This window comes from Tinamus guttatus, unplaced genomic scaffold (assembly GCF_059628265.1).
Source record: "Tinamus guttatus ecotype Peru unplaced genomic scaffold, ASM5962826v1 Tinamus_guttatus_pri_ptg000561l, whole genome shotgun sequence".
NCBI lineage: Eukaryota > Metazoa > Chordata > Aves > Tinamiformes > Tinamidae > Tinamus > Tinamus guttatus.
The window spans coordinates 3819-75504 of NW_028289095.1; the positions used below are offsets into that span (position 1 = coordinate 3819).

At 42.6% G+C, this 71686-nt stretch overlaps 2 protein-coding genes and 1 pseudogene across 3 annotated transcripts in view; all 3 read left to right on the plus strand.

Moving 5' to 3' along the window:
- Window positions 1-1971: 1971 nt before the first annotated feature.
- On the plus strand, window positions 1972-26867 carry LOC104579823 (synaptic vesicle glycoprotein 2C). Its single transcript, XM_088534419.1, has 9 exons — window positions 1972-2119; window positions 2276-2365; window positions 4780-4890; window positions 6475-6563; window positions 7903-8067; window positions 12233-12366; window positions 13624-13827; window positions 14736-14895; window positions 25858-26867. The coding sequence occupies exons 1-9, from the start codon at window positions 2000-2002 to the stop codon at window positions 26039-26041; spliced, it is 1257 nt and encodes a 418-aa protein (XP_088390545.1). The 5' UTR covers window positions 1972-1999; the 3' UTR covers window positions 26042-26867.
- LOC148592551 (uncharacterized) lies at window positions 23273-24561 on the plus strand (annotated as a pseudogene).
- A 19788-nt stretch (window positions 26868-46655) lies between the features above and the next one.
- IQGAP2 (IQ motif containing GTPase activating protein 2) overlaps window positions 46656-71686 on the plus strand; it is a 110544-nt gene continuing 85513 nt past the window's right edge. For both annotated transcript variants that reach the window (XM_088534421.1, XM_088534422.1), the window contains exons 1-2: window positions 46656-46742; window positions 64700-64799. In XM_088534421.1, coding sequence (XP_088390547.1) covers window positions 46697-46742; window positions 64700-64799 — 146 coding nt within the window. In that variant the 5' untranslated portion in view covers window positions 46656-46696. The remainder of the gene's footprint in view (window positions 46743-64699; window positions 64800-71686) is intronic.

Genomic DNA, 71686 nt, shown 5'->3' on the forward strand with positions numbered 1-71686 from the left:
AAATGATAATGGATTTTTTTTTTCTAAAAATGTAATCATGACGCACAGCTTGAGATCTTTAAATTCCCAAATACACTATTTAACAGACGGATACCTCCTTTGAAAAACTATTTAATAGCTCCTTTGGTGCCATGTGGTGCCGCTTGTTTACTGACATCCAGACAGATTAAATTTACCACGTCTTTTGTTTAGAAAAAACAGTTATCAGAGAGCGATCTCAGATGAATCTGGCATCAGCTCTTTCATTAGTGAGTATGTCATTCTCTGCCCGTAGCTGCTTCTATGCTTTTTGCTATTTTTACATTTTACTCTGATTTTAATAGCTTTGCTTCAAAGATTTACTTTATGGATTTTGCTATGTGAAAGCCAGACTAATAGACCAGGTAGATATCCAAATCATATTTTTCTCTTTCTTTGGAGAAGTTCTTTTTCAAACCCTGTCATTGCTGTAGTCCACTTATAACATACCACTCAATCAACATTTTATTAAAAAGCTGAACTGGCAGCCCTGTGGTGCACATGCAAGTTTTCCAATATTTTATTTTGATTTTTTTTGTCATTTATTAAAAATGGCTTCTACTTCATCTTATTAGTTAGTGCTCAGAGATATTTCAAGATCAGTTTTTCAAAGGAGAGGGTTTTTTTTTAAATCTGTTTATGTCATACTAGATTCTCTCTACTTCAGTGTTAAAGTTGGCAATATCAGGTAGAAGCTTTTTTTTTTGCCCTGAAAATGCTATATTTACTATGTTTTGTTATATTCTGAGAGTCTCTTATTTCATTAAGATTATTGAAATTAGCTCTTTGTCAAAAAAGTTAATAGTAATAGTAAGAAGAGCACAGTTGGAAACCTTAAAATTCCAGTTATCATGCTCTGTAATCTTAGGCATAGGCATATGTGGTTATTAGTCCCGTATCATTCAACTATATAAAAATAACCTAGCAAATGCTGCAATGAAAGCTGCTGTGAAAACTCCAAAATATTGATCATCAATACCTAAAAGAACCTTTGGCCTCCGCCATACACATTTCTAATGGAATGGAAACAGTGTTTCAGAAAGATCTTGACCTCCCTAGGCTCTCTCTCAAAAACAACAACAACAACAACAACAACAAACCCAAAACAACAATAAAAAAACTTAGAAAGATAATTAACCGAAACGCGAATGAAATTACAGTATTGCTGTATTATAAGGTGCCTGCTTACTTGAAGAAGATCCAAGGGGCACGGAGTTTATAATGAATAATTTTCTCTGGTTTTAGTGTTTCTCTTTCTAGAAGAATGAAAACATGTTGCTGTAGACTTGATTGTACTTTTGTATGAATCTGTTACTCTTTCTTCCTGTCTTATTTATTGCTAGCAATTCGCTATAAGAATTCAATATCCAGTATTCGTCAGTTCTTTAAATAGCTTCTGACATCAAGGAAGACTTGGAGATGCCAGTTAAACTTCAATTTTGTCAGTGTTTATTGGCAAAAAATAGTTTGACGGAATTGTGATTTTTGAAAAAAAGCTTTTCCTTTAATGGCTCACAAGCTTTCAAATGCCATATTCCTACAGGACAAAAAAATCCATAAAATATGTTGTATGAGCGTAGGCTTTTAGTTTAATTCTCTCTTCTTACAGCATTCATACAAAGCTATTGTTTTTTTAAATGTAAAAGCTTAGCTCTGAAGATTGCAGTGATGTCCCTGTTGAGTTCATGTAACTACCTTCATAGAGATTTGCCAAATGGCCTGTAAGACACTTCTTTATGTTTAAGGAAGTCCCATCCTGCCTTATCTGAACATTTTCCAGCACGACTAGTCACAACCCAGAATTCACGGTCTAGGAATATTTGTGGAATCTTTGATATTTGTGAAAATGGAACAGATGAACCAAGATCCAGATACAGATTTGATTCCTATTTTGACAAAGTTGCAGACTCCCGTATGCAAAAATCCTTATTTCTCTGCATTTTATGATTTTTTCTTTTCTTTTGCAGGCTGGAGTTTCAGCATGGGCTCTGCCTACCAGTTCCACAGCTGGCGAGTATTTGTGATTGTCTGTGCGCTGCCCTGCGTCTCTTCCGTGGTAGCCCTCACCTTCATGCCAGAAAGTCCTCGGTTCTTGCTGGAGGTATAACTTTCAAAATCATTTTTAGATTCCAGTCAAACTTATTTATGTGTTCAGATCATTATAGCATTATAACAGGCATTAGGATTGTTCAGTGACTATAGCGGATATGTTAATCTGACTATATATTTTGTTTAAATGCTTTGGTCAAATGCTTAGGTTGGAAAACATGATGAAGCTTGGATGATACTCAAGCAAATTCATGACACAAACATGCGTGCTCGTGGACAGCCTGAAAAAGTTTTCACAGTGAGTATTATTCTTAAAGATCTCAGAGGATCACCTCTCTTGCAGATGTGAAATGTCTTTAGTGCTCAAAGAATCAATGTTACCACTCTATGTACTAAAAAGAAGTCAATTGTAGCCTAAATGTCTAAGTATAAGAACTGAATTCTACCGACATTGTTACGTATTCAGCAGATGTTAAGATACCAGCCTCTAGAGATTCTGACCAGCATATTTGGGACCATATGGACCTGTAGTGATAACATTTTCCTTGTACTGAGATAATCAGTACACTCCAGCTGTGATGTTTTATTAAGTTTACTTCAATGTTCATATTAATAAATAAAAGTCAAAACTAGCTGGCTCTTGTTCTTTTAAATCTTTTTGAATGGATTTTTCATTTTCATCAGCTAATACTGTTAATCTAAAAACTTTATTTCCATCTCTGTTGAATATTAATTTTTCAAACATTTTTTTTTTCAAAATATCTTGGGAGCTTGACTCTCATTGTTCTGTTGACCTCAAGCTCTAAGGAAAAGACTGTATTTGAAATGTCGATGAGTTTTTTCTATTTGGAGGAAAAATTGGCAATTCAGATTTGGGACTTTTTTCTTTCTTTAATACAGTCTACTCTATCTGTGAAGAATGTCTTTATCTATGAAGAATATACACAATTTTGTTTCCCTGAACACAGTAGGACCAAACAGCAGCAGGCGTTATCTTGCTCAGATATGCAGTCTGTCTCTCCAGCCCATTGTGTGGGGTGAGAATGCTGGTGCTCTACTCCCTCTCAGGACTGAGTGGAATATTTTTCTTCTTCTGGAGACTTGCTTCTTGCTCTAATGCATATATAACTCAATTATGAAATCATCTTAAAGGTTCTGCATTTGCAGGCAGTTTCAAGGAATGATCATCTGACCATATAACTTTAGTAAGACTTGCAATTTATTCCTTTGCATGTAGTTTCCATTGCTTGCATTTAAATTACTCCAAAAAGTAGATTAAAACTGCTATCTTTGGCTTGAAAGAAGTAGCATATCTGTCACATTTGACTTCCATTATTTATACACTAGTGGCATACCCTTAATATCATTCAGCTTAACATTATTTTATTTTTTTATATTTATGAGCAAAGGGATTTGGTTAACAGTGTAGTAATAGGGTGAAATTTCCCAATTGACTTATGCCAGTCTGAACTGCTTTCAAAGGAGCATTCCTGCTCCCAGTTGGTTTTTATTTTTCTTCTGCCAGAGTTGATGCTCATTGATTACCTGTCAGCCAGAAGCACTGACCCTGTCAACTACAGGGTTAGTGTAGGCACAAGCAAGAAAACAGGAATGTGCTGGGAAACGGAAGGAGGGTGGACCACAAAAGGTGGAGGGAACTACTCAAGACAGTCTCGCATCAGTTTATCATGATCACATCCTAAATCAAGCACAAGGATGAACACAGAGCATGTGCTTATTGTCTCCAATTCTTAGTGTCTCCTTAAACAACGGATGTCTACAGTGGTAGAAGACTGAAAACTAAAGGTACACATATGATCAAGACTGCAGTTCCCTGGTGTCCTGGACTTCCTTGGGATACATCTCTGGGTAGTGGAGTCTTCATTATGTTAGGGGAAACAGGAGACATTGCTGCCGTTAGGAACTACAGCCCAAAGTGAACACCTCATTTGTTGTTCTGTCCCTCTTTCTAGGTCATCCACTTCCCCATTTTATGGGACTTTGCGCTATAGGCAGCATTACATTTTTTCTTGTTAATAGTTCTGTATTTTTCCTAGATATATGCTTATCTCATTTCATTCTAGGTGAAGTAGGAAATTCTTGAAAAAAGACTGCAGACTATTTCACCTAACTTTTTCTTTCCTCTTTGAAATAGATAGTTAAAATCAATATCAACTAGACAAGGAGACTTTCCAGCCTACCACTGCAAGAAATAACAACAGAAAAAAAATGTTACTTAACTGTTAATTTTTGGCATATCAAATGCTTTTAGTTTTGTTAGAAGATTTTTAAAAAATAATTGGTAGACTTTCAAAGGTTATTCAGAGTCACCACTACAAATCTTGACAACAGGTTTGAACATACTTAACTGGGGGTTTAATAAATGTTTTATCCTATATGGCATTAGAGATATATAGCAACACCACAGCAAAACCTAGCAGTAACAGCATGTTTCATTCAGAGAAAATCAATCACCTGCATGATTTGTAAGTGTAGCTTTTCTAATACAGTTGCATACATAGCAGGTATTTTGACACTCTATTGTGCAACTATTCCTTTATATTTCTAAAGCATTCCTGATGTAGATACAGATTTAATCTCTTCATTTTTAGTTTATGGGAACTAGTCTATTCTAGAATTCCTAGATGCACAGTTAATGCCTCTAGAAAACACAATTTTTTGCTGTTTTTTTTTTATTATTATTATTTCTAGGTTAACAGAATCAAAACTCCAAAGCAGATAGATGAGCTCATAGAAATTGAGAGTGATACAGGAACATGGTACAGGAGATGTTTTGTTAGAATCCGCACAGAGCTATATGGTGTAAGTAAAAACATCTCTATTATTTTGTTTTTATCATGATTTTTAGTTATGCTTGGAGATGGACTCAGCTGGCCAAACTCCTGCTGGTGGCAGTTGCAATTCTGTGCTTTCCATGTGATCGGGGAATTTGGGAGCCATTGTAAGATTCCCATTTCATGACCCAGAGTGGTATAGGTGAATTGTAGGTAAGGTGTTTGCCATTTCTGGGGAGGAAAATGCTGCATCAGCCCTTTCACCTACCCTTACACTTAGCCCTTAACTGTCACTTGATGGTTATTAGTTATACAGGCATATGCCCAAGCACCACAATATAATGTGTTGGGAATGCATATTAATGTATGCCTACAGAAAGAAGTGATCATGATGAGGTGAAGAATTATCAGCAGGAAGTGGAGGTGGCCACATTACTTACAAATGGTAAAGCCATGAATAAATTATGTAGATGAATGTCTATAAAACTTTTATAAGGCATTGTATCTGCATTTATTTTTAGAACAGGTCAAACATTTTACCAGAAAACTACTTGAAACTGTTTCATTAATACAAGCTCTCTGGGACTGTGTTCCATACCACTCTTTGTTATTATTTTTGTTGAAGACCAAGTTGAGCAGTAACTTTGAACTAGGTAATGAAAACTGAGAAAAGTCTTATTAATGAAAATAATCCAAAATAGTTTTTCACAGCTCTGAAAAATCTGACATCTTAAAACTTTCCAGAGGTGCTATAAACTAGGGTTTGTCATATATTGCCAATCAAAATTGCTTTGTTTCAAAATTTGACTTTTCACTATAAAGAAATCGGGCAAGTATCTACATTTAAAGTTATTTGCCCCAAACTGGGGCAAAAGGGAAATGTTATGATTTGGCTTTTTTCTTTACTTAAAATAGCTCTTGAGAAATTGCAGTTTTGTTGTCTCACATCTTTGTTATTTCACTGGACTCGTGCTTGCACCAGAGTGCCTTCCCTGGTACGTGATGTATGCTAAAAACTGTTACGACAGATTCTGTCTAGAGACAGAAGAGACAGATGCCTCTTCCCTCCAAAAGCAGGAAATGACCTTGAGAGAGAGAGAGGAAAAAAACAGTTCTTGGTCAGCTCTGCTGTAGAGCTTCTGGCCTGGGCCTAGTCTCAGCATTTCCTCACATAGGTGAAGTAACAATTTATAACTGTGATGAGTTATGACAAATCAAACTCTCATCTGTGCATTTTATTGAATTATAGAGTATAGGTGCTCTGAATTTAAAGCCATATAGTACTCAGAGGTAAGAAGGAAATGTTTCTGAGAGGATCTTTGTCAAGTTTATTTGTGACAGTGAATAGAAGATGCCTAGAGATTAGGAAAGCTTGTAGTAGTCTGTGGAGGTAAATGAATAGACAAAGTGAAAAGAGGTCAGAAAGATACAGAACATGCAGATTCTGGTTATAGCCGGAGATTAATTTACTTATGTCATGAGTTTAGTATCAAAAAGCTCATCTATTATCTCTGATACCACGCAGAAGCAAGAAAAATAGAACACAAAAACATCTCATCTCTCAATTGTTCAGAAAGATTTTAAAATAAATGTATTTCCTAATGATTTACAGATTTGGTTGACATTTATGAGATGTTTCAACTACCCGGTAAAGGATAATACGATCAAACTTACAGCTGTATGGTTCACCCTGTCTTTTGGGTAAGAATGCTTCAGATCCTAAACCATTTTTATTACATGTGACAGACATAGGAATCATATTCATGCAAATATTGGCCACTGTCTTTTTGTTTGGAAATGTTTTATTCAACTATCTTTCTACAAGATGTTGCATTTATTGCTTAGTCTGTTTTTGATGAGTCTGTTTTTGATAGCAAGACTGATTCATTAAGACTATATGGTTTAAGACAATTGCCATCTTCTATAGGTCAGGATCTTTGAATATTTTCATGTAGGCAATCAGCAAATACAGAAGAACTGTACCTGCATCAACAGTTAAAGCAGGTAGAGCGCCAAGCTCTCACTTTTAAACTTTTGAAAAAGTAAGTATTTTAAAATACATGTCTTCAGACTAGACTCAATTTTTATAGTACTTGGAAGATGTCCTTAGTATTGGAACCCATTGTCCCAAAACTCTCTAGTGTCACTGCCCGCAGGTGTTGCTGTAGCTTGCCTGTTTGTATCTAAAGGCAATCATGCCGTTTAGTCCCTCCATAAACCACTTTTCTCCATTAAAAGAGTTCTCCATTACAGGTTCTCTACCATGGAGAGACTTCACAATTCTCCCGCTCTCACACTTCGAAAACAATCCGCATTTGCCCAACTTTCTTAAAGTTCTTTACTTTCTGTAAAGAACACTCAGTGTAGTCTATCCCAGCTTACTTTTGTTTTAGCAATCCAATTGCTCCTTTCTGAGCCCAAAGACAAGGAAGGCTCCAGTAATCATACTGTGAATTCCTATGGCAGATACTAGAAAAGAATTACTTCTTTCTGTCTCTCACTGTCCCCAGCGTATGCAAAACTCTGTTCTTTGTATCAGGGTGCCACAGGGCCAGTAGCAGCTCTTCTGCCTCCTGGGGTGGCCAGGGCCTGTCCTGCCTCCCTGCAAGGGGGCAGGACACCTGAGGGCAGCATTGGGCTCCTCTGCAGAGACCGGGAAAGGCTGATGATGGGTGGTCAACTGTGGGCTGGGATCAGTGGGCCCCGTGACTGAGGAGGGCTGGAGACCAGCACTGATGAGTTGTCTCTGAGGAGGTCTCAAACTGGACTGAAATGGGGTCCTGTGGTTGAGCAGGATGGAGGGAGGTCCAGGAGAGGCTGAGCCAGGGATAGTGAGGACTGTTGGTACCCCCAGGGCCCTGACATATTGGTTGCATGTAAAAGTGAATTGTAATATTACTCTTCACACGTGTCATTTGAAAATCACGACTCCAGATTCACCATTGCATCAAGTAAATGGTTTAGAAAGCTGCTCATTCTCACCTTGCACAGTTTTCTGAACTCGTGAGAGTTGTGAGTGAATATCTGCTGTTTTTCACAGCTACTACGGCTTGTCTGTCTGGTTTCCTGATGTCATTAAGCATCTGCAGTCAGATGAGTATGCATCCCGAGTAAAACACTTCACGAATGAGGAGGTCTCACATTTTGTTTTCAACTTCACCTTGGAAAATCAGATCCACACAAATGGAGAATTCATCAATGACAGGTCTATAGATTTTCTAATATTCTTACTTGGCGAGAACAAATAAATGCATGTTTTAAAGCATGTCCTAGTAATCTAATGATTTTTATACTAACTATTAATAGAAAGTATTGTTACTTTTCAGGGAAATTTATTTATTTCCTTGGTTTCTTATGTGTTAATCATGAATAAAATTATGGCATATGACTAAAAATAAAATGGATGTGTAGATCACCTGGTGGCTGACAGAATCACAGAAAAGGTAGGTTTGGCAGGGATCTCTGGACCCTGCTCAAGTAGAGTCAGCTAGAGCAGGTTGCCCAGGTCCAGTGGGGTATGAATATCTGCAAGGTTGGAGACTGCACAACCTCTTCAGGCAACGTGTTCCAAAATTCAATTACTCTCACAGTAAATAAATGTTTTGTTAAGTTCAAATGGAATTTCCTGTTTTAGTTTGTGCTCATTGTCTCTTGTCCTGTCATTGGTCACTTCTGAAAAGAGTCTGCACTCATCCTCTTTACACCCTTCTATCAAACGTTTGTGAACATTCCTATGATCCCCCTGAGTCTTTTCTTCTCCAGGCTAAACAGCTCCTGCTCTCTAATCCTGTCCTCATAGTAGAGATTCTGTAGCTCCTTAAATGATCTTGGTAACCTTTTGCTGGCATTGTTGCTGTAAATCCATGTCTTTCTTGTGAAGAGCTCATAACTGGGTACAGTACTCCAGATACAGCCTCAACAAGGATGAATAGAAAGGAAGAACCACTTTCTGTGGCCTGCTGGGGTCTCCCTCATGTAGCCCAAGGTGTTGGTCTTCTCTGCCACAGGGATGCATTGTTGTCCCATGTTCAGCTTGGCGTCCCTGAGGAGCCCCAGGTGTTTTTCTGCAAAGCTGCTCAGTGCCTAGTCTGTTCTGGTGGATGGAGTTATTACTCCCTAGGTGCAGGACTATGCTGAACTTCTTGAAGTTCCTCTCTGCACATTTCTCCAGCCTCTCAAGATCCCTGTGAAAGGCAGCACAGCCCTCTAGTGAATCAGCCAGTCCAAGTTTTGTGTTGCCTGTCCTTCCTAAAGAGCCTGTATCCATGCGCTGCAGCTATGGGTGTGCATGGTGTGAGCTATTTCTCTCTGACTCCAATGAGATTGTTGCCTCGTTGCTGCACACAAGCCTCTAACACCACTGGCTGCTTTGCTCTGCTGCACGCAGGAGTGTGCTGGCCCTGGCATGCCAGCTGCCTGCAAGGGGCACAAGAGCTTTCCCCATAATGTGGCACCTAATCACCTCCTTGTTTACATACCTGTGCTTGGAGCTATTCCTCCTTAGCCCCACCGTGCTGATTAAGAATCCCCTTCTGTTCACATCACCCCAGGCCCATTGGTTGCCAGTCCTGTTCCCTGCTTCCCTAAGGGATCGTTGGCCGTTCTTTTCCTCCCTATCATTCTGAGTTTAATGCCCAATTTACCATGTTGCCCAGGCTGTTGAGAAAGCTGCTTCTGCCCCAGATTATTATGGGAGAATCCCTAATGTAAAACCAGGTTCGTCACATTCCTGAAGAGAGCCTGAAAAGCCAAAGTTAATGCTACATCCTTTCACAGTGAGATTCAAAGGTTTTCAGATCCAGCATATGTAGCATATTGCTGGAGGAGGAGGGAGGGTGTACTTCTATCTCTGCTGCTGTTTTTTTTCCTTGTAGCAGCTAATACTGCTGTGTGAAAATGTTGATCATTAGAGGTTCAGATCATATCACAGGAAAATAAAAGATAAATATTACTGTAAATCAATAAAATGCATGAACAGCTCTTAAATGGCTAACAGTACATTGGCAATGCATTTTATCTCTTTTAACTGAATCCATAAGTCTTAAGACTCTAGCCAGAATTTTACAGATAACCAGATAACTTTGGGAAAAATTAAACACAGCTGTTTTAGGTGTCTGGTTTCCCTTAAAAAATATCCAGAAGAATCATGTGAAGGGTCTCATGGTCTCTTGGATGTCATGGTACTAAGTAATGATTATTTTCATAAGAAAATGTATATAGAAATGAAAAATATTGATAGTTTTGGTAAATCAAGGTAATTCATTTTTAATATGAACTTCAGTTCTGAGGTTAAAGTCTTGAGCTAAAGGATTATGCTTTGCAGACAAAAATGAGCAAATATCTCATTTTTAAACTACCTATGCCTGCCAAATTCAGTTTCTTTCCAGGAGACAAATGTTCTCCTCAAAACAAAGAAAACTCAACTGTCATGCAGTGTTTCAGTTGTTTTCCATTCTGTCAATGAAGACCTTATCACTTGGAACTTGAAATTTTTGAAATACAGTAGAGCTAACACTGATCTACTCTGAAATCCTAATTTACTCTTTCAAATACACAAATTTAATAGGCCTTTGATAAGCCTGTTCAGTTATTAGAGATTTTCACAAAATATCTGCCCTGTTAATGTGCACTTTTTTGGATATTCTTTCCCCCAAAATGTTGCAGTACTCTATCCTCCCCCATTGTTTCAGTTTTTCCTTCAAATTCTTTCTTAACTAGTAGATATATCCATCGATATTTAACTTTTTACTTCTTTGTTTTTCTCATGGATTTGAATTAAAATCACCTTAATATTCAACACCAGTTTCAAAATAGTCACAACAAATTTCTTGTTCAGAGGGAAAAAGTGCATCAGCAGCACACAGGACATCGTCTGTGTTCTTTGTTCCAGCTTACTAACCTAATCGCTAAATCCTCTTCATTCTCTCCTGAAATCAGGCTACCTATTTAAATGGAAAGACTTTTATGGAAAATGATAACGAATTGGCACTGAACTCTGGCCTGATTTTAATCACAGTCACAAATGAGAAAAATATAGTAGCTAAAACTAATAGGCTGAAAACGCCATCTTTTTTACCAATACGAGAAATCATTAGCTAGAAATTATTTTCCTGCAATAATGACAGTTCTCTTTTGTTTTTCTTCCTTATTAAGATTTGATTTTAACAATTTTATTTACAAGTATTTATTAACAAACTTATTATATGGTGAGAAAGTTTAATTTCTGTTACTTGGTATGTAGCATATTTTGTATGTTTGCATTTCTAGTAGCAGGAAAAGTACTTAGCTAGTCACAACAGGTTTAACTAGAGAGGAGCCAGCTTTGTGCCTGGAGAGCCTTGCCTTGTTGACTGTATTTACAGTTGCACAACAATTAAAGCACTGCTTTTCAAAGCACTGCCACTTTTGATGCAGTTTGCCAGCAAAATTACCTTTCTGCAGGTGTAACTTTTCTCACATGCCAATGAAATAAAATATATTCAAAAAAGTTCTGATTTATTGCTTCATCTTTGGGGTTTTTAACATAATGTTAGTTTGTGTGTTAGAAGTACACAAACTTGTTGTATTGGTTGTGTTGGTTTAGCCTAGTAATGAAGAACTGGAAACTTGTTTCTAATACATGGTTTATTCTTGAATTTTTGTATGAATGAAGTAAAAAAACATCCTCTGGAAAGAAGATGTTAAGAAATATGAAATGCTTATCAAAATTAATTTGTGCGTGGTTTATGTACACAGTAAATGCAAATGTATGCACAGACACAGTAGTAGCAAGCATGGTATTCTGGGTAGATATCTAACCGTAAAGTGGATGTGTAATTGGTGTGATCATGTTAAACCATTTTGTGAAACCATTTCCATATACTCCTTTTTTCTAATGTCCAGGTACCCGTAAGTGCTTGTTTGTTCCAGGAGATGAGATTTCTGAAACCTGAGCTCTCAGTTTTCAACAATAATATCAAATTACAAGCAATAGTGATCTTACAAGGGTATTCCATGGCATTATTTTTGGTTGATGATTACAGATATGTATTAATTGAAATGATGATTACAGATATGTATTAATACAGATATGTATTAATTGAAATATGTATTAATAATAATTAATATTTCAATTATTAAAATAAATTGTATTACTGTTTATAACCAGCAGCTATGTGGAGATGTCTTTTTAATGTTTTTTTCCCAAAGTCAATATTTTAGAATGAGCTTTTAATGAATTTTGCCACCACAACCTCTTTAATGAATCACTTTTTCTCAGGTGGAAATTTCTGAGAAAGGCACCAGGTAAACCTGTGTCGGTGGGTCATTCTGCTTTGTCTCTGTTTCTGACCTATGAAGGTAGACTAATAAAATTCATTTGTATTGGACAGGTTTATTATGATGAAGTTTAAATCAGTAACCTTTGAAGATTCCCTTTTTAAGAACTGTCTGTTTGAAGATATCACTTCAATGAACACATACTTCAGGAACTGTACTTTTCTCAATACCACCTTCTACAACACAGGTATTAGGAGAAGAGAAAAGAACATCCTTCTTCAGCTGCATGTTCTCATTTTACTCTTCCGGTTTGATTATAGTTCCTAGTTTTCTAGTATATTCAAGAAGCCGTCTTACAAAAAAAAATACAAAGCTGTAAAAAGTAACAGGGGTCAATAGTGTGATACCCAAAAGGAGAAAGGTTCTTTTCCTCACTGGGGCGACTGCAAGCCTGATTATATCAGTTCAGGTAATGAATGTATCTTTGATTTTAGTCATCTCTAGAGAGTTTCAGTCTGGAGAAGAGAAGTTATGTTTACTGATTTACTGATTGCTCCAATTGACTGTATTTCCTATGTAGTCTAAGTGGGACTGGTGACAGTGCATTATTCTGTTGTGCTTACTGTGTGAAGGGGACCTAAGTTCAGGATTCAGTTTACTAAGTATTTTGCCAACAATAGGAACACGTATTTTTGTATGTATAAATGGAGTAAAACATTTTATTTTTCAATTCAATACAATGTAAATGAAAGTAGCATATGGCCAACCAGGCTTACATCTGGAAGAATGCAGCGCTTCTTACTGCTTTCCTGTCACTCCAGGAATTATGTTAGTAGTAAGGTTTAGAATAGTAATAGGTTTCAGAACAAACAATGCCCAACTATCACTGCCTGGAAGCTTCAAAGGTTTTCCTGAGTGAAGCTTTTAAGGCTGGCAGGAGTGATAGAAAGCAAGCGGAAGCATAGGAAGAGATCTCTAAAATAGTACTTGGAGAAGAATGGCCTGAACTGTTGCATATTGTAACAAATTCTTGTTCAATGGCGAATGCGTGAAAATGTCACCACATCAACACTCAGTTTTACAGTGGTGGCAATCTGCTTTCAGATGGCCAGCAGGATCTGGCTGATAACTTTCAAATGATAACTAGATACTCAATATAAAAACTGGAGCAAGAGAAATATATGTGATTGTGTTTCATTTAGAACAGAACTTGCAGATATCTCATGCTTCTTAAGTAACACTGCCCATTGCTGATAGGACATAACAAAATAAAGTGCTAGCAGAGAGGAAGTACATTAATATAATTCACTGACTTCTTATGAGCTTTGCGTATTTTTCTATTAAGATAGAAAGCTGTCAAAATTAAAAGCTGTAACTAGTCGTGTTTTATGAAGCAGTATAAGGGCCTAGTTATTGTTAAGGTTGTCTAAGCTGGAGTGTTTTTAATCGAAAACCACACCAAGTCAAATGTTAGCTGATATTTTTCTTTTTCTTGTTTCCACAGATCTCGAGCAGTATAAATTTATTGACAGCGACTTTATTAATTGCACATTTTTCCACGTCAGGACAGGATGCCAGATCTCTTTTGATGATGACTATAGTGCCTACTGGATTTACTTTGTTAATTTTCTGGGAACGCTGGCGGTGCTGCCAGGAAACATAGTGTCTGCTCTCCTGATGGATAGAATTGGACGCTTGACAATGCTAGGTACGCATCTCCCAGTAAAATGGGAAACAAAACCACAATGTAAAATTATCCTGATAAAGGAGCATTTTCTCTTTTTTAAGGAATTTCATTTAGAGAAGTGAGGAAAAAGATCCTTCTAAAGTTATTCCTGTAAGTGGTATTTAAAGCGCCATTTTAGAAAGCTGCCCATTTAGAAAGCCCAGAAGCAAGGGAGTCTATTGCCAGTTCTGCTGTGCTGCAGTCAATATTCTTCCACACTGATATAAAAAGACTGTAATTTGGCTTTTGGGCTGAGATTTTGAACAGTGATGACCATTGGCTTCTCTATGCTCTAGCTGAAAGGAGAGCAACATGTGCTCAAGTAATCGCTGGCTGGCGAAGCAGCTCCTGGCAATGACACAGTGAGCAGCCCTTAGTCCATAAGCTGATTTTGAAAAGTAATACAGCAGATAGGCACTTACTGCAGAATATCTCCAGTGACAAATCTGTTTTCATTTTACTTATGTAACTATGTAATAATTTACTACATTCCTTTTTAGGAGCATACTTATATATAAATAATGCAATTCCTGCTCATGTTCCTGCTCCTGTTACAGAATATGAATGAGTTTCATTTAACTGCAGGAGATGATAAACAATGAAGAGTAGGGGTGGTTTTCCCTAGACTACTTGTTTGAGGAGCTCAGAGGGAGTTCCAGTTTAATGCTTTATGATATATCCTAATATTTGAGGAGTCACAGTCTCATTTTTTCCCCTGAGCCTCTCTTTTGTTTGCCAGTCCAGTCTGGCCAATGAGGGATATCCCTTTAGTTTTTAACTCAGAACATATGGGTCCATTATTCATGCACACTGTGCAAATAGAAATATTAGACAAACAAAACTTACTATACAGCTCCACTTAGTAACTGTTTTGTCTGCCATGCATGTAGGTGGTTCCATGGTTCTTTCTGGCATAAGCTGCTTTTTCCTGTGGTTTGGCACCAGTGAATCCATGATGATAGGAATGCTTTGCCTCTACAATGGTCTCACCATCTCTGCATGGAACTCCCTTGATGTCATTACCGTGGAATTGTATCCTACAGACAGAAGGTGAGTGCAGATAACCTTGCTTTATTAATCTTGCCTGGTCTGTCTCTAGGTACCAGCAGTAGTGGGAAATAGAAATGGTTAAACATGAGCTTTACAGCAGTGGTGATGTTCTGAGCTGGCCAAACACATAGTTTGTTTTGTTTTCTAGCTATTTGGTATATATATTTTGCCTCAAGAAAATATTACAAATGTAGTTTCATATCGTATGTGAAGGTCTAAATGCTACTATTCTTTACAATACTGCTTATCAATTCATTCCTACAAGAACTCTGGATTTCCCCTGGTGCGGCTAGCAGCCATGAATCACAGAATCACAGAATGGCTGAGGTTGGAAGAGACCTCTAGAGATCATCTAGTCCAACCCCCCTGCTCCAGCAGGGACACCTAGAGCACTTGGCACAGGGTCGCATCCAGGTGGGTTTTGAAGATTTCCAGAGAAGGAGACTCCACAACCTCTCTGGGCAGCCTGTTCCAGGGCTCTTTCACCCTCATAGGAAAGAAGTTCTTCCTCTGTATCCTCCGCCACCAAGGTACCCTTCCCATTCAGCAGCAGACTAACATTTTCCCTAGTCTTCCTCTTGCTGCTGATATATTTGTAGAAGGCCTTCCTGTTGCCCCTGACATCTCTCGCTAACTCTACTTCCAAACGGGCCTTGGCCTTCCTCATTGCATCTCTGCATTCTCTGACAATGATCCCACTAGATCATCTAGTTCTGTTCACATTTCCCACCAGACCATCTCTGCTTGTTAGCATCAGGTCTAGCAGCGCCCCTCCCCTTGTTGGCTCATCAACCACCTGCATCAAGAACTTATCTGCGATGTTCTGCAGGAACCTCCTGGACTGTCTGCTCCTAGCTGTGTGATTATCCCAGCAGACATCAGAGGGGTTGAAGTCCCCCATAAGGACCAGGGCCTGGGATCATCAGGCTTCTTGCAGCTGCCTGCAGAAGGCCTCATCCACTTCCTCTCCCTGGTCAGGAGGCCTGTAGTAAACTCCTGTGACAGTGGGAGCCCCTATTGTCCTGCCCTTTAATCCTCACCCACAGGCTCTCGGCCTGCACTTCACCCTACCCTACTCTGAGCTCCATACACTCCAGTTGCTCTCTCACTTAAAGAGCAACTCCGCCACCTCGCCTTCCTGGCCTGTCCTTCCTGAAAAGCCTAAAGCCATCCATGGCCACATTCCAGTCATAAGAGCTGTCCCACCATGTCTCAGTAATTGAGATGAGATCATGCACACATGCAATCGCATGCAATCGCACACATGCATCCCCAGTTTGGCTTGTTTATTCCTCATGCTGCATGCATTTACATAGAGGCATTTGAGTTGGGCTCCCAATGTGCCTCTCATTCTAGCTGGGGCAGCTGGAACTTGACCATGTGGGCCTTCAGGAGTTCTCTTGTTTTCCCATCTGGCCCCTTCATTTTAGCTTCCCATAGGCAGCTGCGAGTGGCATGACAGGCCATCGCCTACCCCATAAACTGTTTCCCCTATGATGCCCTCCTCCCCTCTTGGATCTAGTTTAAAGCTCCCTCAATGAGCCCTGCTAGCTCATGTCCCGGGGCTCTCTTCCCACTTTGAGAAAGATGGATCCCATTAGATTCCATCATGCCTGCTGCTATGTAAGGCTTCCTGTTTCTGAAGAAACCAAAGTTGTGGTGATAACATCAGCCACGGAGCCACATGTTGATAGACCATATCCTCCTATTTCTTTTTATATTGCTGCCAGCACTAGGAAGAATGGAAGAGAATATGACCTGCATGCCTGAGTTCCTAATTGTCAGAGCCAATTCCCTAAAGTCCCTTTTGATTGCCCTCAGGATACATGTTGCTGCTTCCTTTCCTACCACATGTAGGACCAGCAAAGGATAATAGTCAGTGGGTCTAATCAGACTGGAAAGTTTCTGGGTGACATCCTTAGCCCGGACCCCAGGAAGGCAGCAGACCTCTCTTAGAGGAATGTTGCACCTACATATTGGACCCTTCATTCCCTGGATTGAGGAATCGCCCACAACTATAACCTGCATTTTTTCCCGCATGCCTATGGTAACAATATGCAGTGTTTGTCTTTCTGATTGTATTACTGTTTTTGGAGGAGAGTGATTCTCACCTGCACTATCTACTGATTGCCCTTCCTCCTCCAGGGCCTCGTACCTTGGCTAGGGGTACCTGATAGGATGAGATGGGAGGTTTTCTCCTGCCACCACGAGCCTGGACTTTTATTCATACATTGCTGTGCTGGTTTCTTCCCTTTTGTGTTAGCTGGGGGACGGAATCTGTAATAACTTGTTGCCAGGCACTTCTTGGTGCCTGCCCCTGTTTCTCCCTTTCTGACTTAGAGATACTTCCTAGCCTTTCGACCTCCTCTTTTAGCTCAGCTACCATGCTGAGCAGATCTTCCACCTGCTCACACCTCACACAGCTGCTCTTCCCGCAGCTGTCCAAAGGAAGTGTCAGGCTATGGCACTCCTTACAGCCTGACACCTGGACAGCTTACTGCTTTACCAGTTGTTCAGTCCGGGTGCCCATCTCCTTCTTAGCAAGTGCTGACGTGGCCCTTCAATGAGTAACTGCCATAGTGGGTACACCAGGGAGCTTGCTGCTGCACACCCTGCCTGGCAAACCGCTGTGCTAACTGTTGTGCCACACTGTGTTCACCGCGCTCCTGATCGCTCCCGCTCCCTGCGGGCCACTCTTGTAGGCGCGGGACTTGGGTCATCTACCCGGCTGCCTCCGCCGCGCTGCGTCATCGCCGCCTGGGGCCACAGGTGCCTCCCTCTCCCTGCTCTGGGGCTTGCACTTCACTGCGCGGCTTCTGGCCGCTGATTTAGCTCCTCTCAGAGCTAAACTCTCTCAGAAGGGTCTCACAGCGTGAGCGTCCACTTCGGAGCCGTTACCTACGAGGAAAGTCAACACTTGCTCCAAAATAGCAATATTGCTTCATTTGTCTGTTGATTATGAAATGGCGTAAGGATGATAATAAAATTCACTGACTGGAACTGAGTAGCATGTTCTGCAAAAGACTGTGGCCTTGAACCATGCTGAGCTGTTAATCAGTGTGCTAAGGATTTGTATGCAAGGTCCATAGCAGTTGGTAGGTTCTCATCCTTAATCACATGCAAGAATGTCTGGGGCACTACTCCCAACCCCTCAAAGCTCTTGCAGAAAGACTCAGGACGATTTTCATGTACTACAAGCAGTGCTCCTAGAAGGAATATTTTTTTCCTTTAGTTTTGAGGTATAGGATGCTCTTTAATGTTGACCTGATGTCAGATTCCAGTAGTTTATGAATGCCTACTGCCTTGTTGGCAGTTCCAGGTTTTGGGGCACAGGTGCTTTGGTGATGTACATGAGGAGAAAGGAGACTGTATACTGGGTTGAATATTCACCTCAGCTTTCTTTTTATTGATATTTTATTTTAGTTTATGCTTCTTTACACAAGAAATTAATGTCTGTTTTTGTGGTTAAATCCAAATGATTGTACTGTGCTACTCATGAATCCAAAGCACTATGTTTTTTTAAAAGCACTTCTGTTTTTATTCCACATCGGGAAATTTCTCTTTTTGCCACAATTATTCTATCTTTCAAGCTTTATTGTATACTTTTAATAGACATCCTTTATAAATAGGTGTTTCATCAGAATTTGTGAATGTAGTAGGCAAAAATATACTCTTAAAATAGAGAAAAAATAATTGTGGTAAAACACCTTTGTTGTAAAGAAAGAAAAATAATTATCAGTATTAGGAATGAAAAAAAAAATTACTGATACTTCTTTTAAGGCATCTGTATGTGGAGCTAATAATTTCTCTATAGAAGTTATTGCTAGCATTGAGATTGCAGCAACTTTTCGCCAGTTTGAGACTTCGAGATTTGCTGGCTGAATCCACACTGAATGTGGTCTTAAAAGCAGTTTCCAGTTTTCCCTTAAAAGAATCATTTTGTTCACTGTGTCACTGTTCTGTCACGCCGCTACGGGCTCTGTCCCACCAGTGAAATTAGCAGGCAACCGCAGCAAATGGCAGCTAGAGGCTGGGCGGGCAGAAGCACCCGTGGAAGGAGGGAGGCTGGTGAAGTGCTCGCGTGCAGTGAGACCTGGCCTGGCAACACCTCCTGCCCTTCCCACAGGGCGCCCTTGGGAACTAGCCTGCTGCCAAACTGCTGAGGATTTGCCCGTGTCGTGCAGGGTAATACGAAAGGTGTTTCATAAGTTGTACTCCAGGCTGTTTGTGAAAGACCCTATTGGCTTTCTACCAGGCAGGGGTGGGGGAGCAGTTGGGAAGCTTTCCATGTATATGATCCACAGGACACATTTTGTTTTTCTCTTCATCTTCCCACAAGGGTGGAATTAAGGTTGTTTCAGAATCTTCACAGCTTAGGATTCTGTAGACTTTCAAATTTGTCTCTGCATTTAGGCTTCATAACTTCGTGCATGGGTCTGAGGTAATAAAGTAGCTCATCCTGTGTCCTTAGTGAGCACTGGCATGTTTTTACGCCAGTGTAGAACAGCTTTTGTCCGGATATTCTTTATAAAACTTAAGTAGTTATGCGTAACTGCTGAAGTAGGAGAGATATTAGAGACTATAGAGGCCACATGTTTTTCAGGTAGATGAAGAAATTATGTTGAAAGACAAAAGGTACTTTACAAATCTAGTCATAGGGAGACTTATCTCTTCCAGATGACAGACACAGAGGTAATGAATAATCATTTCATAATATTAATTTATTTTTACTTTTCAATATACATAAACTGTATAGCAGTTTTTGTCTTCTTGTGAACTAACTTGGGAAGCACCAAGATTTTAAGTCAAGACTTGTTCAGGGAGTGGGCATACTAAGGAAGTCAAACCAATCAGCAGTTAGCTGATTTCTAATGAACAAGAAAGTTAACTCAGCTCCCCGGTATAAATCAGCTGTTTTAACTTATCTTTTCTTTCATCTTCGGAGTGGGCTGTTATTCTGGATTACTCCACAGTAAGCAGATTTTGAAAGTCTTTGATCAGTCACAACTCACTGAAAAGCCACACTAAACTGTTCAGTAGCTATGGAAGCTCTGCTCTAAAGGAGAGTTATTAAACTTCTTGCAGGCATTTTTGGATGCTCCTAGAGTAATTGCTTATTCCTTCATAAACCTACTGTATTTTCAGAACATTGCCTTAAATGAGGTGATGTGGAACTTGAGGCACAGAGGAGGAAGAGGGTATTGTTAAAACTGATTTTATATGCCTGATGTGAAGGAAATGGTAGGTTGACTCCCACTGCAGGGGAGGGGTCTGCATATCAGCAACTCAAATCTGAAAGTGCCAAGCAGAGCACCTGGAAAATGTGAAATGCATTATTGACCACTTAACTTGGTTCAGGTGACTTGCCTAGCACCATACAGGAACTGTGTGACAGGAGCAGGAACTACCAATTTCTCCTGACAGCATTCAACTACCTTAACTGAGGGACTCTGCTTCATTATACTGCAGTCCATAACCCTAGTGACAGTGCTCCTTCCAACTTCTGCAACAGATGAGACCAAGCAAGTTTCCTTCCCTACAGAACTGTTTTATCCCTCAAGTTCTCTTTGTTCTGTGCATTGGCACAGTGATGTGGAAAAAAATTCTATGTGATGAGGTAATTATAGATTGTGCAGTAATGTTTGTGCCCAAGGGGCTTGAATAACATTGCACAATTGCCTAGCTCTGCCTATAATACAAATGTAAATGGAAGAGAATTAAAGCTCTCCAAAGAAATAGCATTTAGGAAGAATTTAATGACCTTGAAACACATTGCTTTCACATAAATGATAAATGTCTTCTTGTGAACTAACTTGGGAAGCACCAAGATTTTAAGTCAAGACTTGTTCAGGGAGTGGGCATACTAAGGAAGTCAAACCAAAACAGATACAGCAATACAATAAGTCACCTCCTTATATTTCCTGCAGAGTAAATCAAGGTCAGATTGCATCAAATAACCAACAATTCATCACTTTTACTGTAGTTGCCAGACATCTGGTTTTGAATCTTGGCTAGAAATATTTAGAACTCAAAGTGTGCTATAAAATGAAGTCTGAAGTGAAATCCTGTTCTGCTTTTTTAATATATCTGAAAGAAGTTCATAAGAGTTTTCATCATAATTAGGAAATAAGTCACCCATCTTCAGTTTACTATATATTTATCTTTTGCTTCTGCTCTTGAGTGCTGAGAATCTCCCCGCGGACTCATAGCCATTATTCATAGAATATCTTAAGTCCAGCATATTTTATTGCTGGAGCTGTCAGTGGAGAGGTTTTCTATTCTTTTCAGTTGTAAGAGCAAAGTCATCAACTTGCAGTGCACTTTCTGACAGCTATTTTCTACTGCCATCCTGTGGATGTGGCTCTGCTGTACGTTGCTGAAACACATACTGGTGTTTCTGGGACACAAAATGATGCAGTTTCTTTCTTCTTTCCCAACAGACCAGACTGTGAATGATGACCATTACCTTGTTCACTGAACTGAAAATAGTTTGCTGTTTAGCTACTAGAGATTTTGATTTCTTATCCAGTCACTGAAGTCTGCCAATAACTCAAAGAATACTAAGCAGATACTCTCTATTTGCTGTACATGGTTAAACTTACCGCCCCAAAAGAGGCAATCCCAAAGACCCTGGGATTGATCTGGCATCACTTTTTTATCCCACTGTAGTAGCACTTGTCATCTTAGGTAGTTATTTATTTTTGGCAAGACCATATTTCTGTGGAAAAAATCTGAACATTGTTACTTTGAAGTTCTTCTTTACTATCTTATTTTTATTTCATTGATTTCTGGTTGATATGGAACCAATAATCAATCAAACATCAATTGGAAACAAAATCTTCATCTGTTACACTTGATGCCTTGATCAACATTTTTGTCTTGCAGAGGCATCAAATAAAATTCATTTGAAATATTTTTTTCAAGAGTTATAAAATGAAAAAAGGCTTAGAGGCTTAGGATTTTTAGCTATTCTGTTCTCCTTGGGAGAGTACTTTTCAAAGTTCCTAATTCTTCCAAAGATATGAGAAAACAGTCTTTCTTATTCTTTAACTATTTTTTTTCTATTTTGTGTCCAGTTCTTACATACAGGAGGATGGAGCTATTGCTTTTGAGGGATTCACGAACAAACTTAATGAATTGGTAGTCCAAGGCAGAAAAGCAAGTTCCGTGAGTTTATTTGTACAGTGAAGGCTGTAACTGGCCAGTCTGTCATCTGAAAATATCTGGATTTCAGAAAATTGGCCATAACAGACTCAGGAAATTCATGGTTTTCATAGCCTTTCAATGTTATCAACACACATGAAAATGGTATTCGGAGTCTTTTGTGAAGTGTTGGATATGGATGGTTCACCATTCACTCGATCAAGAAGATCATCAAATATCTGTATCACACATTCTGCAATCCAAAGGCTCTTGTAAGACAAGGACGTTGTTAAGTGTTCTGATTATAAGCAATGGAAAAGCGAGACCAAAGTATTTTATTTAGGTGGATAAGCACCTGGTCTAAGAAGCAGTGTATGTAGCAACTGGGAAACAAGCTGTTTTAATCTAAAGGGTTGGCTAATCCCTCTATTTTTAAATGTTTGGGATTCTTGCCATTTGTTGTGCAGGGTTTGGGTGAAAGGAAGCCAGTTGTTTTCCTTGGTCACAGCTTTCTCAGACCTTGAAGTAAAATACATTTGGGGAAATTCCTTTTCCTAACACACAGCTTTCTCAGGGATCTGACACTTTTATAGGAATTCTGCATTTTTATTCTAGGATTGCTGAAATCTATAACTTTTTTTTTTTTAAGCAAGTCTACAATGATGCACCAGCACTGTTTGAATAATATGCTTGAGGGATTTATTCATACCTTCTAACTGGGCAAAGGATTCTTGCTCCCCAGCCTTCTTGGCCACTAATGAGGATTCTTTTGTGGACTCAAACAGAGATTTTTGTGCCAGTGCTTTGCCCACTAACTGATTAACATAACGGAGACTGGAATATTTAGTAATGACTTTAAGCTTTTGGATTTCTTCACTTAGTGCTGTCAGGACACTGAGGTGACACACCACATATCTTTGATCATTTGCAGGCTTTCTGTATACTCTTAACACTTTCCTGAAATACTGTAGCAAAAATTAGATTATTGTTGCAGGAGAAGACTTTTGTATTTCATGTGTTCATATATGTTTTGTGGCTTGTTTCTCTCCTCCAAACTCAGTAGAATGAACTATAGAGGGATTAACTAATACTGATTTTAACTGATTTGAGTCATCAGCACCTTTTTAAGGAAGATGTTTGCTTTTTCACAGAATCATAGAATCATTATGGTTGGGAAAGACCTTTAAGATCTTTAAGTCCAGCTGTAAACCCTTCAATACCATCCTGATAAACCATGTCCCTAAATGCCTTACCTACACGATTCTTGAACATTACCAGGGACAGTGACTCCACCACTTCCCTGGGCAGCCAGTTCCAAGGCTTCACTACCCCTTCTGTACAGAAATTCTTCCTAATGTCTAACCTGAACCTCCCCTGGCGCAAATTTAAGCCATTTGCTCTTGTCCTGTCAGTAGTTATTTTGGAGAAGGGTTTGACTCCTGCCTCACTACAACCTCCTTTCAGGTAGTTGTAGAGAGTGACAAGGTCTCCCCTGAGCCTCCTCTTCTCCAGATCAAATAATCCCAGCTCCCTCAGCCACTCCTCATAAAGTCTGTGCTCCAGGCCCTTCACCAACTTTGTTGCCCTTCTTTGGATAGGCTCCAGCACCTCAATGTCCTTTTTCCAGTGACAAGCCCAAAACTGAACACAGTATTTGAGGTGTGGCCTCAGCAGCACCGAGTAAGGGGGACGATCAATTCTGTGGTCCTGCTGGCTACACTGTTCATGATACGAGCCAGGAGGCTGTTGGCCTTCTTGGCCACCTGGGCACACTGCTGGCTCATATTCAGTCTGCTGTCAAACAACACCCTCAGATCCTTTCCTGCCACACTGCTCTCCAGCCACTCTGCCCCAAGCCTGTGGCACTGCATGAGGTTGTTGTGACCAAAGTACAGGACTCAGCACTTGGCCTTGTTGAACCTCACACAGTTGGTCTCAGCCCATCAATCCAGCCTGTCCAGATCCCTCCGCAGAGCTCTCCTACCCTCAAGCAGATCTACTCTTCCTCCCAGCTTGCTATTGTCTGCAAATTTGCTGAGGGTACACTCAATTCTCTCACCCAGATCATCGGTAAAGGTATTAAGGAGGACTGGCCCCAACATTGACCCCAGAGGAACACTGCTCGTGACCAGTCACCAGCTGGATTTAGTGCCATTGACCACCACTCTCTGGGCCTGGCCATCCAGCTGGTACTCCATCCAGCGAAAAGTCCTCTTGTCTAAGCCGTGAGCTGCCAGCCTCTCCAGGAGAACCAAGTGGAAGACTGGGTCAAAGGCCTTGCTGAAGTCAAAGATCACATCCACAGCCTTTCCCTCATCCACAAAGTCGTTATCTAGCCTACAGGGAGATCAGGTTTGTGAGGCAGGATGTGCCTTTCAGGAACCCATGTTGGCTGGGCCTGATCCCCTGGTTGTCACACACCTGCTGCGTGATTACCCTCAAGATGATCTGTTCCATATCTTTCCCTGATACTGAGGTCAGGCTGACAGGCCTGAAGTACCCCAGATTCTCCATCTGACCCTTCTTGTAGATGGTGTCACATTGGCCAGTCGCCAGTCATCTGGGGCCTCCTCTGTTGAGCAGGATTTTTGATAGATGATGGAGAGCAGCTTGGCGAGCACTTCCACCTGCTCCCTCAGAACGCTCAGAGTTGTTTTAAAGTTCTGACTTTGCTATCCATACCCCTCAATAATTTGCTTATTCTGAGCGCACAAATTAATATGCACTCATTCATATTCATATTCAAATTCATATTCAAAGTATTTGAAGTGAAGGATATAAATGAGAATGTTGAACTTCTTAGGCACAGGTAGCAACAGCTATATAACTAGACATTTTATTTAAGCCTGTAAAAATATTCTTACGATTTCTATCACAGTGCATGACACAATAAATGACAATTGTGCATGACACAATAAAGGCAAAATGATGTGTACATTATACAGTTTAGACAAAAAGACATGCCTGGAAACTGCTTAAAGGTCAAAAGATGCGTTGATTTTATATCATCAGAACAGCCAAACCAATAAAAATCATCTGAATTTATATTACTCTTTTCATGACAGTTTGTGAGACTAGAATAAAAGCAGCATCTTACAATAGGAAAAACTGATTAAGTTTTACGAAGAAGGCCTTCATTTTAAGTGCCAACAAACTACCTTAGTTTTACTCAGATGTGAGAAATATTTATTATAGTATTGTGGATTTACCTTTTGTTACCTGTTCCAAAACCATGCAGATCAGTGACTCTTGTTTTAGTTACCAAAGACTATTAAATTACACCAGGACAGTGGATTTTTTTATGGTTTTGTTTTTAATGCACTCATTCTCTTTACCCCTAAGAGGTAGACATTGATTATTATTGAAGGTCCCATTAGCCTTTTGAGAAAGAGCTGTTTCACCACGCATATCTGCGGCGGAAAATGCATTTCTTTTTAGTACCCCAAGATCATCGTCCTCTTACTCTGATGACATCCCATATCACCAGGTCGCACTTGAAAGTGTTCCCTTCTCTTGGCTCCCAATCCACATTTCAAATGTTATTGAATTTCCATTTGCAAGTCCTTTTTCTTGTGTAGAAGTGCAAAGTTACTTTTTTCAGTCATTCATTTTACATTTTGATCCCTGATTGCAGAATGGATTTGCCTCAATAAAGTGCTCTAACAGTTGAGCTTTGATCTTACATTGTAAAGACAACATGCAGGATCTTCGTTGGTGTAAATTCTGTTTAAAATATTGAGAATATATTCCCACTGAGGATTTGTCTCAAAGGCTTTACTGTTTCACTCGTTTTTAACTTTATTCTGTTTTCTCTTCTAGGGCAACAGGCTTTGGCTTTTTGAATGCACTGTGCAAAGCAGCTGCTGTACTTGGAAACTTAATATTCGGTTCTCTTGTTGGTATAACCAAAGCAATTCCTATTCTCCTTGCTTCTACCGTTCTAGTATGTGGAGGTCTGGTAGGACTTCGGCTTCCTGACACAAGAACCCAGGTGTTGATGTAACTGGAAAAAGCCATTTTATTATTTATTTCCTTCTTTGTACAAATGTCAACTCTCTAGACTGATGGTACAAAGGCTTCAGATTCTCAACACTTAGTAAAATGTTCAGATGGCAGAAATCAAACATCAAACAAGATACTATGGAGTGGCGGAGATTTATAAACCTCTATCTAGAAGTTTTAAATTTCTTTTTTTGTTTGTTTGCATACTCTGCTATTTAAAACAACTGCAAAGCTACCTCTTAAAACATTTTCAGAGATACGTCCAGGTAGTTAAAACCCATACCATAATTAGATATGTAAAATTCACACAGTCACATTATTTTAATATAAATACTATGTTTGGCCATGGTGTTGTGAGCTTTTCTAACAGTGCAAACCTGCAAAACAATTCCTTACTAGTAGTGCTGCAAAAAAAGCTAATCTCAATGTGTCAATGCATGTAGCATTATCAGCAAGCTGCATTTGCATCAGTGCTGAGTGTCTATATTTAAATGGTGGAAACTTCCTGCATTCTCAGAAAGAGGCATGGGCAGCAGCAGTGCCTCTTTCTTAGGAAATCATTTTACGTAGATTTGATCTAGAGTAAAGATTATTAACTGCACCTCATACTTGCCTAGGAGAGGGTAACGACTGCCACAAGGAAGAACCAAGATCATAAAGGTACACGAAAAAGATAATATTGAAATAAGCACTTTCACTTTTTGCCATTGGTCCTCCATAAATTGTTTGTTTTCTACTCACTTGTGGGCATCTGCAATATTTTTGTCATTTTAAAACAGTGAATTTTTCTTTCTCCAGAAGTGAAACTATGAAAACCAGTATTTATGTCATTGTAAGTATGAATAAAGGAAGAATCAGGCCAGTGGACTATATGAAAAATAAGTTTCTTTCAGAAGAATGCTTTTACTGTTGAACCTTTTAATTCCTATTTCCTTGTCATAAATGGTTATAAAAAATAAGCTGTAATAGAGTGCTACCTACTTGATATAGTTAGGGAAAAAACTTCAGTATATAGTATAATTTGAATAAATAATTAACTCTCTTGAATAAATAATTAACTCTCAAAACAATGTGTTCTTTTTGAAAACAAAGGAAAGCAATAATAAAAACACCTTAATAATTATCACACTTCATACACTCTGTCACGTAATCATTTACTCATCTGATTTGTAATAGTTCTGCAGATATCTCACCATTTAGCACTTCCTACATGCCTCATGAAGACCATTAAGAAGAGACCATGCAAAGGCTGTGGGCAGTGCTAGTGCATATATTTCTTCCCAGCTATGCCATGTGGACTGCTCTGGACTATCACAAATAATTTCCCTACTAGTCCTACTTTCCTGTGAAAAACTATTGGATCACTTTAAAATGTTAACATTAAAAATAAATGAAAGATGCATCTATAAAATTATCAGAAAGAAGGGGCAGATCCTCCAATGACAGAAACTGTCACTGCTTTTAGTAGAACTAAAAAAATTTGTATCAGTTGATCATCTGCAGTTTCAAGTTTCAAAGAGCAAATCTGACGTAAAATTTAAAGGAAGATTTATCAGTATTTTTTCCAATCATGTTTGACAACTCTTTTGAGGTGGCTGAAGCATTGCCAAATAAATCAGCCTTTCAGATAAGGTCATCACACAATAACATATATTTTGCATAATTGCTTTTCCTGCCTCTTATATGATGATTCCTTACTATTGGGAAATGATATCTATTACTGTCTTCTGTGTGAGTCATCATCACAGTCTTACTAAAAGAGTCAGAAAAAGATAGTCCACATAGCAAGACCATTCATTACATTTAAAGTTTATTATTTTGTTTACTAAATATAGAACTTATATTTCAGTTATGAACAAATGCCTGTGCTAAATTGTAGTATGAAAATATTAGCCAAGAATATTTTTTACTATTAACAAATGAGAAAAGTAATTAAACTAAAAAACCTGAGTACTGAAAATTAGTGAGCATTTTTTATGTTGATAATTTAAATGCTATATAGTAAGAAACAAAGTTTATTTTTAAGTATGCTTATTTTATGATACACAGTTCACATTTTTGAGATAAAATATTCTGTATTTAAATCTGATTTAAGCATTCCAAGTGTGTGTAAAATAAAAAGAGAGGAGGAATTATTTTTTGTCAGGGTCCAAGTTAAAAACAAAATGACGTACTTAATTTTGCATCTGTGGCTAGTGTCTGCTTATTACTGTCCTAATATTGTTTTAAGGCTGTTTTACTCAATGAGAATTATATTTGACTTTGGCACTGCTTCTGTGCCATTCATTAGTAGCATGTGTCCCCCTCCTTACTGCACATCTTATTTTGAAATCTGAAGCCTCTGTACTTGTTTGGAGTGAACATCAACCCAACAGAAAATTACATCATCTTGCTGTGCACTGTCCACTTAAAGTAGTATATTCTGTCCATCTGTGTATGTAATGCTGAAGAACAGCCAGATCCAATGCATCATGCGATGTTAGCAGTGTGGAGGTGATGGGGCACAGGGAAAAAAGGTTCAGCTTTTGAGGACTTCGATTTAAGACTGTACTAAAATTGTGAAACATATAAAATAATGCTGATTTCAGTACTGTTTTTATACTAAATCCTGGCCACATCCTAAGCATATGATTACGTTTGGATATAGTGAGATTAGCAGCAAGAGATCTTAGGCTTGGAATAGGGCAACAGCAGGGAGTAGGAAAGACAGACAAAATGCCAAATAGCATGGGCTGTGCATGGTCTAGAATTAGTGAGCCAGTGGTGAGCCAGTTTGCTCAACAGATTTGAGCTAGCACATGAGCCAGCATGAAAACATGAAAGCTCTCTGGGCAATCAAGTAGTTTGGGCCTGAGTGCAGTAAAGGTACATGCCATAAAGAGAAAAGAAGTGAATGCAATTTCAGGCTATAAATAGTTGGTTGCAATCCACAGACTGGAACACAGATGCTTAATCTATGGAGGTCTGGGTCCAAATATTACTTAGTGTAAGGGCAAGAGTGATTCGGCTGGTCTGTAGTGAGTATGTGTCTTTTTTTTTTCCTCAGCTTCCAAAGCAACTCAGGTAATAAATGCTGGAGAATAGGATTTTCACTTCTTTTCGCTCTCTATTTATTTATATTTAAGACAGAGGTTCACTTGGTGGCCTGTTTAGATTACCAACATACCTATAATATACAGGTAAGAGAGAATGCCATATACTTCTGTATATAGGAACACAACTATGTTATATACACACAAAGAAGTAAACTGGATTGTGTCTGTCTGTCAGAGCTGTCAAGCACTTATAATCAGAACTTCCTTTTGTCTGTCATGTTGTCACTCATTTACCCGAGTGACAACTAATTGGAAACTTCTGTCAGTCTAAATGAAGAGATCTCTAGTGCCCTTGTGCTGTAAGGCTCATAGGCTCGCCACAGTGGCAACTGTGATACAAAGCACAATGGCCCTTGAGGAGCAAAAAGACTAATAGCATTTATTATAATATTAATCAAGCTAGTGAAATATTTTAAAATTTGGAAACTGTCAGCAGAAAAGACCACATGTTTTGATCTTTGCTAAAGAAATATTATTTTCATCAGTTTTACTCATGACAGATAGCTGGGTAGTAGAGCGTGGTTTAACCTACTCCTATCTCTTCCAAGCATCTTATTCCCTGTGTTTGTACTTTTTAGCCAGGTTGGCTCTGTTCTTGGTAGTGCCTGTCAGTTGGAAGCATGTGCTACACCACTGGGTTTGTGTTGCACTGATTGCCGCGTGGGGACTGCTGGCGAGGGAGTCAGCACTATGTGTTCATGATTTCGGGAGTGCTGAAGGGGACTGCTGAGGAATGAGGAAGTCTTCTTCATTGGAAAGTCTTTTTTCCTCTGGGCTTGATTTCAGGCAGTGCTTCCAGAGCTGTATACTGCAACACCTAGCCACAAAAGGGAAAGTGTTAGTCCTCCTTCCCGATGGCTCCAGGAGCCTACTATTTGCTTATTGCCTTAGAAAAGTAGGAGAGCAAAGACTGCTAATTCAAGCTCCACTCTTTCCCTTCATGCTTAGTTTTCCATTCATGTCATCCCAAATTACTTTTCTTACTGGAGGTCAACTGTCAAAGATGGTTACAACTCATTCTTCATGCTCTCAGCATAGCAACATTCAGTAACAAGGTTTTGCCACTTACCTTTTGAAACTAGGTCATCCTTTTTTTTTTCAAGCAAGACAGAAAACAAACTCAGAACTCCCTCATACAAGCTAACTTTTGTGAGGCAGCCAAAATTCACATTTCCTTTCACAGCCAGAAGGCTGAACTAATCCAAGGAGGAGCCTCCGGTCAGAACGACCCTTGTTTAGCTCCATCTATCACCACTGTGTGGTGACAGATGTGTGGAGGGGTCTTCTTGTCCAGCTCCATTTGGAGGAAATGTTACTCTCTCTTCTTATTTTCTTCTTCTACCATTTTGGAACCTCAGCTTCATGTAACTGAACTGCTCTTGAGGCCCATCTGTTGGTTCTGTTTTTTTAGCAGTTTAACAGGGCTAAAGTCCTCAGCCCCCATACTGCCCCTGTTACCTGGCCTTCAGTTCTCTTCCCCATCATAATTAAAAATTCTCTTTATTAGTCATAGAGAGATGTCTACAGTACTTGACTCAAACAAGGTAATATCATGCCAATACAACCTGCGTGCCATGCTTTCTGTTTAATATTAACCTGGAAATGCAATTGAAATTTTGATCACAAGGTTAAAAAGGAATGCTTGCACTCAGGGGGTCAGTGACACAAGAAGTGAAAAGAATTGCTCCACTTCCTTCAGAGTCTTGAAGGAAAACACAGATTCAGTAATCATATGCCAGAAGAAAACAAGTCTGAGAGATTGCCTTTCCTCCGCATTTCTTGCCTTCTATTCAATAAACTCACTGTAAGCACTTGCATGAACTAGTGTGCTCCAGTGTTGTTAGTTCAGGAAACACAGCATGAACAGAGAGAGACTTTTCCTTGCAGACTGGAGGCAAGACAGGGCTTGTGCAGTGACCTGAAGTCAGCAGAGAAATACGAGCCAGCAAGTCTGGAACTCGCATCAAAACCGCAATCAAATAGGAAGCACCAATTTCTAATGGTACTTGCAGCTCTTCCCTGCCCTCACCTACTCTAATGCACTCTACAGCCAGTCCATTGACTGGAATAAACCTCTTGACTTCTGTACCACAGCTCAGTTGTTTTCTTTTAATATTGATAACTTCAACCAAGTGATTCCAAATAATTTTGGATCACTGTTACTTGCATTCTTTATTTTTGTTGCAGTAGTGAATAACCTACATCTTCCTGTAACAGCAGGATATTTCAGTATTTAATCCCACTCTAATTCTCCTCTTAATTAGATTCTTATGCAGAACTTCATCCACACTCGGAACCTTTCTCTAATGCAGTGACTTAGCATATCAAGAGCATGAAGAGGCAGAATGGACCAGAATGATTTTTCTTGTTTGACCGTGGGTCAGATTATCTCCAAAGACGCTCTCCTGTAACACACAGAATGTTTTATAGGCCATGGAGAACATCCTGTCTAAATAAAAATGAATTAAATGATAGCAGTAATTATTGGCAGTATCTTTCCACCACACACTCTCAAATCAGAAAAAGAGAAAAAAAGGAAAAATTATAGGTGTAATCACTTTCTGGGACTAGAGCGTTAATAATCTCCTCTGCCTGAGAAGGGCTCTGAAAAGAGCACATCCTCACTCCTAACCAGGGTGCAGACCAACCACCAAAGAGAGCAAAGAAATTACTTACCTGCAAAAGTCTTTGAATAAGGACGACTTGATACAAAATGATACTGTCCCTGCCCACCTCTCCTCCTCAGCTATTCACGGATATACATTTTAATGCCACGTAGTTGAGTGGGTCTGTGGGAGTATTGGAAATACCAGAGGTCTTGCCCAGTAACTGATCCTTCAGCACCTTCTAGAGTGCCACATTTCTGGTAGACTCCTTTTTTATCGCTCTCTCCCCACATAAACTTCTAGGTTCATTTCTCTTGGATCTTAAGCATTTACTTTTTTGTTCCCCCTCTTACTTTCTAATTTTGGACATCTACCACCTGCCAGTCACTTTTTCACAGTAGTCCTGACCAGACAAGTTGAAGCAACTTGCTACTGATGGACAGTGTTTGCAACTCATTGCAAACTGCAAACTCTTGAGTCCAGTGTCTTAAATGTTGTTCCAGTTTCAGCTAAAGTGGTCACCTAGCTATTCTGAAAACACCTACTTCCTATGTGTGATATGTGCTTTCTGTACTATTAATGTCTGCCTTGTGTGTATAGGCCTGTCCCTGCTGGCAGGGTAATAGAAGTTATTTGTGAACCTCATGTAGACCTCTCTTGCCGAATTAAAAGGTAGGTCTTCAAAAGAAGAGTGAGAGAAAAAAAAAATGAAATGGAATCAAATTAAATACTATCCATATTTGGTAAGACTTCAAGGCCAGGAATTCAATTATTATTATTTTTGGCAGCTATTTTATTTAAATCGTAGCCTGCAGCTACGCAATATGTTAGATTTTAAAGAAGAGATAATATACAGTTGCAGGTGTATATATTGATGAGCATTTAGATGTGGGTGAATACATATACATATATGTATGCATATGCATATATGCATCCACACACACATATGCTATACCAGTATATATGACACAGGTGGGTATTAGACATACAAACCATACATCTTAAATAAATATCTCAATCGTGATGTCACTAATCATTACTTTCTGCATTATACTTTGAATGCAGATATCATCTTGCTCCTTACTTTTTTCATGCATAAAATTGTTGTGATGCCAAGATTCATCTTAGATGGCCATTCCCTTTGTATCATTGGAAGAGAACTCCTGAAATAGTCTGAAAATTCAGCTTTGAGTGCACCCGTCCCCCAGCTGCGACACCTCAGCAGCGTAACAACTCCCATGTCGAGGTGCTGGTCACGGCCGGGGGCTGTGAGAAAAGCTTTGACACAGCGCGCTCAAACATTCAAGACCCGATACTCTTTTTCTTCTAATGCAGAAAAAAGTCCTTCAAGATGTTCCACACGGATCTCAACATGTTAACTGTAATGTATGGGAAAATGTCTATGTCTTCTTTCTGTACTGTGTGATTCCCATTGGTTCTGCATACATAGCTGCTGTCAGTCTAGTACTGTGGTTATACAATTGTTTACTGCTGTTCTTATCAGCAATCTTTGACCAACCTGAAGCAGAGCCATTGCCAAGGTGTCTTTCATTTACTTAATGATTAACATCCACAAAGACCTACTGCAGCAATTAGTACTGTATGAAGTAATTCCAGCTATAATTCAAGTAAATCCAGGCTTGAAATAGCAGCACTTGCACACACACACACACACACACACAGCAGTGAAAGCGCAGAGAGCAGATATGCACATGTGCTGCACAGCTAAGGAGTCATTAGAAGAAAGGGTGTCCTCCTTTCCGAAGAATTAACAAAATACGTTTGATCTGGGAAACCTAATATATAGTAAGACTGAAATAGCAATAAAAGCAATCCAAGTGGCTAACAACTGCTTTCTGTGTTCTGCTTTTTAGTCTTTTCAGAAGGCAAATATATTCTCTCTATGTGCTGATGTAGCATGCAGTGCCTATTAGCGATCATGAATAGACAGTTTAAGTAAAATGTTACTGTTTGGATTTAAAGTAACAGCTGGTGATACTATCGTCCATATGGAAATTCGTAAACATAGATTAAAGGCAATAGTTTTGAAGGAAAAAGAGAAAATAAAAATTTGGAGAAAAGTCTTACAAAGAGCGAAATAAACCCCATTATCTTGTTTGCATAAACTTACATCTCTCATTTCTTCCTGTCACAGATCCCTCCTAGCATAGTGACTGAATCCATCAGCACTTTACTAGTGAAATCGAAGTTTTGCTTGCATTTACAGCAAAAAGAATGAGAGCAGGTAGGAACCTAGTGCTGTAGGATGGCTAACTTGCTTATAAAGTGTAAAACAAATTCAGCGTGCTGCTGGCAATTGGGTTGATTGGCTTCCCCGTGTTTTAGGCCTTGATCCTATAAACTGCTAGATGAAAGTGCAGCAGTGGAGTGATCTGCAGGATTGGGATCTTGTTTTTCAAATACTGAAAATAGCATGTTATGTACTGGATTGTGTGCACTGTCAAGTTGAAATTTGTTAGATGGGAGAACTGTGTTCATTTAGCCTTTTTTCACATGAATAATTTTAGCCTAGCATTTCCCTATGAAGTCAACATGTTTCCCAACCAGTAATCAAGTTTGTGATTTCTTCTTATGTTGCAAGCTTAATGAATCAACTGTTCACTTGTATTAGCCATTTTATAAAATATGTTGTATTACAATTTAAAAATTCCCCAGAAGTGCTGTATTGCCCTTAGCTGCATGACATTTCAACAGCTAAGTTGTGTCTTGTGCTTGGCCTCAAATGTATGTGATAATTAGGTGTATGTAAGCAGATTTTTAAAGTTAGCACTTTCCTTTGCAGAGTGCTAAATATGTGCAAAGAAATCAGGCATCAAATGTTAAGTACTGAAAGTAGAGCTCTCTGCTTCACTGTAATTTATCAGCACTGTCTGGGTATTGATTTCCTTAAAAGCTAGTTAGCATCTTCCAGTGGGAGGCAAGGGAAGGAAAATGAGTGTTCTTTCCTAGTCTTTTTTCTTTTCTTTTCTTTTCTTTTCTTTTCTTTTCTTTTCTTTTCTTTTCTTTTCTTTTCTTTTCTTTTCTTTTCTTTTCTTTTCTTTTCTTTTCTTTTCTTTTCTTTTCTTTTCTTTTCTTTTCTTTTCTTTTCTTTTCTTTTCTTTTCTTTTCAGCTATTTTCTGGTCCCTGTTTCTCGCATTTAACTTCCACTGAAATGACTAACTGGCCTGAGCCAACTGGGAGCAGAATTTGGCAAACTGCCTTTAGCATCCGAAGGCACAGGTGTGTTTGTGTGCATATGTTGGCAAGGAAAACCCTAGACCTTCTCTATTTCTTAATGTGAGAAAACATGTACATACTGTATATAGAGTAACGACATATTTTGAAGTTGAATTCTCCTTTATACATAATTCACTTTCAGATACACTAATCTGCAACAAGATCTTGGCAATGGTCCTGACTTTTCTGTTTTTTGGTTTGTTTGCTTTTTTACTGCTGTGTAATCCCCTGGTAATGCGGGTTATAGTCATCACTATTGTATATATGTGCTTGCATGTGTGTGCACTGACAAATTCTCACTTTTGGATTTCTGAATTTTCCGTTTCAAGTCCAGCTGGGACATCGTGAATTCATCTATGTAGTATGCGCCTCTGTGTCGGATTGCCAACTGCCAACATGTTTGACCAAGTGTTTTGATGAAGTCCCCTGAGGAAAGCTGTCTGTATACTTGTGAAAGGGCATGCTCTGTGTAGGATGACTGTGTACAGTATAAATCTATGAAATGTGGAAGTGTTTATAAATTTATCTGCCAAATATTTATCATCCATGTAACAAATGCAAAGTTATTTAGTGTACATCAGATTAATAAAGGGGCATTTTTTGCTCCACTATATTCAAATAAAGAGTTGTTCTCTGCAATGAATACACACCAGGTGTGCTATTAGCTAGAGCATCATTCTTCGCCACCCTCAGAATACTGAAAACAATTGTTTTTTCCTAACTGGGTCATTTTTACAAAGGTTCTCTACATGTTCCATTTTTAGTGCTGGTGATAGAAGATGATGAGATTTTTTTTAAATATAGTGCAAGTTAATAAAGTTAGAAAACTTAAATACACATCATAAAAAAAAGAGTAAAATTTGCTATTTGCAAGAGACAATGTTCTCCTTTAGGTAACAATCTGGGATTCATATTATTATGATATATAATTGGACAAATAGACATCTGGTCTTTCACTATGTAACTGTGTTATGTAGTATTTTATAAGCCAAAGGGTCTAATCTAGCTCTGTGGGAAACGTATACCGGTGCAAGGTAGAACAAGCTGTACATCCGAAAGGCTAATGGGAATTCATACAATCAACTATGGTCCCAAGAGGAACAGGCATTCACCAACAAGAAGCAAAAAACCAAACATGCACTGCAACAACAGTGTTTCCTTATTGCATTTGTGCTCTAAGAACTCCAGAAAAGCAGCTGATCAAATGTGGTAGCTTTTAAATAAGAAAAGAAGTTGATTTATTTATATTCTGCCGTGTTCGTGGCTGGATCAGGAATACATTTCCAAATATAGGTTATTCCAAGCAGATGATGGAATAAACAAAGTACATGAGCTCCTTCAGCTGTGTACCAGTAGGGGAAAGTTAGGCTACATTTGAATTTAAATGTGTATCAGCTCATGCAAAGAGCCATCTGCAAATCCAACAACCCCCAATGACACATGAATTTGTGACTGTCCTTTGGCAACTAAAGTTTGTAGCAGCGTATAAAGTCATTCTTTGTTTATTATTATCAGCAAAAGTACTAATCTGTGTTAAAAATACTCTTAAAACTACACCCTCATCTATTTGTATTTGAAGGGGTGTGCTAGGATAGCTGTACTGGTTCATCTAATGGGCATGAACCTTTTATGTCTCTGTCTTCTAGTCTCCTGATTAAGTTTTATGCCGAAGATCACGACACAAAAGGGAGTGTGGGGAAACATTGCACATATGTTTCATTAATACATTACAGAAACTTCATATGGTCTGCAGTAAACCCTCAGCAGCAAAGCTTTCCTGTGTCAGCAGGGCTTAGGACAGTTTGCAGATGCAGCACATGGTCCAACAAAAAGGGAATTTTTGCATTTTTCTGAAGAATTCCACAGACGTACCAGTGTCAGTCTGACCTGGAGAGAAGTAGATCTTTGGTCAACACAATTATTCTAGTGAAGTGGTGGTGCTTAATTTAGAACATTATGTGCTTAATTTAGGGCAGAGTGGTGTGTGTAATCTTCCTACTGTGTGAATTACTACAACTACATTGAGACTGTGGGTGCAAACACAGGAGGAGAAAGCAGCATTTTGAGGAATGGGGCACTGTGTATACCTGACATTCAGTGTTAGGACAATACCATGGGTGTCCTCCATATGATTTGCATTCAACAAATATGCCAGCTAGCTTGAGATATTTTTCAAACTGTAAAGTAAGCATATGATGTGTTAGGGTGCTGAAATCCGTATCTGATCCTCACCACTCCCTCTCCCACTCAGTCATCTCTGGAACTTCTACATGACCCTTCGCGTTGGCAACAGAGAGTTCTCCATAGGCCTTCCTCAGAACCATAAACTGAACTGAACTTTTTGCTGTTGTATATGTTTTCTCATGGCACTATATGTAAACTCTCAAAAGTACTCAGCTGAAATCATGCTTTCTGCAGAAAGCTCACAGATGAATTGTGTTAATCCCTGCTTTTAAAGTGGGCCAAATGTGTTGTCATTGCAGACTCGTACCACATACACAAAATGGGAAGCTTGGGAAGACACGAAAAGGCATATTACAGAGAGACTCCTTACTACTCTGTAGAGCTTAAAGAGCAGATCTGACTGCATCGATGCCTATAGCTACCAAATCATACAGACACAGAGATTCTTAAACTGTCATCTATGTCCCATTATTGACTGCACTTTGACCTTCTTCAAAGTGCCACATGAATTCTGCTCATAAAGACCTGGAGTCCAATGCTGCAGCTCCTGCAACCAGTGGTGGTACCTGAACAACCTCTGCTTGGAAATGCCTGCACTGATCCATATAGGCAATGCGTCCAGCCCTGAAAGCCAGAAGACAAACAAAGCTCAGTCTTACCAACCTTTGAGTAACTTGTGTTACCTACTAGAAAAGCTGTGGCATGATGGCACCTTTAACCACAGCACGGGAAATTGTTGAAGAATACCTTCACACATGCCATCACCCCATGCTGAAAGAAACAGGTGCTTAAGAATCGTTAGCTGCAAGAGCCAAATATCCCCTGTAATGACATTTTCGTTGGTTACCTACATTTATCTAGTTGGGCTGAATTCTGATCAGATAAAGCTTAGGCTACAGACCCAATCCAGCTCTCCAACAGTACAGTAAAGGCTAAGGGTATTCTTATTAAAAAAAAAATAATAACATTGCACAGATCCGTGTCATGGCAGAAAACACTTATTTCATGAGTGATTGCAATAGCTCTCAGCTGTGGATTTTACAATAGATTTCATCATAACTTATTTACTCATATTTTCTTTATTAATCATCTAACAAAGAAAGCTCTAAACGAAAGAGATTCCCTTACTAAAGGAGCACACCCAGACACACCTGAGACAAAGAAAAGTATGGGAAGAAAAGGCTGAATCTTTTTTTTGCATTTTGCTTGAACTTTCTTCTCCTCCTCACTGAAGAAATTCCAAACTAAGTTTGAAATTGTGGAATTTGATTCTTTGGGGCACTGTATTTAAAGCCACATTTTCCCTGCAGGCACGCTTCTACTATCACTGGCTTTAAATTCCTAAAACAATCACAAATTCTGACAGGGAAAGGAGATAGTTTTCTTCAGGACCTAGCCGGATGTTCAAGCAGACTTCAAACTCCTTACATCTCAAGAAGTTCTTGACTTACTTTAAAAAAGCAGCCTTTGTTTTTCATTCAGACCAGCTGGAGGGCTTTACAGAGGCTAGGAAGCAGAAATCACATAAAAACTAGGAGTAATTCACCATTTGCTGTCCTGAAAGTGAAGTCATTAGTGGCATCTTTATTTGTTATGTCATTTAGCTTTGAGTGGCCCTTCTCGCACATGATTCCCTTGCAAACTCAGGCTTCTGCTTACACACAATATTTTCCAGCATTGGTGGTAGAGCTAGAAGATCTGAAAGGAAATCCTACTGCTATATAGATTATGGCAGTTAGAATTTTTTTTTCCACCTGAATTCATTTCCCATCCAGTAGGTGTGGTGGACCTTGGCGGGCCTTGGTGAACTGTTATGCATTAATATGTTCCTATGGGATTCCATAAATGACTAAATTGCAGAAATGATTGTTTTGTTAGTCTCTCTTAAACTTACAGGAGAAACAAGCCCAGACTACGGGAGCACAGGGCTCAGTACGGGCTACTCTGCAGCCCAGTTCTCACTATGGAGAAGTCAGGAGAAGTCTGACTTCGTGGTTTCAGTCTATCTGGAATCAGAGTTGGTGTTCATTTTCTAATGGAATAAAAAAGAAAAAAAAGAAAAAAAAAGGAGGGGAGGATATCAGTAAGACAGTGCAAACTCTAAGCTGTTTTTCACTTCCTTTTTCGTAGGGCCATTACACTGTGCTTTGTGAGCTAGAATACATTTAAAATGCGTATTATCTATGGACATGGACATAGGGAATCCCTATCCTGGATGAAAACTCTGGACTAGACTGACAAAAGCATATCAGGACTACTGACTACTTACAAACTAAAAAAAAAAATCTGTTTAAAAAGTCCTCCATAACTAAATATATTACTTTGCATTGTTGTTGTCACATTAATGTTGAAATTAAGGAAAAATACCTGTTCACTTCTTGCAGGAACATGAGCCCTGGCCGTGTCAGGAGAGCTGGTTTTATTGCACAAGCCATGTCTCACTATTGAAAATAAGCAGGCCCGTGTTGGTATAGTGCCATTTCCAATCTGCCCTGCAGGTGGAGTAGGAAAAATACCTACAGAAAAGATCAGGAAAGATCTCAATGACATAAAGCTTGCCTGGAGCCTCAGCTATATTGCCCACTGCACAGCACCAGGCCGCGCTCCAGCAGATATTAGATCAGCAGGGAATTGCATGTGCCACTTCAACCAGGGCATGTTCAGGAGCCTTAAAATTGCCAGAAAGATTTGCCCTGGGATGAAACATTACAAAAAGCACTATGGAAATCTTCTAGCAGAAATCAATCACTGAAAAGAAATATTAAAATATTGGTATAAAAACAAGAGTGGTTTCACATTGGTTTTTGCACCCCCATAACCTGAATTAGCAATGTGGATTAGCAGGGCCTCGAAATGTCCCTGCTCCCCTCGGAGTTACATGTCCCTTTACTGGTGTATGGGAAATGTCCACATGTTTTACCTGCCAATGGATTACAACTGTTCTGAGGCCTTTGATCCAGCCGTGAAAGCGTGGTGTGGAGCTGGAAATGGTGGACGTAACAACATAACCACATAATCTAACTTCAGGAACCAGTTCCTCACAGCCTCCATGGGCTTCTCATTATTTTTGTATGCGGAAGTTTAGACAGTGGTTTTAATTTTACAGCTGTGGCTGATTTGGGGTCTCGTTACCTGAGGAACCCCTTTCCGCTTTAGAATAACAGAAAGCGACTTCCTGTGAAGCAGTTTAAACCGAAGCCATTTTGACTTCAATAAGAGGAGGCTGCTGACACTGTATTTTCTGTGGAGGGCCCTGGATGCTGAGCTTGATTTTCTCCCTCAACCTCTCAGAGCCTGAATTTGTCAGCCTTTTAGACACGTCTTCATTTTTACACTAATGTGAATAATGAGGAGCTTTTCAAAAGACTGGAGCTGTGCCAGTGGAAAAGCAGTGAAAATGAGAAGACCAGGATTAGTCTAGTGGAAATCCATAAGAGCTCAGTCTGTGCTTTATCTATGGGGTTGCTGTTGGCAGACAGGAAATAGCTGGGAGGCTGCTACAGTTGTCACACTCTAAAGGCAAAGCTCCTAGTGCTCTGCCCAGAAAGCAATAAATAAATAATACATAAATGAGTGAATAATGGACAGACTTTTAGCAGAGTGGAATCATTACTAGGCACATGTGATCACAGGGGAGCACACCGCATCGCAAAAGCAAAAAATAACACAAACCACCATTGGCACTTCTAGCTCTCACATAATACATGAGGGAACGATCTAAATTTTACTTTTGCTACGATCAGCCTGGCACACAGTGCTTCTTGCTCAATCTGCCCTGCTACAGCTGGGCACAGATGTTCCCTCCTTTCCAACAACTCTGGATTTGGTTTTATGGTCATTCATTATGTCTAGACACAAAGGGTCACTCCACGCCGAAGTATTCTGTTAAATGAATAAATATTTATTCCAAGAGACAAATGGAGGAAGCTCTTTTTTTGGCAGAGTTCTTGCCAGATTACTACCTCTGTCTTGCAAAACTCCGCCACTTTTGCAGGAGTGAGGGCATTTGTCCAAGACATTTTGAACAAATACTTTTTTTTTGTTTTAAACCTGTTCAAGCGGAGAAACTGGTTTCTTAAGCACCTTGGCAGGCAGGATTTAACCAAGCCTTGACTCTAACCTCAATGGCAAAAACGGAGGGAGCCCTCATCTGATGGGAATGGACATACAAAATTATACTTCTAAAATGCGCGTTAGGTAAGGCTGTGGTTTATGATATGAGGTATTTAGTGTAGCATGGCATTCCCACTGCACCACCGCTTCTCACCCCAGCTGTACCCAAACAGCTCTCTATGGGCTGAATGGGCTCCTGGGACGTTGCATCTTTCTGAGGGGTGAGACGAAAGCTAAGTGAGATCAGCCCTGTGATGGGGCTGGCAGTGAGGCCCATCCAGGTGGTCACACCAGCCAGTACTTGGCTGTACACACAGGTATCTGTCACAGCTGCAAAACACTTGTTGAAATGCACTTCCACCTTGTACCACTGAAGTTCCACCACAGAAGTAGCATCCCGGATTCAGAACCACTCGTCTTTCTGTCAGAGCTGCTTTAATGAATTTAGCAAGTTATTCCCCCACACTGGAGGTAGTTATCTGTCAGTACTTGTGGTTCGCATCATTGAAAAAAAAAAAAGTCTAGGAAAGTTATTTTCCTTGTAACAAGCAATGTGCAGATTCTCAAATAATGTGTCACTTTGGTGGACAGAGCTTTAAGGAAAATGCCATGAGATCTGAAGGATCCACCACAAGATTTCTGAAGGACTCACCTTGCCAAAGGGATATTGAATTTATTCTCTGCACTATTTTTGTCAGGTGTCAGCACTATGCAAAGGTGTTCTTTCCTACACATTTATGTACACATCTGCTTTCTTCCTGTGAAAGGATGGTTCGGTCAAGGTTTCTTGTATTTTCTTTTGTCTCTATCATGAGACCTATTTCTCCTTTTTTTAACACTTTTTTTTTTTTTTAGTTTCAATTGTATATAACTGCATAATGGTTACTTGTTAGGTAGAATGTATTTCTGAAGGACTGAGACCTACCTCTGGTCCCTTTTGCTTCTGTGTTCTTCTAGCGACTGGGCTGCCGTATTCACTGTTGACTTCCATTTTCTGTTGCGACAGTTAATAAGTTAAAAATCCTTCCTTGGCCAAACAGAGCAGCCACTGGTATTGGAAAACGCTTTCAGTGCCCTTTCCCTGGGTCTCCATTTTACCCATCTGTTCCGTTTGCTGCAGCACTTGGAATTTCTCCCAGCTGACAGTTTCCTATGAGGCTTCACACTGACCCAGCTCCAACCTCTCCTAAGCTTAATCTACACCCTTAGTTAGGGTCGTGTCACGACCCCTCATGCCCCACAACGGGCGGCCCCGGCGCAGGTACCGCAGGAGGAGAGGGCCGCGCCGCGCAGTGGGGAGGCTTCTCTTGCCCAGGCCCGCAGGAAGGCAGGAGGACCAGCAAGGTCCCTCACCACATTTTCCTGGACAGGGGCATTAGGACACTCTCACCACCACCCGCTGTGGTATTTGAGGGAGCCCTTAGGCCGGTGATGCGATGCTGTACCTGTTTATGTGCCTCATAGCAATCAATAAAGCCTAACATGGACACTGCAGCGAAGCGGGCTGCAACCCGAGGTTGGGGAGCCCTGAGCTTTGGCTCCCTGGGCTACCAGGCGTTGCAGTCCAAGCACGACTCCGGCTCGTTAGGCTTTAATTGGCTGCAGGGAGGGAACGGTGGAAAAGGTCCCTGCGGCAGCTGGCGCCTGCCGGGAGTTAATCTGCCCGGGCATTGCTCAGCACGGATGCGGCTGCCCTGCCCAGGGAGCAGCCCGGCCTCTGTTTGCCCGCGCGGGCGGGCGCTCCTGCCCGGCCTTCCTCTCCGGCAGGACCTGGAAGGGCTGAGAGGGCTCTGCGCTTCTCCGTGACACGCTTCAAAAGACTGAAGTGATTTTAAGTTAGCAAATGGAGTTTTCCTTTCCACGGGATAAATGCAGCCCGACAAAGCATTTAATTAACAAAACAAAAAACAACAACAACCAAAAAGGTAATGTCACAGGAAAAAAAATGACACTAAAGCTGCTGTTTTCAACAAAAAGCCCAGTGTCTCTAATTACCTGCATGTATTTGCGTCACTGCCACATAAGCCACTCAAGAATTTCAAGTATCAATATCCTTCTCCATGCAAAATCCCTTTGTACACAACAGGACTGTCAAGAAACATGAAGTAGCGTAGGCCATTGAAGGATTTTTAGTCCAAGCGCAAGGACTGACGTGTGTGAAAGTTTTCATTCTCTGGTCCCTCAGTTTTCTTCCCAACCATTTCCCTTTCAGCCTTGCCGCCGTCCACAGCTGCCTCTGAAGCACGATGACCACCGGGCTCATGCCTGGGCTCTCCGCCTCTGCGCGCGGGCCGCTTCATTTGCGCACATACACACATGCACGCGCACGTACACATGCACACACACACATGTTTGCATGCACACATGTTTTTACACATACACGCACACACACAGGTAGGCCAGGCGGAGCAGAGACTGTGGCGAGAAACATGCGATCCGCAGAGCAATGTCCTTGATAGTGCTCTGGGGACACTGATCTTAAGCTCCATTAAAGTACCTGGGCTGCGCACAGGAAATGTTCAGATTCAAACATTTACTCTAGATAGCTGACTGCACTGATTTCTTAAGTGCATGCTTATTAATAACTATCAAAGCTAAGCACTTAAGCACTTTAAAGAGAATCTGGGCCATGGTCCTAGGTCTGCTTCAGAGTGACTGAAAGCCTGAGGTTTATTTTATGCCGTTTACTGCATCCAGGTTCTCGTAATGCGCTGGGAGGCGGTAGGCGCGCTGGCCGCCCTGGCAGGGAGTGCGGCGCATGCTGCCGCCGGCGCTGGGCGCAGCAACTCGCAGAGAGGCACAGGGAAGAGGAAGGTGGCCAGGAGGCGCGGAGGGCTCCGGCCACGTGACGCACGGCGCCAGGCAGCCCGCGCCGGCAGCGCTCGCCCCGCGCTTTGTTCCTGCCGAGGTGTCCAAACACTGGTGCCGCGCACGGCTGGCGGAGCTCTGCTTTTAAGTTGCTCCATCAGCATTCAGCAAATCTAACACAAGAGGTCACGAACCAGCCCACATGGTCAGGGCTTACTGCTCCAGGACACTTCCACCTCCCTCAGCTGCCGCTGCAGGGGCTCGGCTGCGCGGTGCCCGTTGCTGAGTGCGCAGCAAGAGGGTCGCTGTGCCAGGAAAGTTCTCGATGCTCCCCTGTCCTGGCCTTGTTTTGTGCCCCGGCGCTGGGTTGGTGCAGGCTGAGGTGCCTGAAAGGGACCAAGGAACCTGTGGCTTAAGAAATAGACCTCATAAAAGAAAAGAAAGATTCTTCCAGGCAGATCCGTTCCCCACAGAGTAATGTGAACATCTGCAGAATCCTGGGGCAGCAGGAAGGAGGAAGCAGAGGAAACACCACAGATGTAGGGTTAGGACACCAGGACTGAGAGCTCTGCTCTTCTGCAGCAGCCATGTCAGAGTAGGAGCAATAGAGAGGGAGGGAGCCTTTTCCACTATGAATCGGGATGGACCATGTAAATGCACTGCCAAAGACCAGCCCGTCTCAGAGATCCTCCGCAGCTCTACCTGGCAAGCCCCTTGGAGAGACACCCCCCTTCCTGCTACCCACAGCACAGATCATGCCGAGCACTTTTCAAGAATGATGTTTCGCTACTTAAGACATCATGTGGCTCTGTCAAAACTTTGTTTTTTCCTAAGCTTTTTTGGTGGAAAACCTCAATCTTGAAGTTTTCTTTTAGATAGAAAAGTTATTCTTTAGAATCTTTGAAATGTCTGTAATTTTGACAAAGGATTTTTTTTTTTTTTGATTTAGGCTAAGTATAATGTGACAAATGACCAAAAAAAAAAGAAAGAAAGAAAGAAAGAAAAAGAAAGAAAAGAAAAAAGAAAAGAAAAGAAAAAAAAGAAAAAAAAATTAAAGCAAGTGTTTTCAATCAACTCAGGTGTATTTTTAACTGTGAAAGTAAATCTTTTTATTTTTGTGCTTGCCTGATTAGCCATTCCATAAGAACGGCATAAGAAGGGATGAAGCAAGCACATGGGTTAGGATTTGGGAGATGCTTCCATGGCATTGGGGTGAGTTGCTGCCAGTCTCTGCACAGCACATTTTGAATAGCTTGTCACCTTCGTCTTCCAGAACCTGCCCTCGAAAGAATGAGGAAAAGGGGCAAGAGAAAATCCAAATGGCCTCCATCAAAGGAAGCATCTTTCTACCGGGTGTCATTTTTCTCTTTTTAGTCCTTTTTTCCCCACATAATCCCTATTTTAATATCAGAACTGTCCTTTTTCCCCTCCGACATATTTTCATCCCAGGAACTATAACCAGCAGAGAAAGACATGGGGAATATGTGAAGCAGAGGCCAGACAGCCTACAGACATTCTCAAACCTTTGGAAAACCAGGGTCTTGTCTCTGAGACCTAGCCCTGTTTTATTTTGAAATTAAAATGACTGAAAGCTAATCCCGAGACATGCTGAGACTGCGGCTACGCTGGCAGGCAGGACCCAGCCTGATACCAGAGCACTGAAGGGACAACCTGCAGGGCTGACTGAGAGAAGCTTGACCCAGAGGTGCCATGCGGCCCTAAAACACACTGATTTCTGAGAAATCCCTGCTCCTCTCCTGGCTGCTCCAGTGTTTTCCAGATGTCGTCTGGGAAGGGGAGACCTGCCCAGGGCAGGGACTGGCACCCGCTGCCCTCCGACATCCGTGTGCTCCCCACGGCCGCTCTGTGAAGAGCGAGCCCTGGCAGTGTGCGCCTCCAAGCAGGCCTTTCCCTGGGGAGCCGCCAAGGCAGGGGGGAGTCTCAGCAGTGGCTTTTTCGTGCATCTGCACTGTGGGAGCTCCGCGATTTGGGTCTTGCCCATTTCTGCCCATTTGCCTTTAAAATTAATTTTAATTATTTTTAACTAAAAGAAAAATAATTACATGTTTATTTACCTATTTAAAACTTTTTTGAAAAACAAATAACCTTTTCTCTCCTTTTTCTTTTCTCGCGTCTGCAGCACAGGCGGTGCGAGGGGCGGCGTGGGGAGCTCAGAGGAGCCCGGCGGGTCGCGGGGCGGCGCGGGGGTCGCGGCGCTGGCGGGTCGCGCGGGGGTCGCGCGGGGCGGCGCGGGGGTCGCGGCGCGGGGGTCGCGGCGCTGGCGGGTCGCGCGGGGCGGCGCGGGGGTCGCGCGGGGGGTCGCGGCGCTGGCGGGTCGCGCGGGGGTCGCGCGGGGCGGCGCGGGGGTCGCGCGGGGGGTCGCGGCGCTGGCGGGTCGCGCGGGGCGGCGCGGGGGTCGCGCGGGGGGTCGCGGCGCTGGCGGGTCGCGCGGGGGCCGCCGCGGGGCGGTGCAGGCCGCGGTGGCGGCGGGGCGGAGGCGGCGGCGGCGGCAGCGAATCAGCGTCCGCGCTCGCGCATAAGAAGCGCGGGCGGCGGCGGCGCCTCCCCAGCAGCGGCAGCGGGATCAGGGTCGGGATCAGGAGCGGATCAGGATGCACCATGAGGAGCTGGCGCCCCTGCAGCGGCCCCGCTATGGCTGTGAGTGGGGCGCGCAGCCCCCGCGCGGGCGGGGAGCGAGGCGGGCGCGGCGGCCCCGCGCGGAGCGGCCGCGCTGCGGCCCCGGCGCTGGGGCGGCTCGGCGCGGAGCGCCCGAAACTTTCTGCGCGGGTCGCGTTACGGTTCGGGGTTGCGCTTTTAAAGCGCTGCGTTTTGGCGCGGGCTCTCCGGCGTCCCGCTGTAACTCTAGCTCGCAACTGTAACTCCGGAGTGTAACTTTATAACCCCGAGTTTATTGCTGTGTAATTTCGGATTGCAGGTTTAAAGCTTGGATTCCTGCTCTGTAATAGCTATGGATTATAACTTTAAAACCTTTGCTTTATAATTTTATTACTTTGGATCAGGGCTTCATAACTTTAAGTCGCAACCAGAGTGAGGTGGAAAGCAGCCCAGGTGCTCGCTGCTTTCTCCCTGGAGAAAAGCCCCAGCACCCCTTTCCCCTGGCCGCAGGGGCTCTCAGCATCGCGCAGGGTCCCCTGCGGACCCAGAATCACCATCCGAGCTGCGTCAGTGATGACTCCGTGGTCCCCTCAGGAAGCTCACCTGCTTTTCCAGAAGGGCTGTGTAGGGACATGCAGACTGTTTGTAGTGCTTGTAGCCTCCATGGGCTTCTTGGTGCACATTCCTAGTCACACTGGTAGTAATCAGGCATGTGCCCGGGTGCCCCTCACCCAGGGGTCTTGCTTTGGGTGCTGGGAGGGTGCGCGGGGAACAGCCCTCCAGCTGCGGGAGAGCATTCCTCCCACTCCCGGGAGCAAACTGGAGCTTGCTCAAGGTGTGTAAAAACCCTCAACAGAAGCGCTGTGGCAGTCAGGGCCTTGGCAGGTGTTTGCTGTGCAGTTCAGGCCTGGCTGGCTCTGGAGACTTGCTAAACTGGACATAAATATGGCCCTTACTACTCTGCTGTAAAGTTTTATATGGTTAAAGATGAGGCTTGGCCTATGAGCAAAGGGCTTGTCCTTTGTGCCCAGCTTCCTGGCCCTGCAGGAAGGGTGATGCAGCGACCTTACTTAGAGGTAAGGTACCCAGAGGTGCTTGGGGTACCTTGAGGCATCTTGGCTTTTTTTTTTTTTTTTTTTAAATCTGGGAAAGAATGACCTTGGTTAAGTGTACTAAATATTGACTTGACGCTATGATCTGCCCTCTGTGGATTTGTGCTTTGCTGGGAAGCAAAGTGGTAAGATACTTCCAGCTCTAGCTCCTTTCCCAGCTCCCCCTGCACCGGGTGCTGCTGGCATCAGAGGGAGCACAATGCTTTTCTGCTTGTCCAGCTCCTGCTCCCCTTGGATCGGTGTTGCCTGCTCCCTTGGGCTCAGGCGGCTCCTTTCAGGTCCTTCCCTGAGCGAGAAGCTGCGGCTGCTGTACGCCAACACACCCTCCTGTTTTGCCTATGTCCTTTTCCTGTAGAGGACAGGACAGAACTTTCTCAAATATGCGAGGCTGACACTTTATAATTAAAAACAACAACAATGAATACCATTCTGAAACAAACAAACAAACAAAAACAACAAAAACATCCTGACTCCTGCAGACCATAGCCCTGTTTGCATCTGAGTACATGTATTAAGTACTTTGGTTCTAGCTGTATCTAGAGAATGCAGTGTGTTTTCTCTACACTGTATTTGTCTGCTGTTAGGACGATGAGTGATGAAACAACTTAAAAATAGTCAAGAATGAAGAAAAGACTCTCTAACTAGAGAGCATGCCAGCATGCTTTGAGTTGTGATGAAGCCAGATGTAAGCTGTACTCTGCCGTACCTTCAGCTGTGTCTTGTCCATTTGCTAATGAAAGCTGCACTTTGGATCACTGGCAAACACAGCTCATTAGTGTCTGTGCTGGCTCTTCCAGCAGAGTTAATATGTTGTCCAACTGAGGCTCTCAAGTTGCTGAGACTCCTTGCTCCAATGGACTAGTACTGTTTTAAAATTTAGTCTAACCTGGACTTTCTACTTTGATTTCAAGCCCCTGGCAGAGTTATTAGGTTGTTCTGAAGGAAATCAGCATTTTAATGAGGGCAATAGTTCCACCTATGTCCTAGCAGAGAGCTATCTTCATGCATTTCAGCTCCATGAGGAGAGAAGAAAGCATGGGCACCTTCTGGGTATGTTTTGAGCCTAATGGATGCAGTTGGGAAAACTATCTCTGAGCATCAGGGTCTAAGAGTTTTTATTTAGTTAAGCGAGCTCAAGTTGTAGCACAAAGCAAGAGTAACCAAGAAGGTGTGCCTCGTACCTGAAAAATAAGCTTTATGTTGCAAGCTTTGCCAATGTAGTAAATCAAAAATATCCGCCTGGAAAAAAAATCTGGAGCTGATGGTTTCCAAGGTCCCTTTCCGGTGCTAGGTCAAGGGGCATGCTGCACCTGGGGACTCAGGCCCTCAGAGTGAAATCTCTGGGGCTATTCATGCTGAGTTTCTGTGGAATTTCAGGAATCATGTACCGAAGGTGCTTCCAGCTCCAGTTTCTGTTAACGGTGTAAAAGATGCAGAAAACATTCCGGTTTCATTGAGCTTTCTGGGAGTTGGCGCCCAGCGCGCTCGTGTGTGCACAAGGAAGTGGCTTGTGCAGCCTGGCGGTGTCAACGGGCTCCCTGCGGCTGGGTCCGCAAGGCTGATCCCAGGAGGCTGCGGCTGCCTCCTGGCTCCTTCCTCAGGCCCAGCACTGTCAACTGCAGCAGTCACCCAGCTGCCGAGACACGGTGCTTGTAATGAAATGCAAGGTAGGAATGAGCGATGCACCAAAAGTGCCTGGCGCCATCGAGGGTTATGGAGAGAAAAGCATAATTCTGTATTGTGTCTTGGGTTAAATGTGAAGGCAGTAAATCAGGCAGCCCAAAGCTGTTTTCCCAACACCTTCAGGTTCTTCTCACCTTCAGGTCTCCCTGAAAGCTACGGTCAGGAACAAATGATTACTTATGTTTTATAGGAAATATCTGAACGGCTTCATGACACTTCCAGGAATGTAATAAAGCTACAGTGAGTTAGGCCATGAAAGTTTGGATTTGCAAAGGGTTTCAGCCATTTCCATGCTCAGTGTAGCAGAATAAACGTACTTGGGTTACTGTGCCCCAGGTCGCCCTGTTTTCTAGAGAAACTAGATGTTTCTGCATCAAAGGTGTTGAAAAGGAGGTGCTGGGAAATGGGTCAGGAATAAATACCATTCAAGGCTATCCTTGGAGTTTTGCCCCCTTCTGAAAGGAGGTGTGTAAGAAAGATGGACTTTGCAGCTGGAACCGTTGTCTTTTGGGTGCAGACAGCTGGAGAAAGCCTCATTTCTCCTGCTAAAGTTTGGAAATGGGGTTGATGGCAGCTTCTATGCCTGGTGGTAGGTGTTACTGGAGGAGGCAAATAGGTAGGTGTGGAGTTTTGAGGGGGGAGCTGCTCCAGGAGATATAGGCAGGGGAACAAGTTTGCTCTGAGGTGAAATGGAGCCTCAACTGCTCTATGAAACAGTTTAGGCTCCCAGTTCTGCAGGATGTGAAAGCTTGCAAGCCAGTGGCTTTTCTAAATCTGTTTGACTTCAGAATCTGTAAAGTTATTTTTCTGCATGTCTGTAGTGAATGTAGAATCAAATGGCTGTTGTTCAATGGCAGAAGAAAGATCTCTTGGTAAAACTTTCATAGGGTTTCATTAAATGAAAACAGATGGGTGAAATCATGCTTTTTTTTTTTTTTTTGAAAAAAGGTTTAACTGTATCCTATGTTTTGGGGTGTATGCTTTCTGCAGCACTTGTGGCTTTTGAGAACACTTCTCTTCTAGTCTTTTTTTTATTGATGGGTGTAATTTGGCAACCAGACACTGTTTATCTTTTCTTCTCTTTTGTATGTTGCTAATAATTAAACTGCTGAATGAGGACTTGAAAAGTTTAACTGTTTTGTTTAATCAAGTGCGTGCAATTCACTTGTAGGAGTGGTTCTCAGTGCTCTGTTTCACACAGAGCAGGCCCTTCTCCCCTGGATCTCCTTGGTAAAGAAAGGACTCAGCTATGTTGCAGCATGCTTAAAGCTACCTGAGTGCTGCTATGACAGGAAGTATTAATATTAAACTGGAATCAGTTTATAGTACACACAAGTGTGCTAGCTGAAACCCAGTGCTTGAGTCAGGCAACAGGAAGTATGCAGATTTGCAGGTTGCTTTTTCTGTTAAAACTAGTATTTCAGTTGCACAGTAGTAGTTCTGGCTCAAGACTTGTTTGTTAGAGCTGCTGGTGCAACTGGGCTGTGTTTTACTAGGAACGGTCTTAAATTTATGGTGGGAAAATGACAGCAACAGGCAGGAGCAGTGGGTCATATTTTACTTGGATGATAAGCAAGCGGTGTTCTCTGCGCCTTGCAGGAAATGATTAACCTGCTGCCTTTGCTTCACTTGCTCAGACTGCTTTGGTGGTTTTGGGGTAGATGTCTGTGAATTTGCAGGTGCTATGGAGGGAAGGTGCAGTGTCTATGTCTGTGGGCAATGATGGGGCACATGGAGGGACACAGAGCCCAGTAAGGGTTCCCAGGAACCCTTGTGGGGATGGAATGTGGTCCAGGCTCTGAGTTTCTTACAGGTCAGTGCTTGCTGTAATTTCATGTTGGTTTTTGCCTTTAGACAGCTAAAATGGAGCCAAAAGTTGGCTGGGCTTTGAGGAAGACTGGCCACAGGGTGTTTTCAGCCTTGTATCCACAGCTGGTGATAGGGGAAGCTGCTGCTGTGGCTAGTGCAGGGCCTGGTTTTGTGCTGATGGGGCTGTGGGGTGAGTGATGGGCTGGGGAGGCCAGGAGATGGGGTTGCTGTCCTCCGGCACAGGTGGAGGGAAGGGGTGTTGCTTTGGCCATCAACACCCCAGCCCCCCTTTGAGGGAGATACTGATTTGGGTGGTGGTGAGGGAATCCAGCAATACCCATGTCTCTCCTTCCTGCATTTTTGGTTTGAAATGTGTAAGCAAGTAATTGACCTTTCTGAACTTGTCAGGGGCCTGTTTCAGTGTTAAATTTCAAAACTACTGTTTCTGTTGAAGTTAAATCTGTAGATGTCAGCCAGAAGCACTTACCTGGGGGCTTATGTCAGGGCTATCCAGGCTCTGTTGTAACATAACTTGCTGCAGCCAAAGGACAGGGTGAGCTCAAGCACTGCAGGGATGAGATGCTGGGAGCAACTCACACCCTGACCAGTGGCTGCTGGCAAAAGGTGCTGCCCTTTAGGTGCTCAGGGGCTGTGTCTGCCCTGAGGCCTGGAGAGGTGGCAGGGATGTCCTCGGTACCATAGGTAAGCATGGACGATGTGTGCCTAGCAGCCTGGTTGTTGATTGTAAACAAGGTAAACAGTTGAAAGCTGAAGACGGCACAGGTTTGCTGTGCTGGAAAGAGCTCCTCGGTCTTAGGGTTGCCTTAGTAGTGCCACTTGGGCTGGGTTCCTGGCTTGCACCTTGCTGTGGGAGCAGGGCATCTCGTGGGGCCCGAGTGCTTGCGCGTGTCCTCAGGGATCGGTCACTAATGCTCATGTGACTGCAGAGACCAAACCTGCCCGGACACTTCTCGCTCTGCACAAAGTTGCTTTGTGCTCCTGGGGTTTCGGCTGCTGAGGCCTCTGCAGCAGCGGTGCCAGTACTAGCTGGGGGCGTGTATGAGGCTGAGGCTGCGGCAGCCAGGGCTCATGGGTGTCCCCTCTGCCCTGGAGCCAAACCCTGGAGCTGCGGGTCCGTGTGCTCAGTAGGTCACCTGCTGCAAGGAGCAGCCATGATCACACGATTGTTTTTGGCTGAGTTTGGTCCCTGATCTGGCTCCCAGAACAAGCCCAAAGCTGAGGCCACCAGTAGGACATAGCTGCTGAGGCTGGGATGAGCCCTGGTGGCTGCAGGCGGGAGGCAGAGCTGATTTAAGTGGTGTTACTGCTGAGTGTGGTGAACACTGGGGCTGCAAAGGGGGTGCATCTGACCAGGGCACCTTACTGGGCTGTCGGAGCTGAGCCTTGGCTGCGGGAAGGGTGTCCATGGGCTGCTTCACATTGTCCTGTTCCTGCAGCGCCTGGGCACCCCCGTGCTGAACCAGGGCACTGGTTCTCTTAAACCTCCTGTTTCATAGAACTTCAAGTGGCTGTGAAGTGCTAAGGAAACAGTAGGAAACTGTCTCAGTATCAGGGTAATTGAGTGAGGAATAAAATCAAATATTCTCTGTATGTAAGTTAAGATGTAATAGTTCTCCAGTACACTTCTGCTAGTGACATTCCTCTGGAGTTGTGGGGACAGGATGAGGCTTGAGCTATATACTGCTTATTCTGTGGCCTTTCCCGAGATGAACTGTTTTACCCACCTTTGATTTGAATAGCTGGTTGGCCTCTGTTCAGTAGTAAACAGGTCTTATATTGTATATGATATTAATGTAATAGCAGAAATAATGTTCTGAAATCTCAGTATGGATATGCAGTAATGTATGTGCAGCCCACAGGGTACTGAGAACAGCAGGGAATCCAGCTCAGATGAGGGGTATCTGGGCTAGAGCTTTTACCAAGGAGGAAGGGTTATCTGTTAACAAAATCAGACCCCCAGCAAACACAACTTCATTACATTTGATCTTGAATTCCTCTGACTACTTTTCAGAACATAACAGGGGAATTTACTAATTTGATGTCTGGGAGAGTAAGTGGTGCAGAGCCTCTGCATGCAAACCTTGGTCCAACCTTGGTGTGTGGCAGCTGGCTGCTGAGGAAGTGCAGGCTGCTTTGCTTGCAGGGGTGTTTGCATAGCTCTTGAGCTTGCATCGCGTTTGAGCATGGTAATAAGTGTCTGATAAATGGATTAGAAATCCTAGAAAGTGCACAGCTTGTATCATAGCTAAGGCAGGCAGCTTGCTTGTTGTCCAATTTCTAGCTTGATACATATCCTGAAAAATAAAACTATACAGTTTTGCTGTAGATTTAGCTGATGTGAGTTATTCTAGAAAGCTGAATGTGACTTTTTAATGTTGTGCATAGTAACAGGGAAAACAAGAGCCGTAGTTCCTCATAACACTGTAATGCTTAACCATGGCAATAGCACCCAGTTGTTTCCTTTTTTTCTCCCCCAAATTTCAAGTTAAGTAGCATAACTGAGTTCTAGCAAGAGTGCTCACTTTAGGAGATGTGTTTTGAAAAAGGAAACGGAATGCATCTATGCAGGAGATGGCGAGACTTGGGGTTCAGCCGCTAAGGATGTGAATTCCCTTCTCGGACAAAGACTTTAAAATGTGAAAACTAATACCTTAATCTGAGATTAAATGTATATGCTTGTATGTACTGTGGTTGCCATAACAATGACTGAGAGCCAGTTACACTTCCTGTATTTCAGTGGTCTTGGTATTGCTATTTTAGGCAGAATGCCTGTTTTCTTTGAAGCAGCTTCATAAGGCTTCAAATGTTCTCCTGGTATATTCTTGATTGACATACCTCACTCAAAGCCAGGTGAATTATCTTCGTTATGGACTTCATGGCCAGCCAGGTTCAGGGCAGAGGAGAGGCTGCCTTATGCTCAGGTATTTGCTGTGCTATCTGAACTTCAGTATTTAGGGTGGGTTGTGGGTAGGTAGAAGGAAGCAACTTGAAAAATTAAATATCAGGCAAGTAATATTGCCTTCTCTAGGCAAGAAACTGGCAATTTTCGTGTATATTTGAAGGAAATCTTACTTCAGTTGAAGTGAAATGTCTTGTTTAGAAACTTGCAAGGGCATGGTTTGGGTAAAAGTATACCTTGGTAGTGTGTGCGGCTGTCAGTGACTTGTTCTGGCAATGAAAATGCTGTCTTGATTGATAGGTAAGGAGGAGTATCTGGTTCACTTGATTATATGATGTTCTGCAGTGATATGTGCAGTAGCAGATGTGTAATTGTCACTCAGAGCGACTTGGACTCTGACTTGGGCATCAGACCTACACTGTGGAAGGGTGGAGTTCTGCTCTCCTCAAACCTTGCTCTAAATTGCAGGATTAGAGATTTAAATTTTGTGCTTCAGTTCTCTCTTATAGTTCCAGGAATTGCTGATAATGAAGGGAAAATGCAATTCACATTTCTGTGTATGTAAGTGGGGAACAAATTTAACACACCAGTCAGGTATGTTTTGAACAGTCCAGAAGTGCTGTGTGGGAGCTGCTTGCCAAGCAGGGCATTCCAGCCTGCATGCTGTGCTCCTGAAGAGGATGAGCAGGGAGTGTGAGGAGGAGGTTATTTGGGATTCAGGGGTGCCAGCTGTAATAACCCTGTGCATCTGAGACGACCAAACAGACTCCAAGATAACCTGGTATCGGCTGTGACCTCAGTTGCCTCTGATCTGGTTGCCTGTGTGGATGTGCTGGTGTTCACCCTCTTCCTGCAAAAACATTCCCAAGCAGGAGGAAGGAAGGCACATCAACCTCAGTGTGGGCTGGCACAGTTGTGGCAGAGGGTCGGGTGAGGGTCCCCCCTTGGGAGCTGTCACAGCTAGCAGGAGGGGAGCCTGACCCTGTGCTGCCTTCTTTCCTGGAGCGCTCTGATCCTGCAGGGCTGTCTTCAGAGGAGGAAACAACCCCTGCATTTGCTGTGTTTTGGAGTTGCTTCCCAAGCAGCTGAGCTGACTTCCCAGGGAGCTGGGAACATCTGGGGTAAGGGCAGGAATGGCCACTGCTCTCACGATCCCTGCCTCTGGCTGCTCAGAGATCCGGATCCTTGCCTAAACTTATGGAGCTAGTGTGTTAATGTTCAGCCTCATATCCTAAATTTCTTTGCTTTAATCTCCCTGTGGACTTTAAGCCAACTTTTACACAGAAATTGTTCAATCATTCTGGGTTAGTTTATTTTGTATGGTGTAAACTAAAACTTCAGCTCTTGCCTATAACAGCTTAAGGTATTCTTTTCCCTGTTGGATTAAAGTTCTTGTGCCTGTAAATCAAAGCTGAAATTAGGGCCTTCAGAGTTGTTCTGATGGTGGCAATCCTTTAGGAAGGGAAAGCAAACCATTTCTGTGAGGTAAATGTTACATTCCCAAGGTATAGGCTTATAGACTTCATGGCATACACAATCTTTTCCCTTTTTTATTCACATGTGTATGTTTAAGGAAAAATGCTGTAACACTTGAGGTGCTTTGAGGCTCCTTTCAGAGCGTGAAGCAGGTGGCTTGTTGGGATGTGAGCAGAGGAGAGACTGCAGGAGACTGACTGGGAGGCGGGAGCAGGGGATGATGAATCCCCAAAGGCGGTAAGAGCCGAGACCAGATGTTAGGGCTGAGTGTCTCTACACTGCAGTCGTTCTCATGATATTTCACACTCTCTCAGTATTTAAGTAATGCTTTTGCTTATCTTTTTTTTTCCTAGGCAGGTGTTTGAGTCCTAGTTTTATGGTTTGGACCATGGTCAGCTGTGGCCTAATGCTCCTGTCCGAGTTAATCGGTGATATGAAGGGACTGATGAAGTGTTTTGCTCAGGTTGTCTCTTGCTCTTCAGCAGTCCCTCATGCTGTACTCCTCTGGTCTTCAAACTACCTTTTGCATATTTCTTCCTCTTGGTGACTCTTCAGTTGGTTTTGTGGTAGGAAACTTTCATGTCAGTCTCCCAGGGATCTGAGCATTGAAACCATTTGGAACTCTTTTTACCTTGCCATCGCTGCAGGACTCTTCAAGGAGGTGAGGGGCTCTACTTCCCCTCTCCCTACCCTAACTGCTGCTGTTCCTGCCTCTTCCCACTCTCCCTTAGTGATCAGCCTCCAAGTAAAGAGAACATGTGTGGCTCAGGCTGTCTATTTGTAAGGATACCTACAACTTGCTGTTCTGTATCTTGTCTGCAATGCAGGGGAGCTTTGGGATGTTTCTCAGAGTGTACAAGATATTAGACAAGGTTCTGGTTTGGCCAAGAACCATCTGCAACACTTTGCAGGGAGTTAGTTTTGGTTGTAGTTTAAATGGCAAGCAGGGTTTTGATGTTTTTCAAAAAAAAAAAAAAAGACAATGACAAAGCTTAAGACATTCTTTCCTGTAAGTTTTAGCTGATTTTGTGAAGCATCAACAGCTCTTGTCTTTTATTAAAGATTGCTAATGAATACCAGACATAAAGTCCACAAGTCAAGTAATTCCATGAAAGTGAGAGCAAATAGTGGTGAATATCCCAAAATACATGAAATTACATCACAAGTTTTCTCAAGCAGTGAGAGGATAAAGGTGACAAGAGGAGCCTTTTACACTTTACTACTTGCTTCTGCATAAATTAACATCTGAAGAGGGAAAGTCTATTGGAAATTCCTGCTGGAATGTGTGATACTATTTTGAACATCTCTAGTCTCCAGAGATGTGCTAATCTGACCAACTGGCTTTCCACAAAATTGCTATTTTTTAAAACCCACATTAAAAATATCCTTCTTGCTGTAAGTGTGTGGAAACGAACTAAACCCTCTAGCCAGACTAACTACTTAGCTGTGCAGTGTTTTCCAAGCTGGCTTCAAGTTTTACTGTGCTAACAACTTCAGGGCTATGCAAGTAAAGAGGGTGGACTGCGAGGGGTAACAGTAATGGCTGTTTATTGCTTCTCTAGTCCCATCAGAATGATTGCGTCTTTAGGCTAGTAACTTAGGAGTTTAGTATGAAATGGGGCTTTAAGTCAGCTGGGGAGCTCATAAAAAGGAGCCACAGTTTTTAAAGGTGTTTCTGGAGTGCCAGACCTTTTGGGAAGCCTGTTGTGTCTTGAGGTAACCAGCTAGCAAAGTAGGCAAAGATAAACAGCTAGTGTCTTATTAAGGAGCCACTTAAGTATTTTTAGAAACTGGCTGACAGGTAAATGTAGGTGGGAGGAGTTGGGCAATAGGCAAACTGATAAACTGTATTTCAGGTTTGTAATTGTAGATGGCAGTGCTTGCTTTGAAGCTAATTGAAATTAGGATTAGATTTTCATATACTTTTTCCTTATTCCCATTACTCAGTCTCCCTCTCTGTTCTTCCAAGCATACAGGACAAGTTAAAATAAAATAGTGCTGTTTTCTGCACAAGGTGAAGACTTCTACTAGAAAGGACGTGACTGTTCTCTGGTGGTGTTATACACTAAATTCATGTCATAAGCAAAAAGATGTTAGAGCATTTATTGGCATCGCTTTGTGGTGTTGTAGAAAGCCTGAGGTCTAAAAGTGTGGATGTGTACACATATACAGAAAAACGAAAGTTAAACTATGGACACATGATTGCTTGTGGAATGCCAAAGCCAACTTCATGCACCTGTGGTTAAATGTGTCACTCTAAACTTTGTGGGAATTCAGGTGTCTTGAGATGTGTTCCAGGAGTCCAGCAGCCTTCTGCCAATGTTGACACTTGGCAGATTTTCTAAAACAAGACAGCTTAGACACTTGGCCCCAGAAGCATGGTTTGTGGTTGACATTGCATCATTGGCCCTTAGCATGATAGTCCTAAGGCTTCTGTATCCTAATAGTGCTCTGTCTGTAAATGGATGTGGTTGGACTTGCGGCAGCTGACGGGAGACTGAAATAAGGCCTTTTTATCCTTGAGTACAAGGAAAAGGGGTGGGGAGAAGATGTCTGGGAGGTTGAATGTGCAGGAATAAGGCTCTACAAAAGCTCATGGGAAGGAGTGGTTTAGCAAACATCTTTAATTTACATCAACATGTCTTATGGAATTTCTGCATTATTCATGTTCAAATGGGGTTTAGTGTGTTCTCTCCAATGTATGGCAGCAGAAAAATCTGATCTAGGGGCCTAACTGACCTTGTGTGACACTAATTATGTGTGGGAATGGTTAGTGGCTGTCTTTTGGCCAAATTATGTGTGTTTATTCCTGCATGAACATTGGAGCCTGTGAGCTTCTGATAGTGTAATAACTTGATTAGGAGAGCCATAGATGTTTTTAAGAGTGTTAGGACAGAAGTTATATATTGGTAAGATTTGAAATGTGCCAGGGGAAAGATGCTTATTGTTTGAAACTTTATTATAAAGTTCTTTGTGAATCTGCCCTCTCAAGTTCACACTATGGTGGGTTTTGTGCACTTGCGGTGTCTTCTTTTGCATAAAACCCTTGCTGCAAGGGAATGGACTGAATTCTCTTAGCCAGAGAGATACAGAAAAGGGTCAGGCCCCCTGATTTTGGTGCTGTGGGACAAGCATGAGCTGCTTGTGTCCGCTTTTTGACAGAGGAAGCCTGTAGGAAGCACTCTTGATCAGGTTGCTATTTTTTTCCATAAAGATGGATGTTTTTGAGCAAAATGGTAAATCTGTAGATACCAAATACCATAATAGCAAAAATCCTGTAATAGATGATGGTGTGTTAAAACCAATTTTGCCAGCCTCTTGTTATCTGTTTTCATAGTTCTAGTTGGTATATTTTCAGCTGTGTATTTAATAAGCTGCTGCATTAGATACCTGTGAATTAGTATGTGGAGGTGGAGGCTCGGGCTGGAGCTTGCAGCGCTCTAGCTGAGCAGTGCTTTCCTGATCCCCGCACATGGAATCCCATCCTTGGGTTTTCCAGCAGCCAGATGTTGGTGTCAGCCCCTGACACCTGCTGAATTTATTGGCAGTGTTCATGTCAGGATCAAACATGTCTAAGTCTTTGTATGACCTAAGGTGTTGGGGTCACCATGGCCATCTAAAATGCAATCGACTTTTAAACTCCAGCACTGGGGTGTGATGAGGGCAAGTGCTGCACATTTGCAGCTCTTTCTCTTGGCACAGATGCATGTAAACAGGTTGCTGGCTGGTGCTTGTCACTTGGCTTGGGTTTCACCATGGTCAACTACAGCCACTGGGCCCCGGGCTGGAGCCTCCTCAGCTCTGGGTTTTGTGCCATTCTTGGACCTACTGCAGCAAGGCTCTGACAGCCCTCACATGTCAGGGCAGCGTGGCTGGGACATGGCAGGACAGGGCTATGTGGTTATGCACGGCTTGCCTACCTTCTTGCCGGTGTCCTCGAGCACTTTCCCCACCTTGCCTACAATGTGGCTTTCTTCCATGTTTATCTTCCCTATAAGGTCTCTCAGGATGCCTATGGCTGGGTTAAGCATTTAGATAACATTTAGAAATATTTAGCTGTTTTTTACTCCACCATTTTACAGCATTCACCTGTACCTTTTTTCCTCTCTTCCAGTCCTGTCTTTACCTGTTATTCTCTGATGCTGTTGAAGGGATTTGTTCTCTCCCTCCTCAGTTATGTCCCACCTATTGACCTTCACTCCTGTGAGTTCTTTGCTTCCTTGCTTGTATCTCTGTTTCCACAAGTAAAGTCTCCAGTAGCCTTTAATAAGGAGGGGAAGTGACCTGGGTGAATGAATGGTGCCCTTCCTTTCTTTGGCTTTTTCATTGTAACTTGTCTTATGGTGGCTCTGTGGCCAATGCCCTGTTGTGCTTGCTGGAGGCTCCTCAGTGCTGTTCTAAATTGTTGCAAATGGTCATATGTTACAGTGTGAGTGATTTACTAGCAGACCTTAATTGCTGCTGTACATTTTGAAGTATTTCCAGCCTTTTTTTTAAGAGAACAAAAACTAGTTGTTTTGGGAATTGTTATCCCTGAATAATTTGGAATTAGGCCTTTTAAATAATTCCATGAGTTTACATAGCAGAATTTAAAAAAAAGTTATTTTCATGCATTGTTTTACTGAATTTTCAAGTTCAGCTTCACTAAAAAAGACAGTTCCATGGGATTGTTTGAAAGCCATTTTAAGTTTTAAAGACTTCTTAGAGTCATCTCAAGTATAAAATGTACTAATGTGAAAGATTTGGTAAGATCATTGTTGATGGGGATTATCACTGACCCTGAGACGCATCGTTTACATAGCTGGCACTTGGCAGTTCTTAATTTCTGTGTAGACCAAGCAGATCTTATGTTTCAGATCTCTTCCTAGGCATCCTTAATTGTTACCAAGATAATGTCTCTAGCAGCTGCCTTGCGGGCCTCATCTGATCACTAGAAATGATGATTGTGGTGCAGTTTCCTGAAACTTCAGTGCTTTTGTGTGCCTGAGAGGTGGTGCTACACAAGGTCTTTGAGAATATTTTTGGTTTTAAAAAAAATTAGTTACACCTCCATAGTCCGCCAGTCCTCACTAGTGCCTTGTCTGTTCCACTGCTTCCATGGTGCTGGTAGGTGCAATGAAAATATTTCAGAGAAAGGTGAATCGGTGACATGCCAGCTGATACAAGATTCTCAAGTGCCCATGGTAAGCAGATTGAGTTATTGCAGGAAATAAGTGGAGTGAGAATATGCAGGAAGTTGCTCATAGAATATAACTGTTCTGCACTGAATCAACTAAAGGAATGAAATGTGGGAAGACAATTATTGTACTAAGTGCCAGAAGAAGTCTGTATTCATGCTGTTCAAAATCAAGGTGTAATAGTTTAATGCTGCTTGCTATTCCATGAAATGTTTTCTGCATGCTCTTGCTTCAGTGTTTTTCCATGAAAGAATCTCTAACGAGGAAACACTGATATTTGTCTGTTGACTAAGGGAATAGGCACATCCCAAGTGAGCTGAAATGGAGAGCTTTTAGGCTGGCTACACTGGCATTTTTGGTTCTTGTTAGCAATCTATATACATTTATAGCGTTCGCTCTGTGGGAATATCTGTAGCATTTTTCTTTAATACCATGTTGAAAATCCCAGAATTGACAAACTAATGAAATATAAGGTGTTATTTTAGATATATGTTCTTCCTGTATAACTCTTGTGTGATGTATGTGTGCCTTGTCCTTTGGCATTTGGATCTTTTGAGCAGGAATGCTCGTGCCCCTTGGGATCCTGCTTGGCCTTCCCTCCAGCTCTTGGCTGGAGCTCACCTGGTGAAGCCCAGCCCTGCTTACCCCCCATAACACCCTCTGCCACAGCAGTGTCTTCCTGCATGGCTTGAGCACAATCAAGAAGTTACTGATAGTGCAGCAATATATTTAGTCTTAAATTGCCTCAATCTTCTGGCTAATTTCTTGCCCTGTGAAGCTAAAAGATGCAGCCTTCTGCCTTCAAACCTTGGTCACTTTTATGTTGAATTTCGTGTGAGTGGATGGATATGCTCAAAGGATATTTGGAAACTGAAAACTGTATACTGAATTCTATGGGCAGACACAGTTGTCTTTGCCACAGAACACTAAACGCTGATTTTGAAAGTCATCAAATAAGATTTTCTACGGCTCAGTCCTGGGGCCATTGCTGTTTCCTAACATCTCTAACTGATCATTTGATGGGATATCACCCTTGCTTTGAAGTCAGTATGTGCTGGGGGGGAAAGCGTTGAATTGCTCTTATCTGAAGCTGGTGCTGAGAGCCTCCTCCCAGTGCAGGCATTCCAGGGGCTGGAGCTCCCTGCGATGCTCGTGCACCCAGCCCAGGACCTAGTGCTCTGGGCTGCTTCCTAGCCTGGCTGTGGCCAGTGCAGTGTGTGTCCAGGAGGGATTTTATCTCCTGGCTTTTGCTCTTCCTTCAGTCTATCACTTTCTCACTCTTTGCTCTTGCTTCTTTCCTTCATTGCCAAAGGAGTCCCTGAGCAGACAGCTACCATCATACCATGATATCCATCTGTGCCTTCATCTGCCCTCTGAGTCAATCTTGGCAAATACATTTAATGAGGGGAATGAAGGTGGCTGGGGCTGCTGGGCCTGGGGTGCCCTCACAGAGGGTGGGAGAGCCCTGTGGATGTGGGATAGATCCAGGATTAGATTGTGGAGCGTTAGGGCTGCTCAGCTAAATTCCTAGACTGATGCTTATCAGAAGGGCTGGGGGTGGTTTGGGTGCCCTTTTCAGATAAGCTGCTTCCTTGCTGCATTGATGGCTGTGGTGCTTCTCTTTCAAGGCAGAGCTCACTGGTGCTTGGGCAGAGGGGAGCGGGATGGGAATGGCAGAGCTGTGCAGGGAAGCTCTGCCCAGGACGGAGGATGGGAATGGCACTGGCAGCCCCCTGCAGCTGGGATGTGCCAAGGTGATGTGCTGTGACAGTGGCACGTCCTGCCCTCACCCCGGTGGCTGCCTCGCAGGTCAGGGAGAGACGAGCATCGTGACAAGTCGCACCAGAGCATGAGGCCGTTCAGCAGCACATCACGTGTCAGTGTGCAAGACTGCTGCTTCTCCCAGTGGGATCCTATTCCAGCGAGCTCTGCTGCGGAGCAGACGTGCCGGTGTGGGAGCAGCCTTCGTCCCCGCGGCAAGGGCTTGGGGTGCGAAGTGTGTTTGGAACCAAATCTTATGTTTGAGACGAAGCTAATGCTCCAGTTTTTAACAGCTGATGACCTGATTAGGGTGCATCAGAACTTGGTTTGAGTGAGTCACACTTGTTGGAGTAGCAGACTTAAAAGGGTTTTTGAGCAAGATGTCTTTTATCTGTGTGTAAAACTGGGCAATTAGGAAGAGCTGTTTCAAAAGGAAAGGAAGATGAGTTTGAGGGCTTGTGGTGATTAAAACTGCAACTGCAGAACTTAAATAGCTACATGATACTAACAGATGTGTGGTGATTTCAATTGAGATGTGCACAGGCAGTGTGCTTTATTTCGTGTCTTTAGGGAGCTCAGGGAGCAGAGCTGCTTGGCAGCACGTTTCACTGATGCAAAAGGCTCTGTTGTATGGGCCATCTCTGCCTGGAAGAAGCATTTTCATATCCTCAGTGCATGGTAGTGTGAACCTGACTTGCTGCGACTATCTTCTGGGAAAGCAGGGCCAAGGCTTCACCGTGTGTGTATTCTCCTAAAACTGCCGCTTCCCATAGTGCTCTTCCCTGGCACACACCTTGGCTTCAGCAAGGTGTGTACCCACTAGGAGAGGCAGCCACAGCAGGGAAGGTCTGGGAGCTCGCCTGTGGCCTGCGTGATCTCTATGGCAGTTAACTTAATTGTGGCTGCGGGTGCATTTCAGGAGAGTATATTTTACTTAGGGCTTGATGTGATGTTTTTCAGCTCAGCTACTTGTGGGCTGCTGCAGAAGGTGGCTGGCCCAGCCCTGTGTTTCCGTCCCCTCCCTTCCCCTGCTGCAGGCCTGCCCCACTGCACCTGCAGATGTGCAGAGTCAGATCTTGTGAGAAGCGAGGCTTTCTGTAACTGTGTTGCTCTGTCTGGCTTGCCAACATTGTTGTGGATCCACCAGCTCTCAGAGGTGGTGGGAACCTGTGGCTAGGAAGCATGAAGGAGGGCAGGGCTACCTTCCCCTGGTAGCAGCCAGCTCATGTGGTCTCCCTTGACAGCTGCCTGATGCCGACAGCAGTCTCCAGAAACCTCACATGCTTGATTGAAACTCAGCTAGAAGTGGATGCCACTATTTGGTTTTCCAGCTGGGGTAGCATTTGAAATTCCAGAAAAATTTAGATCTCTGGAGACCTCTGTGAAGAGAGGGGACCACTAATGGCATAGCTGTTGGTAGGTCAGGGCCACCTCCAGGGGGCCGTGAGGAGGGGATCATCCTTCCTCGAGAGAGGTGCCACTCAGGAGGTGCTGTGGTTGGCGCAGTGTGCAGGGCTGTGATACCACAGCTCCCTTCTGCCACAGACCTTCCTGCCTGCGCTGGTAGCTTGCTGGGTTGCAGTCAGGTTGCTGAAGCTGCACCCATTTGCCCTGGAAATACTCACAGTGCCCTGTTGTCTTCATCTCTGCAGCTGAGACTCAGCTTGGCAAGGGTTGCTCCATCCACTGCTTGCTTTGACTGCTCACATGGAAGTCCCTAGACTCCTTGGAGCATGTGTAGGCTGACACCTTGCTGGCTCCTGGCCTCAGAGTCATGTGTTTTCTTCCATTTCTCCTCATCACAAACCAGGCAATGTACCAAAAGCAAGATGTGCTTGAATAGGTGGAATTCACAGTACAGGGAACTGTATCTTGACGATCTGAATGTCTTGCTGCACCATGCTATAAAATGCGTACTTTAAGGACAGGGGATGCCTATTTTAGTCTATTCTAATTTAGCCTAGTTTGCTCAGACTCCCAGTAAAATTGCTTAAGAATACCCCCCTTCCCTTGCTGGTTACTCAGACTCGTGTGTAACTTGGAGTGGGTTTCTCTTTGCAGCTATTGTGGACGATGAAAGGCTTTCAGCAGAAGAAATGGATGAGAGGAGGCGTCAGAACATTGCTTACGAGTATCTCTGCCACTTAGAGGAAGCAAAAAGGTAAGTAAATGGAAGCACACTTATACCTGGCCTTTAAATACTGATTTGTTTTTTGGACTAGCTGTATGCTTGGGTATCGTGATTTGTAGATGATTTTCCAAGTTACTCAAGTTAACTTTGTATTAGTGCTTTATAGCACTTCAGTATTAGGAAAACAAATCCCAAGTATGAAAGTCTTTAATTTGAAAAGGGAGTTTAAGAAATAAGAAAACTTTGTTACTGTGGCTATCTTAAATGAAAATAAGGGATGGGCACTAAAAGAGGGCTATGGCTTTGAGAGAAGCTGAGTCAGGCTTGTGACTAACTGGGGAAGGTCTTGCTACTGACCACATGGTCCTACTCCCTTCTTGAGGCTTGTGCTTATGAAGTGATTCAGGTTGGCAAAAGAGCAGAAAATGATCCAGGATCTCATTGGGTTAATGAACCATATCCTCAATGGAGGATGGTAGTAAGAAACAGCCAGAGCTTTGCCCTTGTAGCTCCTCTAACCTACTGGTTGAGTCTGCTCCTCTTGAAGCCATGACCTCTGAGGAAACACAGGTTGCAGGAGCACAGGGATTTTATTATCCTTGTGCAAGTATAATATACTATTTGCACTTTACTCTTAAAAACAGATGTTCAGCAATATTTCTGTAACTGAGCAGAGAAAAAAGTTGGAATATCCTTGTGCTGTTGGCATAGCTTGATGTGCTATTATCACGTATAAAAAAAGTATTTCGCTCTTAGTATCTGTTCTCCTTTTCTCAAAAATGACTGCTGCGCTCACTTTGCTGGCCTAGTCTTCCACTGGTAACTGTATCACTTCCACTCTGTATTTGTTGATGGCATTGCTTCCACTTCCAACTTTTAGCTGGAAGACTTTCCCATCTACTTTTGGCTGCAAAGGGAAGTTGGAACTTTGCCAGGTAGTAATGCAAGCTGTAAAACTGGAAAAGCAAACTGCTCTGATGTGATGACACATTGTAGGATCCCTAGAATGAAGTAATCTGGTGCAGTTCAACTGGGAATTAACAGTGAAACAATACACTGAGCTCTGTCCTCCCTATCCCTGCAGGGCACCAACATTTAACTTTCTAGCAGTTGTGGGACTGCTAGCTGCCAGTTATCTTGTCACAGGGATACTAGAAATGTTTTTCTTTCGACTTCCTATTTATTATGCTACCCCATCTACTGCAACAAACCCTGCTTCCTTTGCTTGCTCTGCCTTTTTTTCTGCTGCAGAGCCATGTCCCTTTTTGTATCTTTCAGTCAGCCTGTGCCTTTCTACTGCCAGAAAGGCCAGTCTTCTGCAGGTACTCCTGTTTGCCTCCAGCATGTGCTTGTGAGAGGGAGCCCTTGGTTAGCTGAGCCAGCAGACTGCACTGGCTTGAAACTTGTGGCTCTTGATGGGTTAGTTTTCTAGTGGTTTAGTGAGCCCATTAGTCTGATGGGTCAGAGAAGCACCAGTGCTGGCAGGAGGAAGGGGATATGATGCAACTGCAAGGATGAACTTAGGAGGGAGCGGACTCTACCTTGTCTTGTTGAACAGTTATATCAGCTCGGCCATCTCGGGAGATCTTGCTCTGAGATGAGCTCAGAGTTTTACTGATGGATCCTCTCAGGTTTGCTGCATCTGCCCAATCTGCTGGATTCTGGCAAGATGGGAATCATGATTAATCTTCAAATTCAGCTTTCTTCTGTCACTGTTTATCTTCTGCCCCAGTTTTCTAGGTCTGCATCTGAAATACCCCATGACACTTTGTAAGGAAATGTCAATTCAAGTCTCTAATCATAAAAATAACTTCACATCTGCTATGGGTAGACTCCCTCTTGTATTTATTTTCATATTGATCCATGTGATAAGTGGTTTTCTAGAAGAAATGCTTTTTTCAAGTCTGATTGCAAGTAATGCAATCTGCAGTAAACAGGCCAAACTAACTCTTGCGGTTGCTAGGTACCTGGAAGTATCTCTCTATCTTAACTCTTCAATTTCTCATGGTATTTACTTTTCTCTTGGTATTAATCACAAATGCCTGCTGTTGCATGAGGGTGAGGCATGGCAGTGTCCCTGTAATGGACCTTGTACTTCCTTGGTGCCCTCCTGGGGTGGAGCTGTCATGAGCTGAGCCATGTGGTGTAATGCAGCTCCAGGTCCTCCTGTGCCTGAACAAGCCAGCCCTGGGGCTGGCTCTGTTCTTGTCTGGCTCAAGCTGGTGAACTGGTAGGAAACCCAATCGGATGAAAAATTCCAGTTAGTGTTTTGAATCTGCTTGCGGTGGTGTGTGATGAGGCAGGGTAGGACTGCAGGGTATGCAGCAGTGAGGAGGTGATGGTGCAGGCCCTGGAGGTGCTTTCAAAAAATGTTGGGAAGTAGTTGTCAGACTTGCCTCTTTCTGGTGAGCTTTTGGGCAACTCAGGTGCAGCATGCAACTTTTCCCTGAGGCCTCTTCTGCTCTGAAAATCCAATGACAAGCACTGACAACAAACTTGTGGACAAGCAGGGATGTCTCTAGTTCAGAGCAGCACAGCTCCTAGCACCTGCTGCCAGAAGTGCACAGCAGTGCTCTTTCACCTGAGGAAAAACAGTCTTAGAATCAGTATGGTAGGAAACGACCTACAAGATCATTCAGGTCTACCAGTAAACCCAATGCCACCATGCTATGTTTCTTCTCGGCACAGTTTTTGCGCTCTCAGAACACATGATTGCCTATGAAATGCATTGCTGCACCCTCTGCTCTGCGCTTGAGCGGTTGCAGCACTTTGCCTTTGCCAGCAGAGCTCAAACAAACACTGGGTCCTGCAGAGCAGGAGTGTAGCTGCCCTGGGGGTGGCGGGGCTCCTGCTCCAGCAAGGTCGAGGCTGCACTGATGGCCTGTGATGGTTGGGTTGTGCTGAGTGGCCTTTTTGCACTTGGGCTAAGCTGACTTAACAGCTTTTCCTGCTGATGAGGGCAGTAGCCTGAGCCGGGCTGTCCCACCTGGTCTGTGGAGCAGGAGCAGCCAGCCCCCCAGCCAGGCCCTGCCAGGGGTTTCTAGCAATACAGGATGCTGTGGGTAGCAGCATGCTGGAGCAGGTAAAGCAAGGGCAGCTTTTAACCATTTAGTTGGCATTTGCTGAAGCAGCAGCCTTTATTGTGTCAGCTAAAGCAGCAGTGTGCAAATACAATGTGTTTTAGCCCCTATCAAAGAGGAATAAATGTTACCCAATCATTACATAACAAAAGACTGGAGCAGAACATGGCTTTGCATTCATGATTGTGGCAAGGGCTGTGTTTCTTTTTTTCTTGCCATGTGGACCTATATTTCCTGTGTATTGGTAATAAAAACATTGTTTTATAGCAGCTCTGCATTTGAAAATGCCAGAGTTAATTAAAATGGTGAAGAATGTGTACTTTCTGCTCCTTTTTAAACCATTGTTTGCTTGCTAACTTCCTGCAGCCCATCTTTAATAAGAAGAGTTTAACCTGAAAGAGGAATCCTCTGTTGCTGGTAGCTGTAGCTTCTGTAAATAGTACCTTCTGTGCTAGGTCTAGCATCTGTTATAAGCATATAGAATAGGAAATTGTTTTTAAACACAATGAGCAGGCTCGTAATATCTGCAAAGATCAGTGATGTTTGAACAGGGTGGTGCGTGTGATACTAAAACATTTAGTTCTGCCGTAGTGATTAGCTCCTTTGCCCCCCACTTCATACTTTCAATACATTCATATTGTAAGTTCTCCCTTGAACCAAAGGGTGCTCCATTTTACTGCCTTTGTCTTTCTGTCAAATGGAAAACACTTGATTTTAAAAGCTATCTATTGGAATTTCATAATTAAAAGGCAAATTAAGAGTTATTTTTTCTTTTTATCTTTTTAATTATGGGAACTAAGTTAAGATGCTTCATATATGGGAGGAAAACTACCTTTGGGATTTCTTTACAAGTGATTTTTATTTTGAAAATGTAAATCTGCAGTTTTTTCTTATTTCTTTACAATAGGAAATAAATTTCTCCATTGTGGGCTTCAAATCTTGCCTCCTTCATTGTGCTGTGCTTTATTAAACTAGTTTGCAATTGCCATTTGTGGCATTGGTCACTGATGGGATCACAGCTGGAAGCTGCCGTGTAAAAATGTATGTTCAGTTAATATACTTAAAAGGTCAAGCCCTGAAGTGCTTAACTGGTTCAGTTATAAGCTAACAGTTTCCTGGTACTGTAAACCCATAGACAGCTTAAGTTGCTCCAGTTTCAGGACTGTGGGACCCTTGAGGGTGCTTGGGAGCTAACAGCGTTCCTAGGATCACAAGGAGCAAATCCTACCTGCCTGTGTGCTGCTTTTTCATGAGCAGGACAGTGCCAGCACTGTGGCCCTAGGAGCTTAGGGTGACTTAATGCTACCCGAACACTCTATTTTAAGTCATTTTAGGCTACAGAGAATATTTAAAACTTTGATTAGAGGTATGTGCATAAAGTTATAATACTGATGTACAGCTAGTTGACTGAATGGAAAGTATTAACAGGCTTCCTGGGGACCTGCCTTGTATTGGTTTGTAGAAAAAAGCCATCTTTCTTGGATCTAGCCTATAGCATGCTGCAGGTTGTGACTTTCCACTTCTCCCTTTCTAAAGCCTAATAATGAAGCAATGGAGGATGTTGGCATAAGCTCTGTGAAGGCTAAGGCTTTGAAATGGTGGTGCTTCCTGAGGTGTTAAATTCTTAGTAGAATCATACTTATCTCCATCATCTAGCATATATGCCTGCCCCGATATAGCTCAGGCTGCAGAGATACTGCTTGCTAGATCTAGAACTCTAGATTCATGTCTTGATCCTGAGACACTCACTAGCCGGTGAATTTCAAACTATTGAACTAAATAGGAGTGTTTTGTTCCAGATAGTTATGGAATTGTGCAGACATGCTAGGGTTTTTATATGCAATATCAGTGATATTGGTCAATCCAATAAGTGCTTAGACAGTAACAGCTGTGTATGCAAAATCTTACTGTTAAGATCTGAAGGACAGACTCTTGTTCTGCTATGGGAGAACTCCTGTTTCTGTACAGGATGTGTTGACCTGCTAATGGTGATTTTGAGATAGTACTTGTACATGTTATGGGTCATTGCTCACTGTGTATAGTGGTCAGATAATGGTGCTGGGTAACGAAGGATGTGACCTTTCTGTTTTTTGGAGATTAAGCACCATGGCATTTGTACCATGGTGTGCATTAAAGTGCAGTCCCTTCAGAGTTGGCCCTGTTTCCCAAAACTTCTCACTTCTGTTATGGGTATTACCTTCTTATGAAATGGATTGTGAATCTTTAATAGAAGAAGGATTGGTTTGGAAGCTGGCCTGAAAGTCTTTCAGCATCCTTATATTGGTGTAGTTCATGAGAAAGCACATGACACTTTTGCTTCTCGGCCTCCCCCATGCAGTTTGCCTTGTGCGTGGGGGTGAAACTGGAAAGCCGGCTTGCCTCTGTACTCCACCCATGAGATTAGCTGCCTCCCAGATCAAATGGATGCTCCCTGGTGCACCCTGCGTGGCTCCTACTTAGTGGGGAGTTTAAGCTGCGGTCACCAGGAGCTGCCTTGTCTTGACCAGGTATGAGCAGGAGCTGAGTCACTGCGGTGCAGCCTATGGTGCCCGGAGCACAAAAGCAGTGGCAAAGGAAGCTCCCAGGGGCTCCTGCATGCATTGACTGGGACCTCAGCACCTGCAGTCAGCAATGGCATGGGGCCAGTGCCACTCTGCTCACTGCAGCCTGGGACAGCCGTGTGCAGCACTGCTGGGGCTGATGGCCTGGCACAAACCCAGTCATGCTGCAACTGCAGTGTTCCTACTGCAGCTGTGGTACTGTGCAGTGTTAATGCTTTCTTAACACTACAACTGCTTGTTTTAGGCTGGAAGAGAAAGCTATCTGGGCTGGTGGAATTTGTTCTCCAACAGTTCCCAAGTGGGAATGTACTGTTCACATGCTGAGATCCTCCTTTCCCAGCGACTGTGTCCAGGAGAACTGTTGATCTTTGACAGAAGTGTTTGTCCAGGCCTTTGCAGAACTTGCTGCGTGGAGATGTGAGTGGCTCTTCAGAGATCAGGGCAAGAGAAACAGCAACTTGCAGCTGTGCGCAGCATGGTAGCAACATTTACATAGTTGCTGCCTTTTTTTATAGCATATCCTTGTGTAGATGTTGGTGAGGACCTGGGGGACCTTGCTTTTGGAAACATGGCGTTGACAGACAAACATGCTCCTAGAGCATGAATATGTTGCTATAGCTTTGAAGGACCTAGAAATCTCCAGTGCCTACAGCCTTCCTAGCTGTTGCATTGGGGTTGGAGACTTAAAACTGGTCCAGTAACCCCTGAAATTTGTGAAACAGCTTGTGTGTTGCTGTGCCTCCTGGGCTGAAGTGGAAAAATCCTGCTGTGTGAAAGGCTCGGTGCTTCCTGAATGTGTGGGTGTGATCATGCTCCCGACCTTGGCTTCTCACTAACTGTAGGCAAGTCAGTTATGAGGCAAGGCTGAGGGTGTTGAAGTGGCTCCCTTAAACTTGCATCTGGTGCGAATCTTATCAATCCACTAACAGGAGAAGGAGGAATATGGTTTGTACATATGGGGTCTTGGGTATAGAATAATGTAGGAAGTGCTTTGGCTGTTAATAGGGCTTACTGCTGCCCAGGTGAATCCAGTGTTAGTAGATACAGCTCTTGCAAAGTCCACAGCTTTTCCTGCTGTGGGAGACTCAGGACAGGGAGAGACTAGGTTGCTGACTGCTTGGGAAGATGACTTTTAAAGTGTCATGTTGTCACAAAGCTGGCTGAGCTTGTGGACTGTGTTGCTCACTGCATGTACCGTGTTATGCTTTGGATTGCTGTTCAGTGGTTCACATATGTTATAATTTCCCTCCTATTCACCTGCCTTGAAAATTCAAGG

Bases quoted from the DNA above. Each gene is read 5' to 3' on its own strand.
- LOC104579823 (XM_088534419.1), top strand. From the start codon at position 2,000: ATGGGCTCTGCCTACCAGTTCCACAGCTGGCGAGTATTTGTGATTGTC. The intron at 2,120-2,275 runs GTATAACTTTCA...TCAAATGCTTAG, and splicing joins GTCCTCGGTTCTTGCTGGAG to GTTGGAAAACATGATGAAGC. The intron at 12,367-13,623 runs GTATTAGGAGAA...TTGTTTCCACAG, and splicing joins TACCACCTTCTACAACACAG to ATCTCGAGCAGTATAAATTT.